Below are 72,089 nucleotides of genomic sequence, written 5' to 3' on the forward strand. Positions count from 1 at the left end.
AACTAGAATTCCATCACCTCCACTAGCTTTGTTCCTAGTGATGCTTTCTAAGGCCCACTTGACTTCACATTCCAAGATGTCTGGCTCTATATTAGTGATCACATCATCATGATTATCTGGGTCGTGAAGATCTTTTTTGTGCAGTTCTTCCATGTATTCTTGCCACCTCTTCTTGATATCTTCTGCTTCTGTTAGGTCCATACTATTTCTGTCCTTTATCGAGCCCATCTTTGCATGAAATATTCCCTTGGTATGTCTAATTTTCTTGAAGAGATCTCTAGTCTTTCCCATTCTGTTGTTTTCCTCTATTTTTTTGCATTGATTGCTGAAGAAGGCTTTCTTATCTCTTCTTGCTATTCTTTGGAACTCTGCATTCAGATGTTTATATCTTTCCTTTTCTCCTTTGCTTTTTGCCACTCTTCTTTCTACAGCTATTTGTAAGGCCTCCCTAGACAGCCATTTTGCTTTTTTGCATTTCTTTTCTATGGGGATTGTCTTGATCCCTGTCTCCTGTAGAATGTCACGAACCTCATTCCATAGTTCATCAGGCACTCTATCTATCAGATCTAGACCCTTAAATCTATTTCTCACTTCCATTGTATAATCAGAAGGGATTTGATTTAGGTCATACCTGAATGGTCTTGCGGTTTTCCCTACTTTCTTCAATTTAAGTCTGAATTTGGCAATAAGGAGTTCATGATCTGAGCCACAGTCAGCTCCCGGTCTTGTTTTTGTTGACTGTATAGAGCTTCTCCATCTTTGGCTGCAAAGAATATAATCAATCTGATTTCGGTGATGACCATCTGGTGATGTCCATGTGTAGAGTCTTGTCTTGTGTTGTTGGAAGAGGGTGTTTGCTATGACCAGTGCATTTTCTTGGCAAAACTCTATTAGTCTTTTCCCTGCTTCGTTCTGCATTCCAAATTTTCCTGTCACTCCAGGTGTTTCTTGACTTCCTACTTTTGCATTCCAGTCCCCTATCATGGAAAGGACATCTTTTTTGGGTGTTAGTTCTAAAAGATCTTGTAGGTCACCAAGTGCAGGAGGCTGCGAGCCGGCTCACTAAGCGCAGGATGCCAAGAGGAGCTACCCTGCGTCAGAGGTTAGGGGTGGCGGCCAGAGGAGCTACCCTGTGTCCAAGGTCAGGGGCAGTGGCCGGGAGGAGACAACCCGTGTCCGAGGTCATAGACGGCGGCCAAGAGGAGCTACCCCATGTCCGAGGTCAGGGGTGGCCAGGAGAAGCCACCTTGAGCCTGAGGCCAGGGGTAGTGACCTTGAGGAGCCACCCATGCCCAAGGCCAGGGCCGGCGGCCGGGAGGAGCAACCCAAGCAATGGTGGCTGCGCACACACAGGAGGGCATAGAGGAGCTATCCCACTTTGAAGGTCAGGAACAGTGGTGGTAAGGAGATACCCCTCATCCAAGGTACGGAGCAGCGGCTGTGCTTTGCTGGAGCAGCCATGAAGAGATACCCCACGCCAAGGTAAGAGAATCCCAAGTAAGATGGTAAGTGTTGCAAGAGGGCATCAGAGGGCAGACACACTGAAACCATACTCACAGAAAGCTAGTCAATCTAATCACACTAGGACCACAGCCTTGTCTAACTCAATACCTTGATTTACAATATCTTTAATTTTGCAACATTTAATATTACCTGTCTTGATTTCACACTGTATTACAAAGTGATGATAAAGCAGTATGTTACTGATGTTAAAATAGACATATAGATCTATGAAACAAAACAGAGTTCAGTAGTAAATCTACAAATTTGTGGTCAACTTCTCTGACAAGCATGCCAAGAAAACACACTGATAGTCTCTTCCAATAAATGGTGTTGGAAAACTGAAAAGCCATGTGCAGAGAATGAAACTAGGCCCTTACATCACTCAGAAATATTAACACAGATTGGATTAAATACTGAAATGTAAGTATTTATGCTTCCTCTCATTAGTCTTCTCTCCTTTCTTTTTCTTTTATTCTTACATATAGAATAATTTGATATTGGACATATTTGGGTAATTATCAGATATTTTTTGTAAGATAATTAGCAGAATATCTCTTACAAGGTGTTTAGTAGGGAATTGATTGTAATATATTAAGATGTTTTTTTGTATTTGTATTCTTAACACCTAAAAATGGGAAACAATACACAGTATAAATATAACTAGGTATCCAATCTTTGTACCTTAAGTATTCTTTATACTGGTAACAATTGCTGTTAATGAATTGTTTCTTTTTAAGCCTGTGTGCAAGGAAATGTAGCTGTTCTCTTGAAACAGGCAAAGCTTGAAACAACGGAGACAATGTAGACTATGATTGGATGAATTGAGTTGATTTCCTATCCACTTTGCTCATCTGAAGCTCTACAGTTAGAGCCTTTCTTTCAATATTCTACATGTCATGCTTTAATTTTTTTAAAAAAAGATTAATCCATAGTTTGTGCTTTGAGGCTACGTTTTCAGAAGTATGTTAAATATATGACTCTTGTATAGTAGGAATAAAGTTAATTGCATTATTGAAATTTCTGATGCATCTATCACAAAATTCAAAAAGTGTTTGCTGTTTGCTTGCTCTTTGTTTCAAGGTAGTATTAAAAAAATTTTAAAAAACTCCTTGCTTCAGATTGAAAAAAAGTATTAGTTTTTCTCTTTTCCTCAAATAATTCTTTGTTATTATCCTGTTTGGCAAAAATAAATGTACAATATTTCATGAAATCAAGTTGGGCCCGATGATTGTGCTAGTGCAGGGTGTCTAGAGGATTTAGCATATGTCACCCCATATGTCCTTTATGTGTTTTTCATTCTAAGCACACTGGGATGAATCATATCCCTTGAAGAGTGTGATATAATTCCTGTTACTCCTGAAGCCTGTGTGGATTTGGCAGTGTGGATTTGGCTGGTGGGGATGGGGGAATTGCTGATTTTTTGTGAGCAAGATCTAAAGGTAACTCAGTTTTCAAATCACGATTGCTTCGTTTTCTTTCCTTTTACTTACTTTCTAGCAAACACATAATATACTTGTTATAATAACACTGTAATATATTTCATTATATATGAAAGTAAATTCATGCATTTAAAAAATGTATTCAAATCATTTTCATTATTTAAAATTAACATTTAATTCCACTCTATTTCTGCTAGAAATAAATGCCTAAAGGCTAACAATTAGACAAGAAAAAATTTGCTGATAATTAGTCATTAAAATTATCTAAGCATTTATATTTTCATGTACATATGAATAGAGTGCAATATTATCTAAATATAAATATTTCTCTAGACAGTGGCTTTTAATCTCTGTGATTATCTATAATGACACATTTTAATATTTTTTGTTCAAAGACCAAAGTTATTTTATAATATGAAAGCAATTAAGCCCAGTTCCCTTCTTCATCTTTAGACAAGCGTTAAATCCTAGAAACAAAGGTTGTCAGGTGAGGTCAGAACCTTCCTTCACATCAGATACTCAGGTGTAAGTGCTGTATGTGGACTACTGATTGTCTTTTTTGCACTGTTTCTGGATGTCATGCCTTGTATACACTGAGTCTTCGACTCACATACAGCTCAAGATTGAAATGAATCTTCTATCTTTACTTCTCCATATTGTGGACACTTCTTGTCTCTGAAAGAATTATTCTAAAAGACTAAACTATTGAAGGGAGAGAGGGGAGAAAGAAAGGAAGGAAGGAAGAAATGAAGGAAGAAAAAGGAAGGAAAATGGAAGGGGAAATAATGTGACAGTGAACAAGTTAATAAATTTAATAGATTCTACTTCAAATTGATACAATAAAACTTAAAATGGAAAAGTGGAAAAAAAGAAAAATATGCTGATCTTAACATTTTAATTAAGCCTTTCTCCTTTCTTTGTCTCTTATTCCAGTCTCCTTCAACTTTTCAATATACAATTTATCAACAGGAAGTACTTTTAAAATATCCTTGTCATCAAGATAGTCTCCCTAGCACCATTTAGATGTAACTTTGCAACGAGAGAGAAAAACACATTAGGTTCATTTTGTTTATACTCTATTAAAAGTCATAATAATGTGAGTTTATTTGTGAATATGACAATTGGTTTATAAATGTGAAGAATGAACAGGCAGTTCTTGTGGTGGGTATTTTTCACTGAATTGTCCTTTCTATTGAAATGGAACATCTGACCTACATAAAAATAAACTGGGTTGTGAGTCATTTAGTCAATCACTAAAGAAACCCTCATTTAGTAATTTTACATAAGATCATGACTAAATACAAATTAAAGCAATCAAAATGTATATTGAGTAGGTGAGCTACATATTTTTTTATTCAATTATTTTTTACCTTTGTAGGCAAAGACTCTTTCCTCTTACAGCCAAAATTCAAAAATAACATGGAGGCAGAAAAGGTAGTAGAGATAGCCATGAGACAATACCAAAAGAAGAGTGAACGTGATGGGTAAAGTGAGATGAAGAGAGGTTAGTTGATGTTAATGTTTGTTCCAGAAAAAAAAGTTATAGAGGAAAGACTTTGGGACATAATCAAAGCAGTCAAGAATATCAGATCTCTCTGCCTTTTTTTTTTTTTTTAATCAGATTGCACTTTTCTCTCTGTCCTGTGCTACACTTGAAACTTCCTTATTTTTGACAATTGACTTTAGTTATCTTTTTAAATCAGATATACAAAAAAGCTTCCCAACACATGATTTGCCATCTCCTTTTACTCCTAACATCCTCCTTAAATGTATACTACCTCACATCAGACCATTCTGTTTTCACACAAGGTGCATTTACTATGCATGTACTTTGTGTCCGTACATCCTTTCCTTAAATTAGTTGCTAATGTGTAAACAGATTAAAATGTAGTACTTCTGTGTTCTAAACAATATGGTATATGAACAAACTAGCAATTCATATACAACTTTAAAGATTAATCCTCATTTAGGTGCATATAATAGTTATGGTTATAACAAATAATTTAAATTAAGGAATTCCTTAAAGTATTCTTTAAACAAGTGAAAATCATAAAAAGAATAAAAATGAAGTTCTTGTGCATATAGAAAGATGAGTCTTATTAAAGAATATGATCAAATTACATGTCATGACAGTGTTTGATTTACATTCTATTGTTGTAAAGATCTCTCTTGATCCTCTGTTGACTTTATTAATTGCTTCTGTGAAATGTAAGTGGGTGTATAATAGGTTATTATATTGCAGGTCTTTTTCAAAGTGGTTTTGTACTTGTTCCTCTCAATTCATCTTGAATTTGTGTTTATTATTTTGGAGTTTAATGTGTATTTCTCTCTGATTAGATTGGAATGTGTTTTGTGTTTAAACTGTTCTAGATGATAATTGGCCTTAGCAAGACAGAATCTAAAAATAAAATCAGAAAATCAAATAAAGCTCTAGCTCCATATTTTAAGGAAAAAAAAAAGCACTTTGTTTTTAAAGGAGAAGTAGTTCAAAATAATGTCATTCTTTGTGTTCTATCCTTTTATGAACTGCAGTTTAAATATTATTTAATAGGATGTATCACTAGAGATATTTATCCACAATACATGGTTTTCCCCTAAATTCTTTTCATTTAGGGACAGTTCCAATGTTTGTGTATTCTGCTTTGTTGGATTTACTATTTTTACCTTTGCTTTCTCATCTGGTAGTCAGTCTAATATTTAAGATTGAATATGTTTTGTACTGCAGGAAATCATAGAACACTGAGTGCTAAAAGATGAGTGAAAATTGTTCATTTTCTTCAAGTTAATGATGGTTCAATGTCAGATATATAGTCAATGATTATAATAATGTCATAAAAATTGTGGCAGAGGCTCATAATAGCCTGCATAATAGAACAGGCTTGTAGCATAAGGCTTATCTGGGGAATTCCTTCAAGTTATAAGTTCCAGCATAACACAGCTACCACACACTCTCTATTAAATGCATGTCATTAGAACCTTAAAATTTTCCTTTGCTTGATCTTTTGTTTTTTCTTAATAGTGCAATACACTTCCATTTATTAATTTAACATTCATGGTCTTAAATATTCGTTATTTGCCCATCACTGAATGAATCGTGATGTCCTTATGCTTTTATGCTTAGACTGTAAGAGAATTTACAGAGGGAAAGGTAAAAAAGAAAAATGGATTGATGGTGGAGGATGTCAGTCCCTAGAGTGACAGGAATGTGCCAGATCCATTCAGAACATAATCACAGAAACAGTAACATGAAATATCAGCTTTCTAAGCTAATTTCTTTGTTGTCTCACTTTGAACTGAATTTTCAAGGATAGGTAAGACCTAGAATATGCTTAAATTTTTTCACTCTTGAGATTTATGATGCATTTCTAATTAATTCCTGTTTTAAAAAACATTTACATCTAATTCTCATAAACTAAGAAGCTGACTTATAATTTTAAATCTGGTATAACACACTTGTAGGAGTGGACAGTAGCCTGCCAAAATGCCAATTAGGCCAAGGTACACCAAGTCTTTGATGCTGGGAAAGATTTAGGGGAGAAGGAGAAGAGGGTGACAGAGATGGTGTGGTTTGATGGCATCATTGACTCAATGGACATGAGTTTCAGCAATTCCAGGAGATGGGGAAGGGCAGGAAAGCCTGATGTGCTGCAGTCTATGGGATCACAAACAGACACCAATGAGCATCTGAACAGCAACAACACCTAGCCTTTACTATACAATGTACAGCTATTAATTTATTTAATAAAATCATATTTACTGTGTTTTTATAAGAGCCAGTTAGTCTACTTTATTACTAAAACAAAAACTAGAGGTAGCTTCTAAACTACGTTTTAGAGGTGAGACCTCTCAACAAAGTATGTAAATGAGGAGCATTTTGAACAGAAATAATAGCATGAAAAATGTTATAAAAGGTAGAAAATTACAAACAAAATTCAGAGAACATCAGTATTTCTGTATATGTAAATCTGAAGAATGAAGTGATATAAAAATTAAACAAAAGGTATAATTAGTTGAGATTTACATTAGTTACTACATTTTAAATACTGTAACATATTTGTCCATTCATCTATCAATATGTACCGAGTATTTATTCCATGCTAAACATGTTTTTAGCATGCTTAAACTCAAAGTAAAAAGTTAAGAGATACCTGGAGTAATGGGCAAATTGGGCCTTGGAATACAAATGAAGCAGGGAAAAGGGTAACAGTTTTACCAAGAGAACGCACTGGTCATAGCAAACACCCTCATCAAACAACAAAATAAACAACTCTACACATGGATATCACCAGATGGTCAATACCAAAATCAGATTGATAGTGTTCTTTGTAGCCAAAGATAGAGAAGCTCTGTACAGTCAGCAAAAACAAGCCCAGGAGATGACTGTACCTCAGATCATGAACTCCTTATTGTGAAATTCAGATTCAAATGGAAGAAAGTAGGGAAAACCACTAGACCATTCAGGTATGACCTAAATTAACTCCCTTACAATTATACAGTGGAAGTGACAAATAGATTCAAGGATTTAAATCTGATAGACAGAGTGCCTCAAGAACAATGGACAGATTCATGACATGGTACAGGTGGCAGTGATCAAGACCATCCCCAAGAAAAAGAAATGCAAAGGGGCAAAATGGTTGGGTGAGCAGGCCTTACAAATAGCTTAGAAAAGAAGAGAAACTAAAGGTAAAGGAGAAAAGGAAAGATATACCCATTTGAGTGCAGAGTTCCAAAGAATAGCAAGGAGAGATAAGAAAGCCTCCCTCAATGATTAGTGCAAAGAAATAGAGGCAAAAAATAGAATGGGAAAGAATAGAGATCTCTGCAAAAAAAAAATTAGAGATACCAAGGAAACATTTCATGCAAAGATGGGCACAGTGAAGGACAGAAATTGTATGGACCTAACAGAAGCAGAAGAAATTAAGAAGAGATGGCAAGAATACAGAGAAGAACTATACAAAAAAGATCTTCATGACCCAGATAACCACAATGGTGTGATCACTCACCTAGAGCCAGACATCTTGTAATGCAAAGTCAAGTGGACCTTAAGAAGCATCACTACGAACAAAGCTAGTAGATGTGATGGAATTCCAGTTGAGCTACCTCAAATCCTAAACGATGATGCTGTTAAAGCACTGCACTCAATATGCCAGCAAATTTGGAAAACTCAGCAGTGGCTGCAGGACTGGAAATGGTCAGTTTCCAATCCTGAAGAAGGGCAATGCCAAAGAAAGTTCAAACTACTAACAGTTGCACTCATATCACATGCTAGCAAGGTAATGCTAAAAATTATCCAAACCAGGTTTCAACAGTATGTGAACTGTGAACTTCCAGATGTTCAAGCTGGATTTACAAAAGGCAGAAGAAGCAGAGATCAAATTGCCAAAGTCTGTTGGATCAATAGAAAAGCAAGAGTATTCCAGTAAAACATCTATTTCTGCTTAACTGACTATGCCAAAGCCTTTGACTTGTGTGGATCACAACGAACTGTGGAACATTCTTAAAGAGATGGGAATACCAGACCACCTGTCCTGCCTCCTGAGAAGTCTATATGCAGGTCAAGAAGCAACGGTTAGAACTGGATATGGAACAGCAGACGGCTGTATATTGTCACCCTGCTTATTTAACTTATATGCAGAGTACATTATGTAAAATGATGGTCTGGATGATGCACAATCTGAAATCAATTGCCGGGAGAAGTATTAATAGCCTCAGATATGCAGATGACACCACCCTTATGGTAGAAAGCAAATAAGAACTAAAGAGCCTCTTGTTGAAAGTGAAAAAGGGGAGTGAAAAAGTTGGTTTAAAACTCAACATTCAGAAAATGAAGATCATGGTATCCCATCACATCACTTCATGGCAAATGGGGAAACAATGGAAAGAGTGAAACTTTATTTTGTGGGGCGCCAAAATTACTACAGATGCTGACGCAGCCATGAAATTAAAGACACTTGCTCCTTGGAAAAAAAGCTATGACCAACCTAGACAGCATAGTAAAAAAGCAGAGACATTACTTTTCTGACTGAGTTACTTCTAGTCACAGGTATGGTTTTTGCAGTAGTCATGTATGGATGTGAGAGTTGGACTATAAAGAAATTTGAGCACTGAAGAATTGATGCTTTTGAACTGTGGTGTTGGAGAAGACTCTTGAGAGTCCCTTGAACTGCAAGGAGATCCAACCAGTCAATCCTAAAAGAAATCAGTACTGAATATTCACTGGAAGGACAGAAGTTGAAGCTGAAGCTCCAATACTTTGGCTGCCTGATGGGAAGAACTGACTCATTGGAAAAGTTGCTGATGCTGGGAAAGATTGAAGGCAGGGGAAGAAGGGTATGACAGAGGATGAGATGGTTGGATGGCATCATCGACTTGATGGACATGAGTGTGAGTAAGCTCTGAGAATTGGTGATGGACAGGGAAGCTTGGTGTGTTGTAGACCATGGGGACACAAAGAGCTGGACACAACTGAGGGACTGAACTGAACTATGTTTTTAGGTAATACAGTAGTGAATAAAGTCAACAGAAAGGGAGTGGATAAAAAAAAAAAAAAGACAATCAACAGGTAAGCTCAGTTCAGTTCAGTTCAGTTCAGTCCCTCAGTTGTGTCCAACTCTTTGCGACCCCATGAATTGTAGCACGCTAGGCCTCCTTGTCTATCACCAACTCCCGGAGGCCACTCAGACTCAAGTCAATTGAGTCACTGATGCCATCCAGCCATCTCATCCTCTGTCGACCCCTTCTCCTCCTGCCCCCAATCCCTCTCAGCATCAGAGTCCCTTCCAATGAGTCAACTCTTCGCATGAGGTGGCCAAAGTACTGGAGTTTCAGCTTTAGCATCATTCCTTCCGAAGAAATCCCAGGGCTCATCTCCTTCATAATGGACTGGTTGGATCTCCTTGTAGTCCAAGGGACTCTCAAGAGTCTTCTCCAACACCACAGTTCAAAAGCATCAATTCTTTGGCGCACAGCCTTCTTCACAGTCCAACTCTCACATCCATACATGACCACAGGAAAAATCATAGCCTTGACTAGATGGACCTTAGTCGGCAAAGTAATGTCTCTGCTTTTGAATATGCTATCTAGATTGGTCATAACTTTTCTTCCAAGGAGTAAGTGTCTTTTAATTTCATGGCTGCAGTCACCATCTGCAGTGGTTTTGGAGCCCCCCAAAATAAAGTCTGACACTGTTTCTACTGTTTCCCCATCCATTTCCCATGAGGTGATGGGACCGGATGCCATGATATTAGTTTTCTGAATGTTGAGCTTTAAGCCAACTTTTCCACTCTCCACTTTCACTTTCATCGAGAGGCTGTTTATCTCCTCTTCACTTTCTGCCATAAGGGTGGTGTCATCTCCATATCTGAGGTTATTGATATTTCTCCCGGCAATCTTGATTCCAGCTTGTGTTTCTTTCAGTCCAGCGTTTCTTATGATGTACTCTGCATAGAAGTTAAATAAGCAGGATGACAATATACAGCCTTGACGTACTCCTTTTCCTATTTGGAACCAGTCTGTTGTTCCATGTCCAGTTCTAACTGTTGCTTCCTGGCCTGCATACAGATTTCTCAAGAGGCAGGTCAGATGGTCTGGTATTCCCATCTCTTTCAGAATTTTCCACAGTTTATTGTGATCCACACAGTCAAAGGCTTTGGCATAGTCAATAAAACAGAAATAGATGTTTTTCTGGAACTCTCTTGCTTTTTCCGTGATCCAGTGGATGTTGGCAATTTGTTCTCTGATTCCTGCTACTAAAAATAAGAAAAGCTGGTGTTTGATCATATTTTTAGAAAATAATAGTCCAAAACACAGTAGCTTAAAAGTTAACTATATTATCATCTCTTATGATTCTGTTCTTTGACTGGGATCAGTTGGGTGGTTCTGATGCATACAGTAGCAGCTGGAATTGCAGTCATGGGAGAATTCAACAGGGTGGGAAGATCCAAAAGAGCTAACTCATAACTTTTTTGCCTTTGTACAGACACCCAAAAGATTGAGATTTTTTGGCCTGCTGAGCCTATTTGGCTTCCTTCCCCTCCATGTAGTCTCAGTGTGTTCTACTAACCTCTGTACATGATGATCTCTCCATAGGCCTCTTCAGCAAGGAAAGCAGATTCCTTACATGGTTGCTCAAAAACAGAAACTGCCTAGTCTTAAGATTTGTTGTTGTTGTTATTCAATTTTGCCTGACTATTTGTGACTCCATAGACTGCAGTACACAAGGCTTCCCTGTCCTTTATTGTCTCCCAGAGTTTGGTCGAACTCATGTCCGTTGTGTCAGTGATGTCATCCAGTCATTTCATCCTCTGCTGCCCTCTTCTCTTTCTGCTTTCAATCTTTCTCAGCATCAGGATCTTTTCCAGTGTTGACTCTTCACATAAGGTGGCCGAATGTTTGGATCTTCTTAAGATATAGCCCCCAAATTGGCACATGTTACCTCTGCCACATTTCACTGGCTAAAGTAAACCCAGGGCCAGGCAAGATTCCATAAGAGGGGGCAACACAAAGGCATAAATATTGGAAAGTGTAGTTCACCCGAGATTATCTTTGGAGAGTAGCCACTGCAGTTGAGGTGAAGATACTTCACAGGGAATGATCAGACACCACTCCTCTACAGAGAGAGCATCTCACCTGAGAGTTGAGTGAGGGAAGGAGTCAGTTATATAGCAGTGTGAAGGAAGAGCACTCCAGCAATGCAGTATGAAAACACAGAGATGAAAACTCTGGAATGTCTGAAGAACAGATGGAAGCTGGAAGATCAGTGTGACTACCGTCAAAGTGCCGGAGGAGACAATGGCATCAGTGGAGTTTGCAGAGGTAGTAAGGACTAAAATCACAAAGGACTTTTCATGCCTTGTTGAAAGTTAGGACAAGTTCTTTAAAAAAATGGAAAGTTAATAAAAGATTTGATCTTGGTTTTATTTCTTAAGTAAAGAGGTGGTATGATTTGAATAATATTTTTTAAAAAGAGCAATCTACTTCTGGTGAAAAATAAGAAGTCTAACAAGAGAAAGAGTGGAAACAGGGAAATAAGTTAGGAAGCTACTGCCACAGTCCAGGCAAATGTATCAGTGATCTTGAAGGGGATTCATAAAGATAAGGAGAACTAGAGACTTCCGAAGAACATATTTGGAAGTAAAGTTAACAGTGCTTGCTGATGGACTGACATTAGAGAAGGGGATGAGTGAAAGATCAGGGCATATAACTGTGTTTTTGGCTGGATGAATGATGTGTGCTACTAAATGATGTGGATAACCCTAGGGAACTGTATTTGATTTTTGGCACCCCAGTGTTTTCACCACTTTCTATGGATGGAGAACATTCTACCTTGAAAGTCTTGTCCTTATTAGAAGCAGGCTATGCCCAGTATTTACATTCCTGATCCTTGTCATAGTACAGGCACATATCCTGGGATGGCTTAAACAATTTACGTATCTCTTTGATTTATAGCTAGTGATTTGAAGAAGTTATGCAGCACCCATCCTAGAGAGTATGTTCAAAGCATCAGTAGTCATATCAAGTTATGGGGATGCAATTACTCTAGCAGAAATACGCAGTGTTTGATACCAGGATAATTGACTTTGTAAGTGATGTAGTCTGTCCCTAGCAGTGATAATGCAGATGTTTTCAACAGACCATTCTGTGGCACGATTCTGGACTTTGTAACTGCTTAAGCTCTGAGACATATGCTTTAGACTTTCCATAAAGGGATGAGAGGCATTATGTTAAAACACACTCATACAAATGGTGGAAAATGAACCCCTTGAACATATTAGGCTCATCAGTAAAGTTTCTGAGAGCTCAGTAATCTTGGTACTTTGTAGTCACTAAGTTGTGTCCAGCTATTTGCAACCCCATGTACTATAGTTGTCCAGGCTCCTCTGTCCATGGAATTTTCCAGTTAAGAACACTGGAGAGAGTTGTCATTTTCTCCTCTAGAGGATCTTACCAGCCCAGAGACTGAACCCATATCTCCTGCTTCTCCTGCATTGGCAGGCAGATTCTTTACCATTGAGCCACCCGGGAAGCCCTCAGTGATCTCGGTACAACATTATAACAAACTAAAAGGACAACTCGCCACATTCTGTTCTATCACTAACAAAGAGACACAGTGCTTCTCTGGTTTTAAAAAGGCTCCTTCTATCATAGAGCATGTTGTTTCAACCTATTTTTCAGTTGAGCAAAAGCCTTTGAATTTTGAGAGGAACAGAGAGTGAAAGGAAGGCTTATATATACTATAGTCCAAGTAGCTTTACCACTTAGCCTTCACAACCCAAACACCAAACTCATCTGCAGCAATTGGAGGCTTGTGGAGACTGTGGCAAGTCCTATTAGCAGTACATGAAAATTCTCTAACATTTTTCTCTTCTTTCAATTCTAACTGGTAGAGTCATGCAGATGATGAAACCTGGCTATCAACAGCATGTACACATATGACATGTGATGTCTTTCCTATACTGAATGCTATCGAGTCCACAAACCATAAAGTTTGAGGCCCTTTACTCACTAAGTGGAAGTTTTTACATGAGGTGATCTCAAGCAGTTATTAAAAGCAGAGCCCAATAGCTGGAGCAGACATCTCATAATCACTGTTGTCTACTTCTCCCATTCACCGACTTTCTTATATCTTATGGATTCACACAGAAGTCCCTGTCACTATATGAGATTAAAAAAAAGTCTTAAGTTGCTATTCTATAAAACTTTTCTACTTGAGGAAAGAACTTTATGTACAATATTATAACCCAAGTAGAAAAAATAAATGCCTTCAGTGTGCAGAACTTCTGGAACTATACCAAGATGTACCCTCTGCTTGGAAAGCTAGATGGCCTGAGGTAGGAAGATACATAGATACTTGAACAATGGCTAACATATGGTGTAAGAGGCAGAGATATGAAAAGAGCAGCTTATGAGAAATTACTAGTAAAGACATTAGGGGGAGAGCTATACAACATAATACTGCATGCTGTGTCCAACTTTTTGCGACTCCATAGACTGTAGTGCTTTAGGCTCTTGTCCAGACAAGAGTTCTAGAGTGTATTGCCATTTCCTACTCCAGGGCTTCTTCCCAACCCAGGGACTGAACTCACATCTCCCATGTCTCCTGCATTGGCAGGAGGATTCTTACCACTGAGCCACCTGGGAAGCCCATACCACTTAAGATTACTCAATCATAAAAGAGAATGAAATTTTGTGACTTCTGACATGGTGGGTGAACCTAGAGGGTATTATTATGCTTAGTGAAATGAGTCACATAGAGAAAGACAAATACTGGATGATTTCACTTATATGTAGAATATAAAATAAAATGAACAAATATAACTAAATAAATAGAATCATAGATACAGAGAACAAACAGGTAGTTGACAAGAGAAGAACGGGGTGGGAGGAAAGAGAAAAATAGGTAACAGAGACTGAGGGGCAAACTTTCCATTACAGAATAAATGAGTCATAGGCATGAAATTTACAATGTGGAGAATATAGTCAATAATTATTTAATATCTTTATATGGTGACAGATGGTAACTAGACTTATACCCTTGAAATATATAGAAATATGGAATCACTATATTGTTTCTGTACCAAGAACTAGCATAGTGTTGTAAGAAAAATATATTTCAAAAACAAACAAACTAACAAACAAATAAACTATTCAAAAAGAGATCAGATTTGTTTTTACCAGAGGTGAGGGTTGTGAGGAGGGTAAACTGGAGGAGGTGGTTAAAAGACATAAGTTTCCAGTTATATATAATTAACACTGCTGAAAGTAACACAGGAAAGTTGTTAAGAGAGTAAGTCCTAAGAGTTCTCACCACAAGGAAAAAATATTTATTTTGTGTTTCTTTAATTTTGTGTCTAAATGAGATGATGGATGTTCACTATATTTATTGTGTTAATCATATCAGGATGTATATAAGCCAGATCATTATGTTTCACAGCTTATACAGTGCTATATGTTAACTATGATCTCAACACAACTGGAAGGAAAAGAAGAAGAAATAATGTTCTTGAGCCAAACAACCTGGGTTCAAATCCCAGTTCTACCTCTTAATTATTTTGTATCTTTGTCAAATTTCATGTGCCTCAATGCTTCTATTTCTAAAATGGGGATAAGAATTATATCAACATAGGAGAGTGAAAAAGCTGGCTTAAAGCTCAACATTCAGAAAACTAAGATCATGACATCTGGTCCCATCACTTCATGGTAAATAGACAGAGAAACAGTAGAAACAGTGTCAGACTTTATTTTTTTGAGCTCCAAAATCACTGCAGATGGTGATTGCAGCCATGAAATTAAAACACCCTTACTCCTTGGAAGGAAAGTTATGACCAACCTAGACAGCGTATTGAAAGGCAGAGACATTACTTTGTCAACAGAGGCCCATCTAGTCAAGGCTATGGCTTTTCCAGGGGTCATGTATAGATGTGAGAGTTGGACTATAAAGAAAGCTGAATGCAGAAGAATTGATGCTTTTGAACTGTGGTGTTGTAGAAGACTCTTCAGAGTCCCTTGGATTGCAAGGAGATCCAACCAGTCTATCATAAAGGAGATCAGTCCTGGGTGTTCATTGAAAGGTCTGATGTTGAAGCTGAAACTCCAATACTTTGGCCACCTGATGCAAAGAGCTGACTAATTTGAAAAGACCCTGATCCTGGGAAAGATTGAGGGCCAGAGGAAAAGGGGACAACAGAGGATGAGATGTCTGGATGGTATCACCAACTCAATGGACATGGGTTTGGGTGGACTCTGGGAGATGAACAGGGAGGCCTGGTGTGCTGTGGTTCATGGGGTCATAAAGAGTCTGACATGACTGAGCGACTGAACTGAACTGAATGGGAGTGTTAATAAGATTAAATATTAAAATACTTGTAACCTTCTCAAGAAATGTCTAGTTTATAATAAGCAATCTTATTCTCTATTTACGGTAATAATGTATTTAAAAATGCATTAACATGTCTCTAAGAAGAAAACAATATAAAATTTTATCTGATGTGCTGAAAAGTCAACTATTCCTGCTAAAACATTTTTACTAGCATAATTTTAATCCCTTAATTTAACTAAGAAAATAAGATAGGCATTGACTCTCACTTCACTATAAGCAGAGCTGTCTCAGCAGTAGCTAGGGTTAACTCTCTTACTCTTTCTACTGCCAATAAAAAAGACAAACAGAAAAATCCCATCTGTCCATGTGACAAGTCCAAAATCAGACACCTGCGTGGCAAATATGCGTAGCAATGAGTATCACAGATGCTCTATATTTAGTGCAAACCATATGCTCAATGATTTACTTAAATTGAATTGGGAGGATGAGCCACTATAGAAAAAGTCCACAGAGCAATTAAGGAACAACATGTTTTGCTGCTCTCATCTCATCTTTCCTCCTTTAGTCCCAGATGTTATGAGCACTACAGAGACATTAGTCAGTTTGTTAATTTATTGTCAGATTGTTAAAGGTTTATGAAGATTTTGACCCATTTTGCTACATTCATTTTGGCAGCAAGATTAATTTAATTATAACTGTCTTGGGGACAAAGGAACACAGTAGGATATCATATGTTATATTTGAATGGTAGTGCTTTCACCAGACACTCGAGCATTTGTGTATTCCCAGTCTTCAAGTGTGTGATTTGTCTAGAGAACAGAAGAAATAAAGGAAGCTGGCAGCTCTCAACATTCTCTAAAGGACATTACCTGGCTTCTCAACCCTTATAGCTCTAAAGGAAAGCCCATAAACTCCCTAGGCTTCCAATAGCTCTAGGATTTTATTCAAAACCTTTTAATATGTATTTTATCCCTGTGTTTTAAAAGTTGTCACAATATTTAGAGAAGTTTAAAATAACTGATAATGTTTTACCCTAGGTCATTACTAGAATTCTTCAAACAAAATGTGATTAACTTTTTCAAACTGATTTAAAGGAAAAGTCATGGTGTTGGTTTTGCCCTAATTTAGTCCAAAGCAAAACAGATGTTAATCCAATGATATTGTTTAGAAATGGACTCCCTGAGTTGAGGTTTCCTCATCTAATAATGGGGTTACTCAACAATGTCCGCACTAGTGGACTGTTACTGTACAGATTAAACAGAATGATATGTATAGAAATGTTTTCAATGTTTATTGTCAATACTATATTGAGATTAGTATTTTTCCTATTTCTTCTTCTCATTTCTCCAGCTAGATCTAATTTCTACAAGGATGGTATTAGTCTATGGATACTAATATGTTATTAATACAGATACTTCTAATACAGAGACCTGCTGCTGCTGTTGTTAAGTTGCCTCAGTCATGTCCAACTCTGTGCGACCCCATAGACGGCAGCCCACCAGGCTCCCCCATCCCTGAATTCTCCAGGCAAGAACACTGGAGTGGGTTGCCATTTCCTTCTCCAATGCATGAAAGTGCAAAGTGAAAGTGAAGTCGCTCAGTCGTGTCCAACTCTTTGCGACCCATGGACTTCAGCCTGCCAGGCTCCTCCATCCATGCGATTTTCCAGTCAAGAGTACTGGAGCCTTCTCCGAATACAGAGACTTAGTAAGCTCTTATTAAATACATCTGGAATTAAAGTGAGTTCTACTTCAGTACACTATGTAAATAAAAACTGCCAGGTACAAAATACAAAACTCAAATAAACCAATGATCAAATAATTCAAATAAAAATAATCAAAGAATTTGGAGGAAAAATATATAAATCTCCTTAAGCCAGTGATTCTCAAAATGTCTTCTCCAGAGCAGCAACAGCAGAGTCACCTGGGAACTTGTTAGAAATCCTGCAAATCCACAACTCCAGCTCTGACCTAGTAACTCAGAAACTCCAGGGGTAGCAGAAAACAATCTGTTTTAATAAGCCCTCCAGTTGATTCTGTTGTTTGCTGAAGTGTGAGATGTACAGTAATGATATGTAGAAAACACTTGTTTCTGTTATTGTATAGAATCTCCTCCAGGAGTTTGGGTGCCACCATCATTCCATAACAACAACTTAATTACTATACTTTAGTGTTCTCTTACCTGGAAAATCCCATGGACAGAGGAGCCTGGTAGGCTGCAGTCTATGGGGTCGCTAAGAGTCGGACACACGGAGTGACCTCACTTTCACTTTCCACTGTCATGCATAGGAGAAGGAAATGGCAGCCCACTCCAGTGTTCTTGCCTGGAGAATCTCAGGGACAGGGGAGCCTGGTAGGCTGCCATCTATGGGGTCTCACAGAGTCGGACATGACTGAGGCAACTTAGCAGTAGCAGCAGTAAAGGAATTACACTAAAATGCATCCGGAAAAAAAAAAATGCCATCAGAGAATCTTAATATGTAGTGTAGGGAGCACTGAAAACTTTCTGCCACAATAGAAATACTCTGTATCTTTGCCATCCAACTGAAATGTACCTAATGTGACTAAGAAACTGAACTTTTTAATGTCATTCCATTTAATAATTTTATTCTAAATATCTGCATATGGCTAGTGGCTACCATATTGACACAAATCTAGGGCATTTTGCTCTAATTGAGGTTGTTAGAAACTATACAAAGATCTTCAAAATTAAAAAAAATGAGGTTTAAAAAATGGCATAAAGTAACAGAGAGGTCAAACTGTAGAGAAATCATCATTTGAGTTGGGCCCTGGAGAATAAGACAGAACTTCAACAGATATAAATATTAGAAATATTAGACAGAGACTATGACATACTAGAGAATGCAGTGGAACACAAGTTCCAGAAGTTGCCCAAACTGATTTGTGTACAAAACATATGTCGTGAAGTTAAGGAAAATAAGGATGGAAAATTTACTGCATCCAGGATATGAAAGGCTAAAAAGTTTGAGTTTTATTTTTTATTCTTTAAAAATTCATAACTATTTCAGGTAAAGTAATGATGGAATTGGAAAGATGGTAAACTGCACAGGAGGCAACAAATAGAGGAACAATAAAAGAAACAAGGCAGGGAAATGTAATTTGAGGATATAAGAGTTCTCATTTAGTCATGTTTCAGTTTAATTTATTATCAGAATACCTATTATAAATCCAGCATTTGCTTACATACTATGGCAGAAAGTGAAGAGGAACTAAAAGCCTCTTGATGAAAGTAAAAGAGGAGAGTGAAAAAGTTGACTTAAAGCTCAACATTCAGAGAACGAAGATCATGACGTCTGGTCCCATCACTTCATGGCAAATATATGGGGAAGTGATGGAAACAGTGACAGACTTTATTTTGGGAAACTTCAAAATCACTGCAGATGGTGACTACAGCCAAATTAAAAGACACTGGCTCCTTGGAAGAAAAGCTATGAGCAACCTAGACAGCATATTAAAAAGTGGAGATGTTACTATGCCAATCAAGGTCGATCTAGTCAAAGCTATGGTTTTTCCAGTAGTCATGTATGGATGTGAGAATTGGACCATCAGGAAAGCTGAGCACGAAAGAATTGATGGTTTTGAACTGTGCTGTTAGAGAAGACTCTTGAGAGTCCCTTGGACAGCAAGGAGATCCAACTGATTTCCATCCTAAAGAAATCAGTCCTGGGCGTTCATTGGAAGGACTGATGTTGAAGCTGAAACTCCAATACTTTGACCACCTTATGTGAAGAGCTGACTCATTTGAAAAGACCCTGATGCTGGGAAAGATTGAAGGCAGGAGGAGAAGAGGACAACAGAGGATGAAATGGTTAGATGGCATCTCAGACTCAGGGACATGAGTTTGAGTAAACTCCTTGAGTTGGTGATGGACAGCCTGGCGTGCTGCTGTTCATGGGGCCGCAGAGAGTTGGACTCGACTGAGCGACTGAACTGAACTGAACTGACTTGGATTGATTTAACTTACACTGATTTTTACTTTCTGTTTCTCTGCCATACCATTTTCATGAGATTAATGAGTTCTAAGAACCAGCTGTGTGAGCTTTTAAACCCATGGGGTCACACAAAGTGACATGTCAGATTAAGTCAACAATCTGCAGTTTAGCCTAACATCAATTTCACGCAAAGTAATCAGATACTTTAGGAAAGGGAATTTCATCTTAAACTGTTTAAATGCTTGTGTCAGTTTAGTACATTACTACTTGGTAAGATATATCCCAAATGTGTCTTTCTAGTAAGTTCACATTCCCCATTTTGCAGCACTAGGAGTTATTGTCCTATACTCCTCTTGTAGTTGGGATCATCCTTCTTATTAGAAGAGGAGACTAGGTGGAATACCTTTCAATACTCTATTCAGTGAGAGAAGAGGCCTAAAACGGCAACATGAAAGCATGTCCAGGCTTTTCTGATTGTATCATTAGTTAAGAATATGTAATAAAAAGAAACATTTCCTTGTGTTCCTTATAGAAAGGTATTTCTTACATAACTCGCACCCTATTAGCTAGTAAAGGATTTCTAACAAAAAGAAATATTTTCTTGTATTTATATCCCTAGCAGCCTATTTAGACTCCAATTATTAGGAGTATGCAGTTCGACTCAGTAAGGAAAAAGGAATGGGGAAAACATTTCCAAATAGATACTAATGGAGAAAAGGTCCATTGTCCTATAGGCCTTTATTTTGACTGCAGTTATAGACCGGATGCCAAAATCACAATGCTGTTGTACTAAGCCTGGAGTGGCAGTGACTCCAATGGTATGTTAGTGACAGCAGTAATCAAAATGAAAGGAGTCACTTCTTGCTTCTCAGCCACACTGCAATGACTTGGGCTGTTCACAGTCTTTATTGAGAAGGTAAGTGATTCAATTGTGAAGCATGGATATTTTCCCGACTTCATTTTAGCAGTGATGAATTCTATTTACTGCATGCTAAAGGAACTTCTGCTCATATACTGCTTTTGATACAGGAAATGAGAGTAATAGACATACTTTACAAAAACAAATATACATTCCCACTTGGTTTACAAAATACTGCTTCTCCTACCTACTGCAATTGATTAAGAGTAAAATATCAGCCTTCACTGGGAACCTCTAAGCACTGTAAATTTTTCTGGTCCCATGGTGTGTTAAAGATATTTCTCCCTATAATTTAATTTTATTCACTAACTGTTTGCATATTGCTTATACATCATAAAGGCTGAAAAATTGGGAATCAGCAGCCAGAAAATAATATAACAAACATTTACATTCCTTCTGTTAAATATTTATAAAACTTTAAAAACTGCTAGGAGCTTCTTCCATTTTTAATTACAATCATGAAAATGAAAACTGTTCAGTTTTTCTCTGAAGAGCTACTTTATTATATACTGAGACAGTTTATTTTTTTAATAATGCTGGTCAATTGTTATCATTTCTTAATACAACTCTTACAGTTACTCTGCAATTTTTTAGCTCAACTATAATGTTCAGTGCAAAGTAATTCACATTATAATAACAATGGAATTTTGCAAAAAGGTTCATATAAACCTAGTAAATAGTAAAACAGCAAGTTGACTATGTTCAAATGGACTTTTAAATGTGAATTAACAGTGTTCTTTTCTAAGGGTTTTTTTTTCCCTTTAAGGTTGAAATTCCTTAACCCCATGAAATAGTAAAATGCTCTCCCTCCTCCCTCTTTCCACTGCACTATGCTTTACATACAGTCATTTTACAATAGCGATGTTTGCGCATTCAGCCACCTTCCCAGTCACTCACTTCTTAAAAGTTGGGGCAAACTTTATGACTTAAAATAGAGCTGATGTTGCATAGTAACAGTGACCTGTTCATTTTAAGCTGTATGCTCATGACTGTTTCATAAAAACAATAGGATAAATTCAGTTTTGACTGTAAATAAACTATAATAAGTAAATCAAACATATGAAATGAGTCATGTACATCTAATCTTGTACAGCAATCAGGCATACCTCATTAAAAATATTTTTTAATTATCATAACTGAAACTGCATTTACAAATAAAGTTATATATATATATGCATATATACATAGTTTCCTACAATACATGATTAGCAATGAACTATGCAAAATTAAATTTAGAAACCACAGAATCTTGGGTCAATTTAGCATGGGTAGCTGTTTTCTAGGTCTCTTCTTTCGAGAGCCCCAACACTCCTTTTCCCAAAATCATTGATCCAGTGTGTTTTCTGTCTTCATGTAACTCACTTCTAAGTTCCTAAAATCTGGTGTATGTGAGTTTTGGTGGGCTAAATCCAATAAGAATTCTGTAACTCAAGCCTGTCCAGTACTGATGAGGCAATCTTGAGAGTGCAGCAATAAGGTATGGTACATCTGGTCAATCTTAGGTAAGAATTCAAGGAAGACTAGCTACCAGGCCATTTTGTATCAGCAAGGGATGATAATGTTGGAGCTCAGGCCTTATACTTTATTAAGCAAGGCAGGAAAATGAGCTGTGGTTTCTGGAAAGATTAAAAAAATCAGACAAGTCTCATAAAATAACAGAAGGACAGGAGTATAGTTTAAAGGCTGATATATGAAAAAGCAGAAAATGTAGCGAGCACTCAGAGGAGAAAATTTTGTTTTGAAGTTCTCAGGGAAAAGTGATAAAACGGGATTGAGGCAAACATGGAATTTAAATACACTGGAGGAATTGTAGTCTCTTCCTGGACATATCTCTATGCTAGATACTTTATAAAAGTTTACTAATGCCTCCAGCTTTTATGTGCCAATGGTTAATCACTATACATATTTATAAAATATCTAGGAGTAACCATGTAATGAACAGTATTATTAGTAGTTAGAATTGTAAAGCTAACACTTTTGATCCCTTAAGAAAACTGAAATTATTTTTTAAAGAAATATATATGAATTAAAAGAGCCAATTATCCATTAAAGATACATTTCTTCTCAGGAATCACTATGTTACTTAGTGAAACAAACGGGGACTTGAGAGCATAGAAATGCTACACATGTGCTTTAGAAATTTAGATTCTTATCCAGCACCAATTTGTTTCTCTAGGAAAAAAGTTACATGAAATAACCAATCATAATTATCTGGTGTTGCTCTGTTGCCACTTTCATCTGAATATAGTTCAGATATAACTTCTTAAACACACACACACACACAGAAATAGAATATGTCCTTTCTTTTTCAATATATATATGGATCCTCCACTTGAGTATTGAAACTGCATTTTCATATCTGGTTTGGAACTCAGTTCTTGAAAGCTAAACATAATCATCCTTAATCCTTCTGGATGCTTACTTATTACTTAGAAGAGAGGGGAGAAAGGTGCCTATTGAGTTTGCTCTCCAATCTCTGCTTCTTTAAAGAGTGCAGGTGAATAATCTATATTTCAAAGAAAGATGACCTTTACTTGATTTAATGGAATCTCTCTTTCAATATCTGAAATGAGAAAGTGATTAAAGCTTTGGTTGATAGGCAGGATGTATTTTAGGAATAGATAAGCATAAAGGTCAGACAGTGTCAGAAAGGATTTTGACTTCCTTTAATATTTAAGTACTTCATATGAATCACGGTTTATACATTAATAGTATATTTTTAAGTTTGATTAAAACTGCTGCATTTTTATATAATTCAAAGCTGGTTTCTGACATAAAGATATTGGGTATGGCAGGTATATTTTTGTTGAGATTTTCATGGATACTGGATCTGTACTCATAAGACCATATGAGAAGTTAATAGTCATATAACACTGGTTTGGAGATTTTTAAATTGTTTGACATATTCCTAAATTATAATTAATTTGAATTTCAACAGCTATGTTTTGACTGTTACCTGTTTTTAAGGAATATTTCTCAACAAATTAATAGGGAAAGAAATATCACATTTATGGAGGTATTACAAGGTATTGAATGTCCCTAGGTGCTTTACAGGTATCAGTTAGCTTAAATTCTTAACCATGATGTCCTGCCATGTGTTCTTAGTGTTAATAATAGCATACAATTCATATTTGTTTAGCATCTTATGTTGCACAAAACACATTAGCTCAGCTTTCCTTTATTTCCTAATAACGCTGTAGTATATGTATATTTCCTTCCTTTAAAGATATCCAACCACACTAGTTATCACTATCTATAGCTTATAGGTAAGTTCTTGGGTGATTATCCAAATCAAACAGAATAAATGCATAAAGACAACTACTAGGAGATTTAAAGAATGGTTAGAGTCTGTTTCTGGATCAAGAAACATTTTATTGAGGGGGAGGAATTGTGATGATCATTCAAGCATGATTTTGACTGCTAAAATATCTCAGGCAGAAAGTATGCCAACAGTAGGACAATAAGTCAGGTATTTACAGTAAAACTGTAAACACTGCCTGGAAGTCAACTTGCACTTACATTCAAAATGCTGCTTAGGTTTCCCCTACATAATAAACTTTGTTAACTGCCCTGACATATTCCAGGTTGTTGATGGTGCCCCAAATCTGTGATACCACTAGCTTCCTTCAGTAAGCCTTTATTCTGCCCTTTGTAAATCTAGAATATTATAATTAACCAGAAAAAGATACCTAGGTGAAATCCTTGGTCTAATGTGTTTTAGCAGTACAATGTTAGGCAAATTAATTAGTTCTCTTTAATATATCCTCTTGTTTTAGAAAATGGTGATAAATATTAATATTACTAATATTACTTAATTCTTTAGAAAGTTTTCTGAGAATCTTATAAATTACAATGGATATGTACTATAAATCTCAAAAATTTGATATATCTATTTCATGCAGAATATCACCACAATACAAAACATTTCTTCTATTTGACTTTGTTCCTACTCTTTTAAGTATTCTTTTCTTGTTGCTGCCAAAAATAACATAAGAGCTTATTTCTACGATATACTTTTGGTAATACATAATATATGAAGATGATATATGCTTCTAATTAAGAATAAGACTCAGAAATATGAAAGTAAAAAAGTCAACAAACATTTTAGATATTTACATTCAAAATCATAGTAAGGTAAGGTTAGAAAATAGAAAACAAAACAAAAACAAGCAGAATCCCTCCCGTCCAAAATAAAAATTAAAAAAAACAAGCCTGACAGTACCTGCTGGAAAGTGGACTCAAATTCGGATCAAACTCTCTCACAGGGAGCAGTTCAGAAGAATGTTGTGTGCTCCAGCTCAAATCCCACCATCCCCATCACTGGAAGGGATTCCAGCTTTACCTCCTCAATCCCCATAGTGCTCCAAGTTTTCCCATCACTCAATATCTGGGCACCCTCACGACTAATTCAGTGATCTCCTCAGTAACCACTAGAAGCTGTGGATTGCTAGTTTATTCCTCAGTGCCTAAGATTTTTAATCCTCTAGACAGTAATGTACAAACTATCCCCCTCAGTAACTCCTGAGGCTTTTCCACTGTGTCATCTGCAACACAGAATCATCAGTCAATTTTCCTGATACTCAACTATTGCCAAAAATAGTTATCATTTTCCTTTGCCTTGTTGCTTTAATTTGGCTATCCCTTCAGGACTTAGCCCTCTATGAAGTCCCCAAACTCTTCATGAGCTCTTTCTCTTTCCCATGATTCTCTTAAAAGTAAGCTTGATGGTAAGGCAGGTGTTCTTACACCTCATTCCCAGTTTCACACCATTCTGTCCTTTATTTTGCTAAAAATAGCCAATATTGAATAACAACATCATGAATATATCTATTTCAAGGTGCCTTGCTTCAATCATTCACCAACCTCAAGGTCACTCCCAATCATGCCTCAGAGAATTTAGCTAGTTGGTCATCACCCTCTCTCATTTAATCTTGCCATATTCTTGGCAATGCCAGTGTCCTCATAGATCATTCTTCCAGCAGCCCCGCTTCTCAGTTCCTTCACTTCATCTCTTCCACTTGTCTCACCCCATATCCTGCCTTTCACTTCCTGAGTCAAGCTCTAGAACATCTATCATTACCAGTAACTGAAGTCCCTCTACAATCTCAGATTCAAGCACCCAGTTTTGACTCCACTTCATCCAGATAACTCCAGCTAGCACTGGGACGCCAATAATTTTTGATTCCTTCTGAGAACTATATTTTAACAATTATTATTCCTCTTCATGAACTCTCACTCACTTTATGGCCACACATCACTCTTTATCCAAATCAAATTCCTTGCTCCTCTAGCATCATAGATAGCCAATATCATCAGCTCCTTATTTTATTTCTTAAAAACCTATAAACAGGTCTTCCCTGGTGGCTCAGTGGTAAAGAGTCTGCCTGCCAATGTAGGAACATGGGTTCGATCCCTGGTCCAGGAAGATCCCACTTGCTGCAGGGCAACTAAGCCTGTGCACAGCTATTGAACCTGTGCTCTAGAGCCCAGGAGCCAGGACTACCTGTTCTGTGCAACAAGAGAAGCCACTGCAATGAGAAGCCTGCGCATCACAGCTAGAGAGTAGACCCTGCGCTCCACAACTGGAGAAATGCCCTCGTGCAGCAGTTAAGACTCAGCACAGTCATAAAAAGAAAAATAAATAAAAAAATAAATAAAATCATACAAATACAAACAACTTATGATTTGTAAAATATATTCTTTTTTTAGAGTTTTTTAAAATTGGAGTATAATTGTTTTACACTGGTCTTCATTTCTGTTGCTAGTTTTTAGTTGGTTAGTTTCTGCTGTACAACTAATTGTAAACAATTTCTGCTTTACAATGTTGTTACTGTTGTTAGTTGTTAGTTTCTTCTGTACAACTAAGTGAATCAGTATATGTATACATATCTCCCCTCTCTCTTAGACGTCCCTCCCAAAACCCCCATCCATCCATCTAGGTCATCACAGAGCACCTTATTTTATAACCTCAATAATTTTACCCCTTTCTCAATCTTCAGATACTTCTGTAAAACAATACTCAACAATGCTAAATATCTGCTGGTTTGGCATCTATACATGTAAGCGTGCTAACTAGTTTCACAGTTACTACCACTCCTTTCATTGAGCCCTTAATGTTGCCCAATACCCACACTACATTACTACATTTCCTTATCCATTTATTTACCCATGGTCCTAGATAATTATTAAACCTCTTATTTTCCCTGCTGAAGCCCTCAACATTCTTTCCTTTGTTCTCACACACAGACTATGAGTTTGTTTCTTACTTTACCAAGAAAATAAAAGCAATCATAAAAAAAGTAAAATCCATAACCGAGATACCGTCATCCTTTCTATTTGTTCCCATGCTTCGTTTTCTTAATATGGATTCACTTTTTGCTTTTATCTAAGAGTAACCCATTAACTTATGCTTTACATTTAATATTCTCTCATTTGAACCCAAGCCATTGTTCCAGCAATATCTGCTCTCCTCTTATTGAATCTTTTCTATCTGTATATAGTCATCGTAATACTTTAAAAGTTTAATACACAAATCTCTCTCGTGAATTCATATCTTCTCCTAGTTACCACTCAAACACTGATGTTTTCATTTACAGCAGTAATCCTCTAAGAAATGTGTACCCTTGAGGTTTTCACTTTCACTGTTGCTTGAAATTCATTCCAGTCAGTTTTGTCTCTAGCATTTCACATTGCTCTTGTCATGATCAACAACAGCCACGACCTTGATAAATTATATTGTCAGTCTCAGCTCTCATCTCACTTGACATAGCAATACAATTAACACAGGTGATCTCGACTCGCCTTTGTCATACTATGTCATTTAGCTTCTAGAAAAGAAATATTCCCTCTTTTTATTCCCACATCTTGACTGCTTCTAATTCTTCTCAATCTCTTCACAGATTTTGAATAATCTCTCTAACTTTTTTTTTCTGAATAATCTCTCTAGACTTCTTTTGAGATGGGTAACTTCTTGCCTGGGGGAACTGTGAAACATTGTCATATGAGCAAAAATGTCAATGTAACCTCATCTTTTTTGTCACATGCAATTATTTTTTTATATAAAGCTGATAAAGTGTTATATATTTTTGTGTTACTGGAAGTGGTGGAGAATGGTTGAAAAAATGTACTGCTGCTGTTACAATAGTTCAACATAAATCTTGGAAAGGAAAAAGCTAAAATTTTTCCAAGGTCAAGAGTTCTCGGTAACCAGCATGTAGTAAAAAGAGCGTGGGGGAGATTTTGGCATATCAAGATTTGATTCCTGTGTTTGCCAATGATTAGTATGACTTTCTGATTTTATTTGGAGATTTCTTATCAATAAAACATGGCTAGAAAATGATACTAAATTTTCACAAGTGATAAACCAGAATTTGGCTTCACTTTCTGGTTCCAAGGATGATTTTTTTTTTTCTTCTGATATTCAAAGATAGTCATTCTCCTTGGACTCCTGAACCCATCTTTCTTTGTCATCTTTAGACCTTATATCAACCCTCAGTTACTCTCTCTTCTCTCTCTTTGACTTCCTAAATGCTTCATTTGATTACTTGACAGGTTTGCTCATCTCTAGAATCCGAAAAGAAATTCATAGTGATCATTCTAGAAGACTATACATACCAGTGTCTTAACTTTAATAAGATCTAAAATAATTTATACATTTTCCATTAAATATTCCATCTTCATTAATTTCCATGCCTATGCTCAGTATTGTTATTCAGCTAGTTACCCACTGGGCAGGAATTTGGAATTGCCTCCTTGACTTAACATCTTCCACATCCACCAGTTCTAATTAACAAGTCTTATTTATTGTATCTCCTAAATTATTCTTAAATCTATAACCCTTCTTTTCTTCTCTTCATAATGCAAAACTTTATCATCCATTACTTAGATTATGGTAAATTTCCTTCTAATGTGATTGGAATTATATTTATTATAATTTATTATACTCCTTCAAGTTTATATATTTCAAGCTGAAAACCTCAGCTCTCTGATAAAAGCCAGTCATTCCTCATTTTTCAGCACTTTAATTTTTCAACATACTCCTAATGGCAAAGAGTGGCTTGCCATGTACTTTAAAATTTTGGGGCTCTATTTCATGATATGTTTGTTATAATATAAAAATATTTTTAAACATTTTATAATGTGTTTAAGGAAATCTTTCTTTCTGTAATCTATTCTACTTTTCTGCTTGTGTGTTTGGATCCTCCATTAGATTAAGAGTTACTTGGTGGAAGGAAAATTTTCTGATTCTCTGTTTCAAAAGTATAGTCAATACTGTCCAATTCATAGAGAGAATTTGATACTAATAGTCAAATGAATGAGAAAAAGGAAAAAGAATAATGTTAGCCATTATGTCGTTAGAAGTCACATATTCAAATACTCAGATTGAATCCATATTTATTTCTTCTTTTGTCAGTTACTAATAGGAGGATGGCAACTGTGAAATGAATCTCTTTCATTCTACTCATTTATTATCTATACTCTTTTTTATAATTTATTTATTTATTGACATGTGTGATCCTCCTGGACCAAGCACTGAACCTATGTCTCCTGCACTGGCAAGCAGATTTTTTTTTTATTGTTGAGCCACTAGGAAAGCTCTATTATCTATATTCTTGATCTCCTTGTTTGTAGTCTACACTATTGTTCCTTCCTTTTCAGGTTTTCTCTTTCATCATAACATATATGCTCTCTTTCTATGCCTCTTTTAGAAATGGCAATTAAAATAATTTGCTGGGGCAAGCATATCTAGCAGTCCCCAATAGATGCTCAGTCACTTCTTTAATAATAGAATTCCTAGCTTTTGACTGGGCATATAGCCACTGGGTATTCAGATGCAGGCCTCTGCTTCCATTAAAAGCTGGTTGTGGTAAAATAACTAACTTTTTGGCAGAAATGCTTTGTGGGAATTCCAGGAAGTGGCCCTAAATAGACTACCCATTCCTTTTTCTCTCATTCTTGTTCCTGCTGACTAGAAGGTGGGCATGGATGACTGAACCTGTAGGATCCATGGTGGGCCATAAGGAAGCATTAATCTGTGATGATGGTTGAATGGTCATGCAGCCATGGGCTATCTTCAGATTCCACTTACATAAGAAGACAGTTAAGTTATATCTTGTATTAGTGAACTGTTCTGCAGTTTCAATTTTACCTGAACACAGAGCTAACTTTACTTCTAACCAAGGACATTTCTCAAATTAACATGCCACCAGAATTCCTCTCAGAACTGTGGGACTGTGGTGCTTGGATATTGAAAGTAAGTGTCCCTAAAGTATTGGATTGGTAGGCAAGATCAAACTGCCAAAATGTGTTGGATCAAAGAAAAAGCATAAGAATTCCAGGAAAATATCTACTTCAACTTCATTGACTAAGCTAAAGCCTTTGTCTGTGTGGATCACAACAAACTGAGGAAAATTCTTAAAGAAATGCGAATACCAGACCATGTTAATTGCCTCCTGAGAAACCTGTATGCAGGTCAAAATGCAGCAATTAGACCTGGACATGGAACGATGGGCTGGTTCAAAATTGGGAAAGGGTTATGTCAAGGCCGTATATTGTCACCCTGATTATATAAGTTATATGCAGAGTACACCATGCAAAATGCTGGACTGGCTGAAGCCCTTGCTGGAATCAAGATTTCTGGGAGAGATATCAATAACCTCATTTATGACAGAAAGAGAAGAGGTACTAAAAAGTCTCTTGATGAAAGTGAAAGAGGAGCATGAAAGAACCATCTTAAAACTCACCAAAACAGTATTGTAAAGTAAAAAACAAAAAAATTATAAAAAAAACCCTCAATATTCAAAAAAATGAAGATCATGGCATGTGGTCCCATCACTTCATGGCAAATAGATGGGGAAACAATGGAAACAATGACAGACTTTCTTTTCTTGGGCTCCAAAATCACTGCAGATGATAAATGCAGCCATGAAATTTAAAGTCACTTGCTCCTTGGAAGAAATGCTATGACCAACCTAGATAGCATATTAAAAAGCAGAGACATTACTTTGCCAACAAAGGTCCATATAATCAAAGCTATGGTTTTTCCAATAGTCGTTTATGGATGTTTGAGCTGGACCATGAGGAAAGCTGAGTTGAAGAACTGATGCTTCTGATCTGTGGTGCTGGAGAAGACTTTTGAGAGTCCCTTGGACTTACTGTGAGGAAATCAAACCAGTCAATCCTAAAGGAAATCAATCCTGAATATTCATTGGAAGGACTGACGCTGAAGCTGAAGCTCCAATACTTCGGCTAACTGATGCAAAGAACTGACTCATTGGAAAAAACCCTGATGCTGGGAAAGATTGAAGATAGGAGGAGAAGGGGATGACAGAGGATGAAATGGTTGGATAGCCTCACCAACTTGATGAATATGAGTTTGAGCAAGCTACAGGAGTTGGTAATGGACAGGGAAGCCTGGCATGCTTCAGTCCATGGGATCACAAAGTGTTGGACACGACTGAGTAACTGAACTGGACTGAACTGAATCATTATAAGGAAGCAAAGGATAAAGGAGAGAAAAGAATAAAGAATATGAAAGAGAAGAAGTGTTGTGGAAACATAATGGGATAACAGTGTGGTCTATTACTGTCTATCCTAATATCACAAAATTCTTTCTGTAATAAGAATAGAAAGATTTTTGCTTTGGGCAGAGCTGAGGTAGTTCGGTCAAGGCTATGGTTTTTCCAGTAGTCATGTGTGGATGTGAGATTTGGACTGTGAAGAAGGCGGAGCGCTGAAGAATTGATGCTTTTGAAGTGTGGTATTGGAGAAGACTCTTGAGAGTTCCTTGGACTGCAAGAAGATCCAACCGGTCCATTCTGAAGGAGATCAGCCCTGGAATTTCTTTGGAAGGAATGAGGCTAAAGCTGAAACTCCAGTACTTTGGCCACCATATGTGAAGAGTTGACTCATTGGAAAATACTTTGATGTTGGGAGGGATTGGGGGCAGGAGGAGAAGGGGATGACAGAGGATCAGATGGCTGAATGGCATCACTGACTTGATGGATGCAAGTCTGAGTGAACTCTGGGAGTTGGTGATGGACAGGGAGGCGTGGCATGCTGAGATTCATGGGGTCACAAAGAGTCAGACACGACTGAGCGACTGAACTGAACTGAACTGAACTGAGGTAGTTTGCCTGTAAGCAGTGCAAGGAAATTTAGAGGAAAACAGAAATATTGGGAACTTTATGAAATTAAGGTGACATTTCTGGAACTGAGGTTCAGTCAGATATGGCTATATCTATATGGGATAGTAGTTATTTGGAACTTTTAATCAGTAGTGACCACCATATTTAATTTTCATGATAGAAAAGTACAGAGGCATTTAGTCTCAAAATAAAACAAAAACAATTTCAAAATTATTAGTTGGGAAATTCTAAACAGACCTTAGGACCACCTGAAAGTATCACAGCTTTGAAAAGTCCTTTCAAATAAGAAAGGAGCATCACATAGCTATACAAAAAGAAAGATCTCCATTCACTGGTGTAGCACTAATTCCAGGGCATATTAGTAAACTATATAAAAAGCAAGGTACAAAAGATTATATGCCTACATACATGTGCATGTATATTTCTACTCTTTTCGGTAACAAAGAAGGGGAAATAAGAAAATATACACATATCTACTTCTTTTGGCAAAGGAAATGCAGGTTATGCATTTTTAACTGGCATACCTCTTAAGTGATGCTATATCACTTAAAGTGGATGCCTGGGCATCAAAATGGATACCTATGAGATTCTTCTGCAAATTATTACTGATGTTAATTGTGTTCTTTATCAAATGACCCCTCCTGTTGATTAAGCCATCATTGATAATTCTTGCCTGAATAAAATTTTTTATGGTTACTATAAAAGCTTATTATAGAAATTTATTATTTCTTCTCTACTAATTGATATTCAATTAAAAGAATATTTTCCTTATTCATTCATTTTGCAAATATGTATGCTCATATGCACATATTTCTTTTCAATGTGAACTTATAGATTCTTACTTTATTTATAGAGATAAAATCCATAAATATCTTTCTATATTTTGATGTTCAAATTGTGCCTATTTAGCTCTCTGGAACTCATTTCAGCTTTTTGCTCTATCCTTCTGACATACCTTCACCATTATTTTTAATCACTTTCTTATTACCTGGCACAGTGCGTTATTTCTGGGTCATTTGGTAGCTTTTCCATCCCAGACCTGGAATCAGTCTTTTCTCTCAGTTTCTGATAAATTGTTCATTAACAAGTGACTCCAAAACTAAGTGGCCTAAATTCTAAGTGCGTATTTTTCTCACAGCTTCTGTGGGTCAGAAATTCAGGTGTGCTTGGCTGTGCATTTCTGGCTTGGGTTTCTTGTGAGGTTTCTTAGGTGTCCACTGGGCCTGTGGCAACTTGATAGGTAAAGAGTGACACTCCTCTGAGTATAACATTTTGTATAATTTTGGCTCTCTGAATCAACCTGTAATATTCTACATAGTCTTAACTTTTAAATTAAATGGACAAGATGGGAAAAAATAACAAATGCAAAAAAAGAAATGAACAAATGAACTCAACTTGATTTTAAGTAAATAAAATAACCACATTTAAGGTGAATATTTTTAAAAGAAAAGAACAGGTTCTATCAACTCTTAAATAAAGTAATATTCTTAGTCTAAAGAATATTTCAGCAACTAACAGTTTTTGAATCTTTCTCAGTAGGACTTATTAAGTAAGTAGATTTGAATGGAAATTTATTATTTCATAATTTCAAGTATTTGTACGTATGTACATATGTACACAATGCTATATATGCACACATAACTCACTACATATTTTGGCTCTATTCACTGAAAACCCTAGAAGCAATGATGTTATAAGCAAAAATGAACACATCAAGGTCACTGATACTTGATTCCTAGTGTAATCATCTTCTAAGATTTAACCCAGTGATATTTGCCTCCTCCTCTCAAAATCACTGCAGACAGTGACTGCAGCCATGAAATTAAAAGACGCTTACTCCTTGGAAGAAAAGTTATGACCAACCTAGACAGCATATTCAAAAGCAGAGACATTACTTTGCCAGCTAAGGTCTGTCTAGTCAAGGCTACTGTTTTTCCAGTAGTCATATATGGATGTGAGAGTTGGACTGTGAAGAAGGCTGAGTGCCGAAGAATTTATGCTTTTGAACCATGGTGTTGAAGACTCTTGAGAGTCCCTTGGAATGCAAGGAGATCCAACCAGTCCATTCTAGGGGAGATCAGCCCTGGGTGTTCTTTGGAAGGAATGATGCTGAAGCTGAAACTCCAGTACTTTGGCCACCTCATGCGAAGAGTTGACTCATTGGAAAATACCCTGATGCTTGGAGGGATTGGGAGCAGGAGGAGAAGGAGACGACAGAGGATGAGATGGCTGGATGGCATTACCGACTTGATGGACATGAGTCTGAGTTAACTCCAGGAGTTGGTGACGGACAGGGAGGCCTGGCGTGCTGCGATTCATGGGGTCACAAAGTCGGATACGACTGAGCGACTGAACTGAAATGAACTGTACCCTAGATAGTCACTCTCACACTGAATCAAGGCTTGTTTGACCAAAAGATACCAGAAGTGAGAGTGTGTGATTTCCAAGTCTAGGTCATAAAAGATATTAACAGTTTTATCTTGTTTTCTTGTATCTATCATTCAAGGGGAAGTCAGCTACATTATTATGAGAACACTCAAGCAAGCCATCTTAGGGAGATACCCACACTGGGGAGGACGTTAAGGTCTCCATCAAAAAAACTAACACAAACAGGGCAACCATATGAGTGGTCCATGTGGCTCCTTCAACTCCAGTCAAACCTTTGGATCACTGCAGGCTCAATGGACAAGCTAACTGGGAAAACTCCTGAAAGGCCCTATGCAGAAACATCCATCATGAATCCCTGACCAACAGCAACCCAGGGATAATAAATATTTGATGTTGTTTTGAGTCATTGAATGTTTAGACTAGCTGGGTAACAACTGAACACTAATAATGGTTTCTAAATATCATTAATCACAAAAAGGGGCTTCTCTAGTAGCTCAGATGGTAAAGAATCTACCTGCAATGCAGGGGACCCAGGTTTGATCCATGGGTCAGGAAGATCTCCTGGAGAAGAGAGTGGCAACCAACTCCAATATTCTTGCCTGGAGAATTCCATGGACAGAGGAGCCTGACAAGCTACACTCACAAAAAGAAATGGCAAACCTTGGGAAACTGACTGATTCAGGTCTGAGACAGGGAAGTTAGATGACAAGATTGAAATGTTTTGCTTTGCCAGAAAATAAGAAAGTGCTTAAAGACAATGATGAGGGTTGTGGCAAAAGATTAAAGGAGCCAGCTTGGCAGTGTTCTGACTAGCCAAACTGGTGCAATTTACCATCAAAACATATAAATATATTAATGATCTTGTTGATTAAAGTAAAGATATGTGAGCCTATATTGAAAATAATAATAATGCATTTATAAATGTATAACTAAATTAAAGAATAAATAGCTAGTGGAGAAGGAAAATTATTTCAGTATAGTTCAAATAATAGAGAAAAAATTGTATAACTAAATAATTATCTCTATAGCCAACATAGTATCAGTTGATTCTGGCAAGAATCAGTAATACATGCTTAATCAGTAGGAGGATGGCATTTGATGAGGAATAAGATATTTACATATTTTTATAGGATCTTTTCTCAAATTAGTTACTAATTACCAAAGGAAAAGTACTACTTATGAAGTGGATAAAAGGACGTTATTTTAACCAAGTGATCAAAATTAACATCACCAATAAACTGCAAAGGGATATCCCAGGCCTCCATTGTGATGTCCTGAGAAGGACACAGAATCATGCTGAGAACTGTGCCAGCCAAAAATGCATAACCTGAATCTAATCATGAGGAAACATCAGACAAATCCAAACTGAGAGGTAGTCTATAAAATAATCGGCTTGCATTCTTCAAGGAACCTCAATGTCAAGAAAGTCAAAGAAAGGCTAAGGAACTGCCCAAGATGAAAGAAAGCTAAAGAGACAAGCAAACTTCATTCATTATATGACCTGGATGAGATCCTGCACTGAAAACAGTGCTATACAGGACATCATTGGCACAACTGAATACACTGGAGTGGGGATTGTGGGTTAGAATAAAGTACTGTATTACTGTTAAATTTTACAAATTTATTAATTTTACTGAGGTTATTTAAGAAAATATCCATATTCTTAGTAAATACACATTGAAATGTTAAAGAATAAAAGGTAATGTTGACTAAAAAAAGATGTACAACTTGAGAGTTGTGAGTTAAGTTTTATTTGGGGCAAAATGAGGACTGCAGCCTGGGAGGCAGCATCTCAGATAGCTCTGAAAGACTGCTCCAAAGCAGCAGTGGGGGAAAGTCAGTATATAAGTTTTGGTGAAGGGGGAGTTCAATACCATGAAGCACTTCATTTACAAAAGGTTTTTTGTTGGTTGTGAGGGTCTGATGTCACCCTGAAGGGATTTAGTGCTTCTCTAGATATGAGGAGATACAAGGATTGAGATCATAAAATCTGTTCCTAAAAACAACCAACTACCTAAAGACCAATACTTTGAAATTCCAATACTTTGGCCACCTGATGTGAAGAGCTGACTCCCTGGAAAAGGCCCTGATGCTGGGAAAGACTGAAGGCAGGAGGAGAAGGGGACTACAGAGGAGAGATGGTTGGCTGGCATCACCAACTCAATGGACATGAGTTTGAGTAACTCCAGGAGTTGGTGATGGATAGGGAGGCCTGGTGTGCTGCTGTCCATAAGGTCACAAAGAGTTGGAGAGGACTGAGAGACTACACTGAACTGAACAGATCTAAAGACCTGTCCCACCAGATTCCCTGGAGCACAGTGTGCCTCGCTCCACCCTGACTCCCTCAGAGATTGTTGAAGGTCAACAGCCATAGCAGCATGGGGTTCAATCACTGTAGAGGCAGATGGCAAATGCCTTTATTGTTTGGTCATTGCCAATCCTCTTGGTAAGTGCCAATTTGTAGTTGACAGTAATGATATTTGAAATCTACTCTTACATGTTAAAAAATGCATATACATACAAACATAGACACAGACACACTCACACCCACACGTAGGATATAGTGAGAGAGACAGAGACAGAAACAGACAAGCATAGATAGAGAGATCTCAGAGGAAATGAGCTCATAATTGGTAAAACTGCACAAGGGAGATATTATTCTTGTAACCTATCAAAAGCTTGAAGCTACAATTCTTAGGGAAATTTTCATTCCTTTAACATTTTATTTCAAATTAGTGCTGTTTTTTTGAGAGCAGAGAAAATGGTAGACATTTAAGTGGAACAGCAATTCAATTTTTGGTGGTGAGAAGAAAGAAAGAGAAGTAAACTTCTATATAAGGACAACAAGTGACAATTCCTATTAAGGAAAGATGAAATCACAAGCATGGCAGGAAGGAGAGGGCAGACTATAAAAAAAAGAAATTCATCCTGGAGTACAAAGGATTAGAGAAGGGACTCAGTATTTATCTAGGCAATGATAAGCAAGTGATAACTCTGTCCTTGTTTGTGTCAATTTTGATTCTTTGCTATACTTGGAAATTTTTGCAGTGCTATGAATTTTTTCTAACCATGTATGGAAAACTAAAATTGTGTTTTTCTAACTGGATCTAATTATATAACTTTCAATCTTCAATTTCAATTTTTCAATACAATTCAGAATGTCTCAGTAAATTAAAGTTTCTCCCTTTTTACCTTTTTTTTTTTTTCTTCCAGGTGTGATCTAAATAGATGGGAGTAATGTATGGGGTGATCTAAATAAGGATGAAGGAATGTCTATGAAAGGAAACACATAGGCAAAATTAAGAAGGTGATTCAGGTTTTCTTTCTTTATCCATCTTTGATTCAGAGGAGCATGTATTTTTAACTTTTCAGGCTTTATTCCCACATCACCCACTGCTGAGCTGTCACAGTCTCCCTCACTCCCCCAAACATTCCTGACATTGACATTGCTTTATGAACACAAGCCAGTTATTTTATAGACTAGTAGGTCACTGAAGGGACTCTTTCTCTTCATCAGATATAAGGCCTTTCCAGTTCCACTGGCCCACTCTTAGCGTTCTTTGATTTTTTTTTAAAGATGTGGGACATTTTTTAATAATCTACTGTACCCCACAGAGTCATTGGAGGCAGGGGAAATGGGTATCTGTGACACTTTCTGAACAAACACATTTTTCCTCTATTGTAACTCTTTGTTGAATGCCCTAGGGGAAAGCAGAAAGCTTTATCTATGACACCATTGTCCACTTTATTTCCTCTTCTATGTGATTTTTGTAGGGATCTGCCTAGTTTATTTCTTTTCACTGGAAAGTTGGCTCTTTTATAATCAACACATACCTCTCATATTTCCAGCACCAATACACACATACATACAGACGTTTACATGTGCAAATTTGGTTTTTATTCTTAAGCATAAATTATGTTTGGAATTCACCAAACTCTTAAACTTTGGATTAAGCAAACAAATCAATTTCATTATAAAAATCTTACCTCTTGAAAATCTCAAATCACCTGCCTTATTAGACATCTGTCCCTGCGTTTTGAACTTTATAAACTCTGAGATACTCAGTGACTTCTTTTACCCTCTGGTTATTTTGTGTGCTTTCTTTCCTAGAGAAAATGAAATATTTTAGGCACAGCAAGCATTGATCCAGTGAAGACTAGGAAAGGAAGTATTAGAAATAACAACAGCAGAATGACTTTAATGTTGCCAGAGTTTCATCCCATTTTTCAATTTATAATGTAGTCAACACTTAATCCATCAATGTATTTATATACTCCTATTTGTGCCAGGAAATATATAAAACACATTTAGATGGCTAAACCAAAGTTTCTGTCTTATTGATATTCATGGTAAATACAGAGCAAAAGTATGTTCACAGTAGCTCAAAGGATGGTTCTTAAACTCTTCATAGCTGAGGGGGCGCTCAGGAGGGATTTCCAGAGGAATTCTGACACTTGGCTTCAGAAAAGACTGTGCTGGAGCAGCTGCTGCTGCTCAGGACTAGCGAATTCTGGAAGCTTCTTATATCTGTAAGATATATGGCTTCAGAGTTTGCTTCATCAGCTTGCCTCTGAGCATTACTGAACAGCAGAGATAGAAACACAGGCCCTAGACATACAGTCCTTTAATATAACTGGTCTGGCAACATTGAAACAATATTCATCATGGCACAGCTCTACTAAGCTGCCCATGTACAGAAAATACAAGACAGCAGGACACCCAACTGTTGCTGTAAAGTGAGCTGAAATGGGGGTAATCACAAGCAGAGAGGGCAGCAGAAATATGTTAAGGATTCACAGAAGCACAGCCTCAAGCAATGTAGCATAACTGAGTATATGAGAAGGGGCATGCTGCTGAAGGAATGAAAGAAGAAACTTGCTCTTAAAAATCTATTTCTGATAAAACAAGACTGTGTCATACACCTATATGCAGCTCTGTTCATTTCTGTTATTAAATGACAAAGATTAATATGCAGGCCAAACACTGTTAGAAGGTGTGCATTGATCTATTGTATTTGAGTTGTATTAAAGTCATTTTTTACTGATCATTGTCCTAATTAAATGAACAGTTTTTTGCCTGATAGATCAAGAACAATTCTATTAATATTTTCAAAGATAGTCACAGTTAATTTGGAGCACAGATGGCATATTTTTCCTGTCTCTTGACCTTGAAATATTATATAATCATATAGCAAAAAATCAGGAAAATTTTCCAAAAGGAAAGAATACAGATGAGACTGTTTTTGCTTGTATGTTGTCTCAGCATAACACAAATAAATAAACATTTCTGAAGGTAATTTATGGAAATTATTCCCATTATTTCAGGCACATACACTTATTCATTCAGTGCATTCAACAAGTATTTATTCAATATTGTATGCATACATCATGCTACTCACACCTGAAGGCAAGAGATGCAGACAGAAACTATTGGCATGCATAGCAGGAGCTTTTATTTTTCCTTCTAGATTTTAGTTCTAGGTAGGTAAAGAGAGTAAACTTATTTCCATGCAGGGAGTGTCGCTCACTCCATATAACAAGAAGTACTTAGCTCTCACAGACTAAAATTCTGGCAAACATCCATTGAACCTTAGAGCAACTTCCAGAATTACAATGACTTTAGATACAGAATCAACAGTACATCATTATGATGAAGGTATCCTTTTTTTCCCTCCTGTCTGAAGAAAATTTTGTGGCAAAGGTGAGCTAAAAGGCTGGAAATTAAATAAAATGTAAGGGAATTAAGCATCTAGTAAATAATTAGAAGGGATAATTTAATTTTAAAGGATTATGAAAGCACACCGAGGCTTTTCAAGGTCAATTTTTTAGATAGTTCACTTTCAAAGTATTTTTTTAGCTGATTCAATTGAGGTCATTTAAAATTTTGCAAGATGGCTTTCTTTCTTCTCAAAAGCATTAATGAGGTACAGTTTAATTGAACTACCTGGAAAGTGAGTGAGTTTGATTATAAATGTACATAGACAGTTACTCAGTTTATGCTAGTTAAATGCCATTCACTTCAGTGATGATTTTATACACATCTCAGGTTCCTTATTAGCTGTGCAGTTCCTGCCTCAGTGGAAACATTTACCAATATCTATTGAAGGGTAGAATAGATACTACTTTTCCTCAAGAGTAAGAGGAAGGCAAGAAGTGAAGGGGTGGTTTCCTCCTATCTGACTGTAATCCTAGGGGTTTATTTACAACAGCTTTGAATTAGGTGCAAAGCATAACACTTCTACATTCTTTTTAATGAAAGGGATTATTTTTCATTTCCTAATAAAAGTTCCTTTCATCTCAGTACAGGGCAAACTTCTCAGATTCTGCAAAGATAAAAAGGTCGAGACTATAAATCCTTCTTTTGTTCAAAGGCAGTTTCCATAGCCTGTGAGTTTTATTATTTAGCCAATGGTGGACAGGTTTCTGTGTTTAATGGAACCAAAAGGAATAGAATTTCTAAAACCTTATATTGCTAATGGGGGAAAAATCACTATTTAGACTGTATTGAGTTGTTATTTCTTTGCATGCCTTTCTCATTAATTACTTTTTTATTTATGCATGAAAAAAAGTGTTGCTTCTGATTCATTCCACAAATTCATACCAAAAACTCTGTTTTGAAATGTAGTATTTAGAATAACAAACATCATTCAGCTAAGCACTTATTCTTGGGCTTCATGTTTATGTCACTGAAAGAGATTGCCATCCCTGAGTGGAGCAGATAATAAGTCAAAACCTGTCAGCCTTATTAAATTTGGCTAGTCTTTGCCCCATTGCTGAATGCTTCCTGGTTGAAATCAACCCCATGAGAAAAAGGATTATTCTTAACGTGATTGAAGTAATACTCTTTTGTGCTTGCGAATTGCTATCGTATGATGATTTATTCCTTTAGTAAAAACCAAATTCAAAATTACAATTTTGTAGAAACCATAAGAGTATAAGAAGATTATATTCATAGTTTTAATTGCTATGTCTCTATCAGTAAGCAAGGAATAAATCTTTTAACACTTTGAAAGTGCACAAAATTCCTTTGCTCTGTGAAAATTCCATTTAATTATCCTTCTCAGAGTAGCAGGTATAGTATCAAGTGGGTGAACTATTATCATTTTTTTTTTTCTCATGAGCACATCTTGCATGTATATAGGTTTGTCCTCCGAATTAAAAAAAAAAAAAAAAGCCATAATTGAGATGTTCAATTTTATCAGTAAAGTCATGGTGAATGTTGGATCCCATCAGATCCCTCATTGGTTTTGATAGTCACATGAACTATTAATATTTATTATATATTCAAGTGAAATCATCTTATTTTCAAAAATATGTGGCAAATACATTTTCACTTCTATAAGATCTTAATAAAGAATGTCATTTCCTTTATCTTTCAACCATATAATCATTTATTTTGAGTCCTTCATAATGTTTTCCACACTCTAATTCAGTCATCGTATATGTAACTGATAAAGGAACACTATTCTCATAATTCTAAATAAAATAAGAGGCTTTCTCAGAAAACTCACCCCATCTCCTTTTCCGTATACACTCCTAGCAAAACGCTCATCCTCAATTTAAATGTATTCAAGCTACACTTTCTCTCATTACCCTAGGCCAGATCTTTATTATCCATCACTTCAGACTATGGAAATAATTCCTGAAGTGCCACCTGTCCCTCATTCACACCACTTACAACCGTGCCTTCTTATACACTGCTACTGCTAATGCACAATTTTCTCCATGATTACCTTTCAAAATCAGAGTAGGATTTTAGCCAAGCACTCAGGGTTGACCTCACCTTATGCCAAATCTCCTTTTTTGATTTTACCAATCTATTCTCTTCTGTACAGCCTAATGCTAAAGAACAAATTATACACACACACTTTTCAAGACTCTTAAGTCTTCTCTAAAGGTATTTTTCTCTGTCTGGAAATTGCTATAATTCATTTCAAACTATAAGAATTACTATGATTCCACAAAGCCTTGTTCAAAAGTGACCCGTATATTAATATTTTCCACAAGCAGAAGTTCTCTCTCACTTTTGAACTGCAGTATTTTGCTTGCAAGTGATATATGAAACTTAGTACACCATATTTTCATATTTTAAACTATGTTATAGTTCTTTCACAATCAAAAAATTTCCAAAGCTAAAGATAATATTTATTTTAGTAGTTTTCAATTTATACTTTGTGAGTAGTTTTGAAATAATTATTAGCCTTCATTAATTTATTAAGCCATTCAAGTATTAGTAAAATACATATTAGTGTAAAATAATTATAAAAGTAAATACAATAATGTAAAGTTTACTCATAGGTAATACTTTTTGAACACCAACTCTGTCAGGAAATACTTTTAGTGTTTTATGTTTATCAGCTTACGCTTATTCTTGAAAAAACAAATTGAGATGGTTATAACTACCCTTATTTTACAAATCATGATGCTGAGTGTTAAAATGACTTTTTAAAGGGCATAGACATAATGATTAGGAAAATGCATGCTTGATCTCTAACCTGTTTGAAGCCATGGGCAGTACTACTAAGTATTATCCAGGAGATAATTTAACATTAACACATTTTTTAAAAGTATTTAATTAGAAGAATATACCAAATAGTTGAAATGTTGGTAAAGAGTTGCTCAATGAAATAAATCCTCAGAAGTCCAGAGGGTGAAAAATCGATGTACATTGATATAATACAAAGATTTCTGGGAACATGTTTGGGATAGATTTGGGAAAAAAAAAAAAAAAACAGGACTGAAAGATGGATGAGAACATGATATGCAGAAATGATAATAAGGATACTTCTAGGTTCAACCGTTGAATACATAGAGGCACAGATTACCAAAGATTAGGTGTGTTCATCAATAATGACATATTTCATTGGAGATGATTGTTGGATAGTAGAATATGAATATGGAAAAGTTACTTAATACAATGTAATAAATGTATTTTACCTGTGTGCTAAGTTGTCCCCTTCTCCTTTTGCCTTCAAATCTTCCCAGCATCAGGGTCAATTCCAGTGAGTCAGTTCTTTGCGTCAGGTTGCCAAAATATTGGAACTTCAACTTCAGCATCAGGCCTTCCGATGAACACTGAGGGTTGATTTCCCTTAGGATTGACTGGTTTGTTCTCCTTACAGTCCAACAGACTCTCAAGAGCTTTTCCAACACCACAAAGACTATGGAAATAGTTCAAAAGCATCAATTCTTCAGCACTCAGCTTTCTTTATGGCACAACTCTCACATCCATACATGACATCTGGAAAAACCATAGTTTTGACTGGATGGACCTTTGTCAGCAAAGTATTTTTATGCTTCAAATCTTACAGTTTATGCTTCATATCTCACATCTGTGTACAACTACTGGAAAAAACCATAGCTTTGACTAGACGGACCTTTTTTAGCAAAGTGATGTCTCTGCTTTTGGTACGCTGTCTAGGTTTCTAATAGCTTTTCTTCAAGGAGAACGCATCTTTTAATTTCATGGCTGCAGTCACCATCCACAATGATTTTGTAGCCAAAGAAAATAAAATCTGTCAGTGTCACTTTTTCCCCTTCTATTTGCCATGAAGTGATCAGGTCAGATGCCATGATCTTAGTTTTTTGAATGTTGAGATTTAGCCAGTTTTTTTTACCCTCCTCTTTCACCCTCAAGGGTTTCTTTAGTTCCTCTTTACTTCCTGCCATTAGTGGTATGCACTGCATATCTGAGATTGTTGGCATTTCTCAGAACAATCTTAATTTCAGCTTGTCATTCATCCAGCCTGGCATTTCAAATGATATACTCTGCATATAAGTTAAATAAGCAGGGTTACAATATATATCCTTGCCATAATTCTTTCCCAATTTTGAACCAGTTAGTTGTTCCATGTCGGGTTCTAACTGCTGCTTCCTGCCCTACATACATATTTCTCAGGAGGTAGGTAAGGTGGCCTGGTATTCCCAACACTTGAAGAATTTTTCACAGTTTGTTGTGATCCACACACTCAAAAGCTTTAGCATAGTCAACGAGGCAGATGTTTCTCTGGAATTCCCTTGCCTTTTCTGTGATCCAAAGGATGTTGGCAATTAGATCTCTGGTTCCTCTACCTTTTCTAAATCCAGCCTGTACATCCGCAAGTTCTCAGTTCATGTATTACTGAAGCCTAGCTAGGAAGATTTTGAACATTACCTTGCTACCATGTGGAATAAGCACATAAGTGTATGGTAGTTTGACCATTCTTTGGCATTGCCTTTCTTTAGGATTCAACGAAAACTGATCTTTTCCAGTTCTGTGGCCACAGCTGAATTTTTCAAGTTTTCTGACATATTGAGTGCAGCAGTTTAAGAGCCTCATCTTTAAGGATTTTAAATATCTCAGATGGAATGCCATCACCTCCACTAGCTTTGTTTGTAGTGATGCTTCCTAAGGCTCCCTTGACTTCACACTCCAGGATGTCTGACTCCAGGTGAGTGACCATACCACTGTAGTTATCTAGGTCATTAAGACCCTTTTTTTTTTTTTTTTGGTATATTTCTTCTGTGTATTTTATTCAGAAATAAGATTTAAACCCTAGCATATGTAAATAAATGTGAACAATTAATATGTATTTTTGAAATCTATATTTTTAATTTTTCATTTTTACTGTTGTAAATTTCTGAATTATACTACAGATTGTGATTACTCTTAATACTTGTATAATTAAGACTCACAGATCCCCTAAATTTTTAATAATCTCTTGACAATATGAAAACATTTGTCACTCTGTAATCTGGGGCACAATACTGCCAATTTATTTTTTCTTTTCCTCTCCACACAATGTCAGTTATTACTAAAATTTAGAATAAAATTCAGATAAAAATAATATCTTCTCCTAATTTATCCTTTAACCATTAAAAATTAACTGTATTTAACCCCAAATAAAATTTATTTTGCTTATCCAGGTATGAAGTGAAGTGAAGACGCTCAGTTGTGTCCGACTCTTTGTGACCCCATGGACTGTAGCCCACCAGGCTCCTCAGTCCACAGGATTTTCCAGGCAAGAGTACTGGAGTGGGTTGCCATTGCAACATTAATGTATAGTAACTCAAATATTTGTTACTTTCTTTTTCAAGAAACATAGCTTAATGATATCTCCAATGTGAATGGAATTACGAAATCAAGTGTTCAAATTAAGCTGCTTAGTTTTCTCGCTGAGTCCAGTGTCGATTTAATCTTATTTCACTCTATTGAAACAAAAGATAAAAAGAGTGTAACACTGTGAAGTCCTTAATTTGATGCTGATTTGTAGTGACATTTTATCGATACATTTTTCTTTCTCTCTTTCTTTCCTATTAAGCCATTATTTCTAGTTGTGTTGTTTCACATTTAATTATAATCATCATTTTTAGGGATGTTTCTACACAAACAAATGATAAAGTAAAAGTAAAATTCCAATTGCAATCTTACCAACTTTGCATTTGACATAACTTAGACTGACTTTAAAGGATATTTCACCTTAGTATACAAACAATAAAAAAACTTTTAGCTTCGCAATGGAACAAATTACTTTTAAGCATATTCAGACTCTAACTTGCTCTTTATCCCCTTCCCATACAATTTATACAATATGTAGAAAGTGTTTCATCATTTTGTATGTGTATTATTTACATATATACATTCTTATGCATATTATATATCTTATGTATGCATTATATATAATCTTGTATATATTTTATATGTATACATTTTATGAGATTATTATAACAATAAAATATAATTCATATATATGACTTGATAAGTAGAAATTATTTGATTTGTTCATTAGCTTTAAAAGACTAAGTTCCAAAAAAAGTATTAATCATATAAGAAGAAATAGATCCATCAGGCTTTACTTAATTAATGACTTTAGTCCATCAAAAAATTACATTAAGAAAGTGAATATGAAATATGTGAATGAAGTTTGTCACAGATAAGGCCTCCAAAGTATATGAATCTAAACTACAAAAATAATCTTCAAAACAATAAAAAGGTTGATGATAAAATTTTAGTACAACTATGTTTTGAAAAGGCACTGCTCTTATGAAGTAGGCATGTTTTAAAATACATAAAGAATGCTCAGCATCATTCATCACCAAAACATGTAAGTATAAGCCTTAACTAGGTAGTACTAAACACTCAGCAGAATAGCTAAAATTAAAGGACTGATATTATCAAATGTTAGCAAAGATATTGAGCAACTACAACTTTATGTTACTTGTGTCAGTGCAAATTAATACAATTATTTTGGGAATTATTAAATAAAATTAATCACACATGTATGATAAAATCCAGCAATGTCACTCCTGATATATACCCAGATATGCCAAAAACTTGGATTAAACTACTCATAATTGCCTCAAATTAGGAACAATTTAAATGACATCAAGTGGATAAAAATGAAATAATAATAGTTTGTTCATATAATGAGTAGAGCAATAAAAATTAAGAACATGCAACAAAATGGATGGATCACAGAGAATATGGAAATATTCTATAAATTGATCTTGGCAGAGTTTTCATGCTTGTCTTACACTGAGTTGGACACTTAAGATTTCTGTGTGTTCTTCATAAAAGCTATGCCTTAATAGCCTTCCTGGGTTTGATCCCTGGGTCAGGAGCATCCCCTGGAGAAGGGAATGACTACCCCATCTAGTATTTTTGCCTGGAGAATTCCATGGACAGAGGAGCCTGGCATGCTACAGTGCATGGGGTCACAAAAAGTCAGACATGACTGAACGATAAACACTAACGTTATTTGACCACTAACAAGCATTTCAACCCAAGCTTATATATCTCTATATACCATTTTCATTCAGTACATAATGGCTTTCATTTAGATGATTTCATAAACTTCAAAATGTATATGATACTCTTTTCCTCAAGGAAATAAATGAATAAAATCAAACAGGATTTTTTTAAACAAATTATCAATAAAATTGTTTAAAGTTGTACTTTATGATACTTTAACATTTAAATTACTAGAGGTGATGCTCCTATTGGAAGCTGTGATCCTTATAATAAACTATACAATGTTTTTATTAGGAGTAGTTTTATCTGTGAGTGAAAGAAAATCCAAAATGAAAGAAGCTAAAGAAGATAAAATGATATGGCAATAAGCTATCATCTTGATAATGTTGTGAAACAAACTATCCAGAAACTTGGTGGTTTGAATTAGGTCCAACAATATCACATTGGTCAGAACACAGTCACATGTTCACTCTTAGAATGAAGGCTGAACAATGTGGTCTGGGTATAGTACGCTGGCTGGTCAAGTACTTGGCTAAATACTGTTGGTCCTTTTGGTGAGGAAGAATAGGACAAGAGGATATTTGGGAGAGTCAGCAGATCGTTATCCAGTGACTATCACAGAATCTCCAACACATACACAAACCAAAAACTGTAAATGATGGTAAAATCATGTCATGTCAGAAAACAACAACAACAACAACAACAAAAATAATTTGCTGATGATGAGATACAAATTACATATTTGTTTATATTTCTTCCTTAAGGGATGAAGGCTATTTTGCTATTTGGAAGGAAGACTCAAGAAATGCAAATCCTTGCTGTTTGTGGATGTCACAAGAAAACTCATAGGAGGATTATGTCAAAAAACTTAGTGGGGGTATTGATTTACCCTTCTAGAAAATGTGTGTATGTTTGAGCACGTGTGTGTTAGTTTATCCAGGCTATAATATTTTCCTATCTGCTCTGTACACCTTATATATCTGTTTATCTAACTTTAAAAATATGTGAATCTGAGCTTCAATATACAGGCAGCTCAAAATTATCCCAAAACCTTTGACATCTCATAACCCATTATTGGTCACTCCATTACACTCCAGAGAGAAGAAACCCAGCTCCACCCACCAGAACTCCAACACAAGCCCCCCTAACCAGGAAACCTTGACAAGCCACTGATAGAACCCCACCCACAGTGAGGAAGCTCCATAATAAAGAGAACCCCACAAATTACCGGAGTATAAAAAGGCCACCCCAAACGCAGCAATATAACCAAGATGAAGAGACAGAGGAATACTCAGCAGGTAAAGGAACAGGAGAGTTGCCCACCAAACCAAACAAAAGAGGAAGAAGTAGGGAATCTACCTGAGAAGGAATTCCGAATATTGATAGTGAAAATGATCCAAAATCTTGAAAAATATGTGAATCTGATCTCAGGCTTCCCAGGCGGCACTGTGGTAAAGAATCTACCTGCCAATTCAGGAGATGGAGGAGACACGTGGGTTTAATCCCTGGGTCAGGAAGATCCCCTGGAGGAGGAAATGGCAACCCACTTGTGTCCTTGCCTAGAGAATTCAGTGGACAGAGGAGCCTGATGGGCTACAGACCATAGGTTATCTGATAGTCAGACATGACTGAAGTGACTTAGCATACACGTATGCACACAATCTAGTGAGGAATATTTTATATTTTTCCACACTGTCAATGAAGAAGTGTAACTTTGAGATGTTATTAATAAATAACCTTTGGAAGTTTGAGTTTGCGTAAGTTGGAGCTGATTCTGCTCCCCTAGACCACACCACGTGCTTATAAGTTCAAGTTTTAACCATTAACTTTCCTGTCAGCACTTTGATTAGCTAAGCTTATGTATTTAAAAAGGAACTCCAAGTTATTTTTATATTATTTTTCAATGTAAAAGGATGAAAAAATACTACAATAGGAGTGTTGGCAGCAAACATAATCCCTTTTACCCTTGTATGGTGGGGGGAGATATCTCTTTCTTTTACCACGTATGTTCTACACTGCTGAATCAATACATGTGGTGATGCCTTGAATCCATGTATTACATAAAATTCATGACATATATAAAACATTTTATCTTGGAATTGGGCTTTTCATTACCAAGAATAGGACACAGTTATCATGGAAGGCTTACAAAAGTCTTTTGTTAATAACCTTTAGGTATATTCTAGAACTTACTTCAGAAGAAAGGTAAGTTGTACCTGAAGGGGACTATCATGCCTTTCAGGAGAACATGTCAATCAAAATGCAAACTCAAAATTTGTAGATTATCTTCCAAACAATCAAACAAACAAATAGTGATAACCACAGTCATGTGACTCCTACACATTTTCAGAAAGCACTGTACCAGTGCTAAATATTATATTGAACAGACAAGGATAGCAGAGAGAAAAGAGCAGAATGTTCATGGTTAGAAGATAGGAACTTCTAGACTGCTTCCCAAAGACATATTCAAGTACCAGAACTATTTGAGGATGAAGCTCACACTAGTATGAAGTGACAGGAGAATAATAAAGATGTCATCTTGGGTTCTTATGGAAGCCGTTTCTAATTATGTACCGAATGCCCATATCCCAAGGCTTCCCTGATAGCTCAGTTGGTAAAAAATCCACCTGCAATGCAGGTGACCCTGGTTTGATTCCTGGGTCAGGAAGATCCCCTGGAGAAAGGAAAGGCTACCCACTCTGGTATTCTGGCCTGGAGAATTCCATGGATTGTATAGTCCATGGGGTTGAAAGAGTCGGACATGACTGAGAGACTTTCACTTTCACTTTGCCCATTTCACTTTCATCCTTGCTAAAGAAAAAAAAATCATTTTATTTTAGTCAGAAATGTGCCTGATTTTTATATATCCAGAATCATTTGTGAATACACTGATGGTGTGACCTAGTTCCATATATAAGACATTAGCAAAAGTGGATAGAGTGGAAGTGGGGCTTATGAGAAACATAAACAGAATATATCCTACACCTTTCTATTTTATTGATATTTAGAATGTGCAGGGCAATGCTAGGTGGTGGACCAAGCTGTACGTAATGAAAACTAAATTAGAGTAGACAAGAAAGCCAAAAGGAACTTGGTTTCTTAAACAATTCTTTCATCAACTGAATCTTATCTCAACTAGATCCACTAGATTTCATGTTTATGAGTAAAATAAATTTCTTATTAACATCCACATTAGATTTACTTTCTTCCAAAAGCACTCCTGTCTAATACAGTTCTTCACTAAGTCAAGTGTAGTCCATGTGAAGTGCTGCTTTCATTCTGAGAGAAAGTCCAGTTTCTTTTGGTTGATATTTAAGAATATTTAAGAATAGATGATAGTTTTTGATTATCTATCTGTCCTTGACACCTCTAAAATAGAAACTGTTACATTGAAAAGACAATTATTCTGAAACTTTGAGTATATTTCATTAAAATAGATAATTCTGGAATTAGGAGGCTTTGTTTCCAGGTTTTCCATTTCTCACCTCAGTCATCTCTGGCAATTCAATTGACTCCAATTCTCAAGAGTAAAAGGCATATAATGTTTGCTCAGCTCACAAAATTACTTGAGGATCAAGCGGAGTAAAGCATTTTATAATTCATAAAGCACTATGGAATTTTCATGGTTATTACTAGTAAAATATATGTCATGGCAATCACATTTCATTCTAAATCTGTGCCTGAATGAAATAAATGCCAGCAAAATGAAATTTCAGTCTATCTTATAACTACATTCTAATTATATTTCCTAATTTATGATTCTGTAGCAGAAATGGTCAGCATGAATGTTAGTAGCTCAATATTTTCCTTTGCTTTGTCAGAACAGTCATCACTGTGATGAAGGAAAAAGGACATCTGTGCAGATAAATTCCATAATGTACAGGAAAGTGGCTTTAAGCCAAAATATATTAGAAACAATGCAGTGTCTCCTTGTAATAACACTCCTAGTTACAAACTCTGCAGGTGGTAATCTTGTGTGTTTGCATATCTCAGAAGACAGCTCTGGCCACCTGATTTGCAAATTCTCAAGTGAAAAATGCTCTTTATTGGAAACTTTTTCATGACTGTCTAATATGAAGAAATCACAAATCATTAAAGATTTGAGAAAATAATAGTACCTACTTTCTAGGGGAGTGGTCCTTAAATTTTAATATAGCAAAAAGCCTTGCCTGAGAATCTCCTTAAACTTTGCCAAACTCTACCTGTGGACAGGTAATTACCACAGGCTATTCACAGGTGATTCAAATAAAGGGGCTCAGACATGACACTTTATAAAAATATAATCCAGTTACATTCACAAGTTACAGATTATAAATAAAAATATAGAAAAAATATAGCAATGATTAACATTTACACATTTACTACCCTTCACATTAGTCACCTTAGCAATCTCTATACTTAAGTAAAATGTAGCCATCATTATACATGTCAAAGAATTTCTTCTTAAGACCTAAATCCCATCAAATTTGGTAAAACCATAATCCTTTTGCATACATTTTGTTTTTTCCAGTTGTATAAATTATTTAGTGAATATATGTTTAATTATTTGAGAGATGCTAAGTAAAACTTTTTACAGGAGCAGAGGAGCATTTGTATGAAACAAGAGAAAAAACTAAGTATCCAAATAAATAGATTTTATATAATTTCTTACAAATTCTAGCTATTGATTCACATATTTTGTTCCTTTCTTTTCTTTTCTTTTCTTTTTTACATTGCAGAACTGAATTTACAGTCACATGCACACAGTAAAATATTCAACACAAAGTAGATGTGTTTTTGTTTGGTAGATGCCAACCAAACAAAAAGTTAAATATTAAGCAATCACTATACCTTTTAAATCAGTGGGTCTTCCTGGATTCTTTTGGTGGCTAAGTTTAGGCTCTGTAGGTTGACTTACTAGTTCAGATCTCTTGTTCTGCCACTTACTAGCCTTGTGACCTTGGGCACAAGGTCACTCTTTTGTCTCATTTTTCTTAGAGGATTAATGTGCATATTAAATGAGTTAATTAAAGTTTGAACTTACTGAGTTACCTGTCATTTCTACCTTTAGTCATTTTTTTTTAACTGGTCTGAGTTTTTTCAAAAAACTTTAAGACTTCATTGACTGCCTACTTAATTGTCTGTTTGCAGCCACTGAAAGGATCAATAGGAAAAGGTTCCAGAAGTTAAACATTACTATATTCTAAACACTCACTTTATATGATCCCATAATTGAGGCACCTTGGAAAATGACAGTGGGTTGCTGTTGCTTTTCTACCCAGTTTCACTAGAAAGAAAGAAAGAAAGAAAGAAAGAAAGAAAAATTGAAATGCAAGTGACCCATTTGTTAGTATTTACTTAATCAGTTTTTGGTGATGGTGAGGTATATAACCTGAGCAGATATAACCTGAGCAGCTAAAATCACATCAGAGTCACATTTGATGCAGCTGTGAAATAGAATATGCTCAAGGCCCCAGGTTCATGTGTTCATGAAAGGGCTTTTGGACATGTTGTCTTACCTCCTAAAGTAATTATCTGCCAAGATATGTAATATTCTGTAAGTATTCCCTTTTTTGAAAAAAGATGAACCTGGTGGCTCAGATGGTAAAGCATCTGTCTACAATGCAGGAGACCTGGGTTCGAGCCCTGGGTTGGGAAGATCCCCTGGAGAAGGAAACGGCAATTCACTCCAGTACTATGGCCTGGAAAATCCCATGGACAGAGGAGCCTGGTAGGCCCCAGTCTATGGGGTTGCAAAGAGTCAGACACGACTGAGCAACTTCACTTCACTTCACTTCATAATTTCATGAACTTGAAGACTGATATGTGCTCCTCCTCTCTTTGGAAAAAAAAAAAAAACAAACAAACAACATAATACTGTGTGTTAAGGGATATAAAAGTAAATCAGAAAAACTAAAAAAATAAATTTGGATTGATTATATCAAGACACCATGATAAAAAATGAGTTAGTCTTAATTCAAAGAGTGTCTTTATTTAACTCATTTGTTTGAAAATATATTCTAAATTCACCCTTTTTCTAGTCCCATGCTGTGTAGTTCATAGTTTTATTAAATGCATATTCAAATCATCATTAATTCTCAAGTCTCCTGTGCTTCTAAGATACATAGTTTGTGTCGCAGAAGGTTTATTATTGAATTCTCATTTATATTAAAAACAGATTCAAACTTTAATGTTTTAATTATAGTTCAATATCAGACAAAAATCTCTCTTTCCCATTATCCTTTTTATTAGCATAATAAATTGTTCTGATGGTGCTAAACAATCAGCAAAATAAAAAAGGCAATGTATTTTCAATAGCATGAACTATGATATATTTCTTCTGTGAAATATATAGTCCGAATTATTATGTGTGAAAATATTATCATACTTCATGTTTGTTATCAGACTGCCTCTATCATAACACTGCGCAAATGTGGATATCTACAAGATTTAGAATACTGGATCTAATATTTACTGATAACAAAATAGCTATTAGAAATTAGTTTTAGAACTATTACCTGAAAAAATAAACTTAAAAAAAAAAACTGATCTCTTTATTAAAATACAAGTATTGTAGATGGGGCAGTGTCTGGAATTTAGGGCCAGTGACTGCAGCCATGAAATTAAAAGACGCTTACTCCTTGGAGGAAAAGTTATGACCAACCAAGATAGCATATTCAAAAGCAGAGATATTACTTTGCTGACTAAGGTTCATATAGTCAAGGCTATGGTTGTCATGTATGGATGTGAGAGTTGGACTGTGAAGAAGGGGGAGCGCTGAAGAATTGATGCTTTTGAACTGTGGTATTGGAGAAGACTCTTGAGAGTCCCTTGGACTGCAAGGAGATCCAAACAGTCCATTCTGAAGGAGATCAGCCCTGGGATTTCTTTGGAAGGAATGATGCTAAAGCTGAAACTCCAGTACTTTGGCCACCTCATGAGAAGAGTTGACTCATTGGAAAAGACTCTGATGCTGGGAGGGATTGGGGGCAGGAGGAGAAGGGGACAACAGAGGATGAGATGGCTGGATGGCATCACTGACACGATGGACGTGAGTCTGAGTGAACTCCGGGAGTTGGTGATGGACAGGGAGGCCTGGCGTGCTGCGATTCATGGGGTCACAAGGAGTCAGACACGACTGAGTGACTGATCTGAACTGAATTCAAAATACATATGCAAATCATTTATTAATAACCACAATTAAAAATCTTTTGTGTTTTACTAGTCAAGAGATTAATAATGTTTCTATGAGCTTTATGCAATACACTAAGTCATAGTGCAAGATGAAATGGTAGTGACAGCCTATTTTGGTTAATACCTTTCTTTAGTTCAACATCAACATAGTAAATACATTTAAATGTAAAATAATACATCCTGGCTTTGAATATGTGGCAGATCTACCATATGTTCTTCCTACATAATGTGATTGACACTCCTCCTGCACTTGAATCTTGGTGGAGCTATGAATACTGTGGATAGAACACTCTGTGACTTTGAGATTAAGTAATGAAAGTGGACAACATTTCTGCTTGGTCATCTTGAGATGCTCCCTCAAGGAACGCAGCAGTGCTGTGAGGAAGATCTTAGTTTTTTGAATGCTGAGTTTTAAGCCAACTTTCTCACTCACTCTTACACTTTCATGAAGAGACTTTGTAGTTCCTTTTCACTTTCTGCCATTAGAGTGGCATTATACACATATGTGAGGCTGTTGATATTTCTCCTAGCAATCTTGATTCCAGCTTGTGACTCATGCAGCCTGGCATTTCACATGTGTACTCTCCATATAAGTTAATAAACAGGGTGACAATATACAACTTTGTCATATTCCTTTCCCAATTTTGATTCACTCTGTTGCCCTATGTCTGATTCTAACTGTTGCCTCTTGACCTGCATACAGATTCTCAGAAGACAGGCAAGGTGGTCTGGTATTCCCTTCTCTTTAAGAATTTTCCAGTTTGTTGTGATCCACACAAAGGCATTAGCATAGTAATGCCTTTGTAGATGTAGAAGTAGAAGCAGAAGCAGAAGTAGATGTTTTCCTGGAATTCCCGTGCTTTTTCTATGATCCAACAGAGGTTGGCAATTTGATCTCTGGTTCCTCTGCTTTTTCTAAATTCAGTTTGTACATCTGGAAGTTCTTAATTCACATACTTCTTCTGAAGCCTATCTTGAAGGATTTTGAGCATGACCTTACTAGCACGTTGAATGAGTGCAATTTTAAGGTAGTTTGAACATTCTTTGGCTGTTATGCCCAGAGTCCGAGTCCCCAAAACTGAGAGAATAATACGTCCACAGCAATGCAAAAGCATAAAGGGGTTTATTGCTAGCTCGAGTTAGGACCCAGGTCTCATCCAGCACAGTGGAATCTGACAAGAGCCCCGAGCTCAGAATCACATCTACTTTTCTACAGACGCTTCTTTGTTTTTGTAACAGCATAGCTGATTGGTTAAACCGTACGCACGCACGGGACTTTTAAACCTCACATACCTATCTGGATTGGCTCGGGTCTGGGCGGGCGGGGGGCTACGGGGATTTTTCTGATTGGTCGAGCTACACTGCCTGTGGGAGTTTCCAGTGCCTCAACCTTCCTAGAGACTAAACCTCAGGCCAGGCCTGCCCCTTAGAGCCTGTCCTGGCCCCAGTTTGGTCCTAACATTTCCCCCTGTCTTCAGCTACATAGAGGAATCTTCCTCTTTATTTTGGGGCAGGACCTGATACTGTTGCCTCAGTACTAGTACCTGGACTGTGTTGATGCGCTCTTTAACAAATGTGATAAGTCTATTTAGGATACAGGGCCCAAGAGTGAGAATCAGTAGTAGCACTATGAGAGGGCCCATCAGGGTGGAAATCAGCGTTGTTAACCATGGGGACTGTTGGAAACAGGACTCAAACCATCGCTGTTGGGCCTCTCACTCTCTTTTCCGTTGGGCTAGCCTTTTCTTTACTTTGGCCATAGATTTTTTACTACCCCTGAGTGATTTACATAAAAACAACGTTTTCCCCCTAACGCAGTACATAAGCCCCCTGAGAGACTTCATACTCAAGATACTTTTTGGGAATTGGGGCGGAGGTCTCTTTCTTCTGTAACTTTTTCCTGCTGTGCCTGGGTGTAGGCCTGCCTAATAGAGTAGAAGTCTCTCTCTACCTGATCTAAATTGGGGTTTTCCACATCTGAAACCAGCTTCTACCTTTGTAGTAACAGCAATTTAGTTGGCCCCTCTCAGAGATGAAATACACAAGGGCCAAACAGGAGACCTAACAGGATGGTCATCTCTGGTCCCCGGAAACAGAAGGCAACATTTGGGGTGAGGCTTGCAGGCTTTGTGACCCCTTCTGATGGGTTGGTGGTGAGGCAACAGAGCCGTGCTCCAGGAATCTTGTGTTCAGTCTGAAGTTACCATCTTCCACCTGGGTGGGGGCTCAAAGACATTGTTATCCATATTTCTTTGAGTAGGAACCAAGACTTAGTCTGGAGGCTGTACCAACATTTGATTGTTTTTGTTTTTGTATCCCCTCCCTTCCCTGATTAGCAATTGTTTGAATCCATGCTTTGGAATTCAGGGAAGGCCAAGGAGGCTGAACAAAGTCTATATCTTATAGATAAGAAAAGGAGAACACAGAACAGATCTGTACTCCATAGCCCCACAGAGTCCAACTCAGTTTTAATTTTAGGGAACTAGGCAACTATGACTGTGATAACTTCCTGTCAAAATGGGGCATAGGACTGCCCCAGCTTGGAGTATAGACACTGAATCAGAATTATTTCTGAGTTCCAAGTTCTAGATCTGAGTCTTGTATGATTAAAATCCTAATTCGTTGGTTTGCCATTTTGGTGTAACAGACCCAATTAGAAGTAGTTGGAGGAGTGATAACTGGAATTTAGTAGACAAAATAAATCTCTCTTTTTTTTTTTAGAAGAATAGACCTGAAACCCAGTCTGGATCTGGCACTTCAGGGAGACTTGTAGCCATGTAGCCAGTTGCCTAGTTTTATAAAAAGTAAGGTTAGTAGCTTCCAGCAGACATTGTTTTGAAAATGGTGGCATCCAAGCCTGACACGACTCAGAAAACTCAAGTGTTTAGCAATACAAGGTCTAATCTGAAAGTACACCCATAGCATCACTTAGTTATTTTCCAGGATATCTGAACCATAGCTACTCTATTTTGACTTTTAATTGTAAACTTTTCCTTAATAGCCAAAGCAGATTTTACCGTTAATGACGTCAGTGTTCTTCTAGGTATGAGAAGATGCAAGACTTGGGACTCATAAAATCTTTTCCTGAAAAGATCTAACTATCTGAAGGCCTGTTTTGCCAGTTTTTCTCAGAGCGCTGAGTAAAAAAAATCATTCCTGATTTTTACCCTGAACTCCTTTCAGGGTGTTCGAAGTCAGCAGTTGCAGCGGCCATGATTTAATCTTCGTAGATGCAGATGGTGAGTGTCAGTCTTCAGTTGGCAGAGCCCCATTTTGCTCATTAACTTGACCATGATTATGAGGGGGGCATTTTATGACTATTTTATCCCATGGTGCTGAGAGTGTCCATTTTCAGGTAAACAGGCCACTCAATGTGCTGTTACTGGACTAGGCCATAAAACAGTATTTAAAATTCTCTGGACCACCTGTCTTACTAGCTTTTTGGTCCAGGAACATATTTCCTCTTGTTGCTTTTTGCCATATCTAGAGTTACACTGTTACCATCATCAATCTCATATGGGACTATATATTGTTTTATTAGAGGCCTCACACACATATTGGACAGTGTAAGAAACAGCAATTTTGTAAAACAGGTGAAATACAAATAACATAGCCAGCAGTATTAGTAAAGCCACAAGACTTATGTTAAGAACTTCCATTAGATGTAGCCCAGTATATCTTCAGGTCATCTGACTTAGTCTGCTCTGCAGAATCTTTATCTTTCAGAGAAATTACATGTTGGCACCATTTATAAGGCACATAGCCCAGTTTTTTAGTGTTACTAAACTGATTATCTTTAGTATGATTTAATTTTTTTTTTTCTTCAACATAGAGGAGACTTTAAACCTAAATTACTGTAGCCTGGTATTATCTATATAAATCCATCCCATAATTGTGGGAGATTTTCTCCTCCTTTGCAGAAACTTTTTTTTTGTTTTGATTGAGCTTGGGTAATAGGAAAAAAGCTCAAATTTATAGCCAGAGTCAGAGCAGGCATTATTAACTGGCCCGGTGAGGGGATCCTATCTATAATATCACAGTGACCTGAATATGACTAATTTTTTTTTTAAGTAAATTTTCTCAGGGCCAACCAGTTAGAGTCTGGTAGTAGAGAAATTTACCAAGGTAACCCAGAACTAGACACAGGTAATTGGCCACAAACCCAACAATTGGATTGATTTTTAAAACTAGCATAGGATCAGGCCTATGATAGAAAAACATTTGACTTATATGCAAAGGTCTAAGAAGTCAAGAAAACATAAATCATCATACGAATCAGGTCCAGCATCTTGGGGAAGCTGTCTACCTCTGATGTCATCGTCTTCTCATCCTGGTGTAGTGTAGTTTCTCCTGATAAAAAATGTCCTTCCATCCATGTTGGAGACAGTCCCTTAAATTATGTCTTTTTCCAGTCCTGGTTGCAGATCATGAGGCATCTGATCTTCATCCAAAGACAGATTACTGAGAGATAAGCTTCAGAAACAAACTTAGAGTGTTTTTTTAAGAATTCAATTAAATTTTACATTAACATCACATAACAGCAAAGAACTGTCTAAGAGATGAGTCTTACTAGATGCAGACCTCCATTAACAAACTGGTATTTAACATTTTGAAATATCTTTTTTTCCTTAAAGTTACCCTTATTTTTATTAAATACAACCAAATTAAGGCTAGTTTGTTTGCAAAAATAGGTCTGTTCTCACTGATTTTGGTCTGATGATTTTTATAACCATAATTGATCATAGGCTTTTTATTTTGCTGAAACATTTATAGAGTCTCAGACTGAACTTTTAAAATAAAACAGGGCTGGGAATCTCACACCAAAGTCTTATCACAGATTTTTGCCTAACAAATCTAGGTGAATTTTTTTTTTTTTAAGGTCTCAAAAACTTCTTGAGATTTTTGTATCCATGAGATAACCTTTCTAACTCATTTGATAACCTTACTGGAAACCTAAGAACTTTCAATTTTAGAGGAGTCAGAAAATATAATTGTTTTGTTTATAACGTTTAATTTTACCAAAGTATTGTCATAATTAGTTTGAGAGGAAGATTTTTCTTACTGCCTGAAAACATAAGATTTAAACCCATAATTTTTCAGATAGAAACCATAAAAGTTATAAGCATATTCGCTGGTTCATTCAGTCCTTTTGTTAATTTCTGTGAAGTCATCAGGTTTTCCATTAAAATACCAGGACATATCAGAATGTTAAAAACTCCATACAATTTTTAGGATATCTGTATTAGTAATTTTACCATACATTATAACATGAGCAGATTTATTACTCATCTGATAATCTTTTCTATGTAGTTTAACCAACCAAATAAACACAGTTTAATATCTCTCTTTGGGATGCTTCTGGGGCCCTCTGAAGCACCCCAAAGTTAGCTAGAGATATAAAAGCTCATATCTCATTTACAGTTTTTAGAAGTTTTTTCACTTGAGGTAATTTCCTTGTTGACAAACTTGTAACAGATATAATATTTAACTTATATTAAACCTAGGTACAATGAAAATATTTTACTTAATGTTAATTACTCTAAGACATGTTTATATTAGATAGGTCAACAAACAAACATTAATATCAGGTATTTAACATTGAATATTTCCCAGTTTGCATGAACGTGGAATTTATTGTTTGATTTAGAATTACTTGATTTGTAAGCACTTACCTTTTTTAAGCCAAATAAATAGATCTCATATACAAATTAACCTCAAAAATATTACCCAGAGACAGAAACATACCAAGACATATTTAGACAGACACAGTGCAAGATCTAGCTTCAAGTCTTTTTTTTTCTCCTCAGTGTCAGGAGTTAGAGATGGTCTAGATAAGTGTTTCTGAGAGCCCTGGTCTCAAGGCACAGGGAAAGAAAATAGAGTTCTAACAAATGGCAGCAGGTCTAAACCACATGGTGGCCAGACAAAGCAAAATGGCCATCAAAAATCACAACACAGATCACAGAGTTAAAACACACACATATAAACCCAGGAGTCCTCATCAAAGTGAAAGTGAAGTCGCTCAGTCGTATCAGACTGTTTGCGACCTGTGGACTGTAGCCCACCAAGCCTTTCCATAACATCAAAGATTTTAAGGGAGGAAAGGAAGCCAGGTTGAAAGAAGAAGGGGGAGGAGGCAGGAGAGGGGGCAAAAGGGGTGGCCTTACAGACGTCTCCTGCCACCTACAGATACCCAGGCATTACGAGACTTTTCCCTGGGCTTCCAGAGAAGGGAGGACTGAACTCGGCCCTACCAGAAATCAGAACCAGAATTTGAGTTCTCTGCCAAGAGGAGGTGATCAGTCTCCAATCCTCAGCTCAGGCTGAGGGCCCTTCGACCAGATTTTTGCATCCAGGACCAGGGGACTAGAAAAACAGGGAAGGATAGGAAGAGTTAAGGAGAGGAGACAGAGAAGGAAGGAGAGAGAGATCAATAAAGTCTTGTTTCTTACCAGTCGGGGCACTCTGGCCAGTTGTCCATGTCAGGAGGAGACCAGGGACAAAAGGGTCCCAGTTGTGGCCGCTGGGTCTGGTCCATTGGCAGGCAAGCTGGCCCCTGAGTACCCTGAGTGGTTAGGATGTCAGTCTCAGTGAAGAAGAGTCCCTGCCAGAGTCGCCATTTGTTGCAGGAAGAGGGACCCCTTCCAGGGCCCGAAACTGGGCTCTTGCCCAACACTTGGAAATGAATTGTCCGAGGAGACATATGTGCTGACAAAGCAAGAGATTTTATTGGGAAAGGGCACCTGGGTGGAGAGCAGCAGGGTAAGGAAACCCAGGAGAACTGTTCTGCCGCGTGGCTCACAATGTACAGGCGGTGTCTCCTTTAAACCTTTCCCAAACTCTTCCGGTTGGTGGAGGCTTATTAGTTCCGTATTCTTTATTAGGATCTCCTGTCATAAAACAACTCATGCAAATGGTTACTATGGTGCCTGGCCAGGGTGGGGCGGTTTTAATCAGTGTGCTTCCCCTAACAATTCCGCCTGCAAGATGGGGTATATAGCGGCGCCGTTGGTTCAGGCTACTTGAGATTCTTTGGGTTTTTTCTTACATGTGTCACCAACACCTGAGGGGTAGAAAATCCCTGTTGAGGCAAAAAAAAGGTTTTACCCAAGGAAGAGGGGGCTTGGTCAGGGTGTCCGATCTGCAGTCGGAAGATGATATCTCAGACTTGGTGTACAGTTCCCAAGTCAAAGGTGTCTTCTGAGGGCCAGCCTACATGGAAGGTCGGCCATTCTGCACTGCAAAAAGTTATTAATCTGTTCTTTTTCACCAGCACCGATAGATTCTGAGCTCTAGACTTAAAATCAGAGAAGTGGTCAGTCATAAGAGACAAAGGAGTAGAAGTTGTTTGTCCCATGATTACAGAGAAAAACACAGGAGACCAAATGAGCACACAAAGAGCAGAGACAGTGCTGGCACTCACACAGACGCAACAAACAGACAGCAAATGTACATCAGCCAAAAACACAGTACTAGGTCTTCCCATGCCCCCTTTTTTTAACCTTTTTCTCCCCTTGAGAGTATCTTACCGGCAGGACGCCCACAGAGCCAGCTGCCTCCCCAGCATGATGCTGGGCCTTGGCCTTACACTGGATTTAATCAGAATTAACACCGGTGTTCACAGATCTCTCCTCCTAGTGAGGAAACCCCTTCTGCTGGGAGAGTGTTATTCTTCCCAGTTAAAGGGATCCCGGACGAGCCCCCAGATGTTATGCCCAGAGTCCGAGTTCCCATAACTGAGAGAATAAGACGTCCACAGCAATGCAAAAGCATAAAGGGGTTTATTGCTAGCTCGAGTTAGGGTCCAGGTCTCATCCAGCACAGTGGAATCCGACAAGAGCCCCGAGCTCTGTTTGTAACAGTATAGCTGATTGGTTAAACCATACACACGCATTGGACTTTTAAACCTCACGTCCCTATCTGGATTGGCTCGGATCTGGCGCGCGGGAGGAGGGCTACAGGGATTTTTCTGATTGGTCGAGCTACACTGCCTGTAGGAGTTTCCAGTGCCTCAGCCTTCCTAGAGACTAAACCTCAGGCCTAGCCTGCCCCTTAGAGCCTGTCCTGGCTCAAGGTTGGTCCTAACATTGGCATTGCCCTTCTTTGTGATTGAAATGAAAACTGATCTTTTCCAGTCCTATTGCCACTATTGAGTTTTCCAAATTTGCTGACATATTGAGTGCAGCACTTTACGAGCATTGTCTTTTAGGATTTTAAATAGCTTAGCTGGATTCCGTAAACTCCACTAGCTTTGTCTGTAGTAATGCTTTCTAAGGCCCACTTGACTTCACATTCTGCTGCTGCTGCTAAGTCACTTCAGTCGTGTCCGACTCTGTGCAACCCCATAGACAGCAGCCCACCAGGCTCCCCTGTCCGTGGGATTCTCCAGGCAAGAACACTGAAGTGGGTTGCCATTTCCTTTTCCAATGCATGAAAGTGAAAAGTGAAGGTGAAGTCGCTCAGTCATGTCTGACCCTCAGCGACCCATGGACTGCAGCCTTCCAGTCTCCTCTGTCCATGGGATTTTCCAGGCAAGAGTACTGGAGTGGGTTGCCATTGCCTTCTCTGAACTTCACACTCTAGGGCCAGATTATTATGGTTATCCAGATCTTTAAGACTTTTTGGTATAGTTCTCTGTATTCTTGCCACTTCTTAATCTCTTCTGCTTCTGTTATGTCCTTACCTTTTTGTCCTTTATCATGCCAATCCTTGCATGAAATGTTCCCACAATATCTTCAATTTTCTTAAAGAGATCTCTAGGCTCTCCCATTCTATTTTTTTCTTCTATCTGTTTGCATTGTTCATTTAAGAAGATCTTATCTCTTCTTGCTATTCTCCGGAACTCTTCATTCAGTTGTATATATGTTTTCCTTTCCCCCTTGCCTTTCACCTCTCTTCTCAGCTATCTGAAATGCCTCCTCAGAAAATAACTTTGCCTTCTTGCATTTATTTTTCTTGGGGATGGTTCTAGTCACTGCCCCCTGTTCAATGTAATGAACCTCTATCCATAGTTCTTCTGGTACTCTGTCTGCTAGATATAATCCCTTAAATCTATTTGTTGCCTCCACTGTATAATCATAAAGGATTTTATTTAAGTCATACATGAATGGCTGAGTGGTTTTCCCTACTTTGTTCAATTTAAGCATGAATTTTGTAATAAAGAGCTCATGATCTGAGCCACAGTCAGCTCCAGGTCTTATTTTTGCTAACTATATAAAGCTTCTCCATCTTTGGCTACAAAAAATATAATCAATCTGATTTCTGCTCATCTGACATCTGGTGGTGTCCATGTGTAGAGTCATCTCTTGCATTGTTGGGAAAGGGTGTTATGACAAGTGTGTTCTCTTGACAAAACTCATGTTATCCTCTGCCCTGCTTCATTTTGTATTCCAAGGCAACCTTGCCTGTTACTCCAGGTATCTATTTACTTTCTATTTTGTATTTGAATTCCCTATAATGAAAATGGCGGTTTGTTTTGGTCGTAGGTCTAGGAGATCTTGTAGGTTTTCATAGAACCTTTCAGCTTCTTTGGCCTTAGTGGTTGAGGCACAAACTTGGATTAGTATTATGTTGGATTGTTTGCCTTGGAAATGAACTGATATCATCCTGTTGTTTTTGAGACTGCACCCAAGTACTGCATTTCAGATTCTTCTGTTGACTCTGAGGGTTACTCCATTTCTTCTAAGGGATTTTTGCCCACAGAAGTAGATATGTGTGTGTTAGTCACTCAGTCATGTCCAATTCTTTGCAACTCTATGGACTCTAGCCTGCTAGGCTTCTTGATCCATGGGATTCTCCAGGCAAGAAAACTGGAGTGGGTTGCCATTTCCTTCTCCAGGCAATCTTCCCAACCCAGGGATCTAACCTGGGTCTCCAATATTGCAGACAGATTCTTCACACTCTGAGCCAGAGCAAATATAATGGTCCTATAAATTAAATGCACTCGTTCCTGTCCATTTCAGTTCATTGATTCCTAAGATATCAATGTTCACTCTTTCTATCTCCTGCTTGATCATGTCCAATTCACCTGGATTCATGGACCTAAGATTCCAGGTTCTTATGCAATATTGTTCTTAAGAGAATTGGGCTTTAGTTTCACCACCAGACACATCCACAGTTGAGCATCATTTCTGCTTTGGCCCAGCCGCTTCATTCTTTCTAGAGCTATTTCTCCTCTCCATCCCAGTAGCATATTGGACACTTGATATGGGGGGTTCACTTTATGGTATTATTTCCTTTTGCCTTTAACAGTGTTCAAGGGGTTCTCATGGCAAGAATACTAGAGTGGTTTGGCATTCCTTCCTCCAGTGGACCATGTTTGTCAGAACTCTTCACTATGACCCATCCATCTTGTGGCCCAGCATGGCATAGCTCATAGTTTTTTTGAGTTACACAAGATCCTCTGTCATGTCAGGGCTGTGATCCATGAAGCTGAAGAAGTAGAGAAAAAAGTATTTCAAAAAAGCAAATGGCTGGCATATAGAATGACCTTAAAAGACAGCTAAAGAAGAGAAGAAGGAAACAATTGTTGAGTTGGTAAGAAGAAGGTGACAACAGAACCTCAGAAAAGAAGTTTTAGTTGATTGGTGGGAATAGAAATCAGATTAGAGAAAGTAAAGTTTGGACAGGACTCAAGAATAATTAAAACAATTTATAGATTTTTCTTTCCTCAGTTTTTTTTGAGATGTAGTTTAGAATAATGAATACTATCTAAAAGTAATGTAGTTTAAAACCTGTTTTATTAATGAAGGCAAAAATGGTCATCTGTACATATATAGACACATAGGTAAGGACAGCCTGAGGCAGTAAGAATTATCAAGTTGAGAGGAAGCGATTAATGATGGTGAATAAAGCAGAGCTGATGCAGAGTCCTTGAGGAAAAAAAAGGCCTGGCGCACAAACCACAAAATAAAGTATCGGCCTTTGAGAAGAGAGACTCTTCTTTCATTGTAACAGGAAGGACAATGAAAGGAAGGACAATTTAATTACTGATTCAATTTTCTGTGCCGATCCCTGGACAAGAAGATGAGGTATTTCCTATCGACTATTTTTCTTCCCCTCAGTGGAGACTAACATAATGTCATTGCCTAAGAGTTAGAGAATAAAGAGCTAGAATTTAAGGAAGAGAAAAGACAGTCATCACCTTGAAATCTGAAAAATGATTTTACTGGGCAAAACAGGAATTTAAGTATGTTGAAAGATTAGTTGATCTCTATGTTTTAAAGCAAATTTAAATATAAAATGAACTAATTAGTCCAGTTTTATGATGTTTGCTATCATGTCCAGTTGCTTGGGTTGATGCACCGAGAATGTAAGTAGATAAAATGGTTAGTTCTATACGTTTTCAGATTTGCCAGGTCAAAATAGTACAATAAGTGACTTGAGAGGAATGAGTGAGGAATGAGAGCAGCTTGCAAGAGACTGTTTGTCATAATGAGTTTGGAAAATAAAATTACGGTATCAGTTACTTAAAAAAAGAGACATTAAGTGTTCTAATTAAAGAGTAAATCAATGGCTAATAAAACAAATTTAAGTTAGTCATATATTTTATTTTACAAAACAATATTGAATGAATACCTGGTTACTTTTAATGTAGCAGTAAAGTTTTTACTTAAACTCAACCTTAGTAACAGTTAACAAAAAAATTATTAGTATTTTTCCTATCCTGGAATGCTTACTCATCTTTTTTTCTCCAAAATTATCATAGTTGTTGATTAATATTGAATTTCCATTGCTGATGCTGTTTGTCTCAACTAGCAACTGAGTCGCAGCAGTAAAGAAGCTGAGAGGTATATAAAGCATGGCTTCATTTAAACCAACTGAACTGAGTTTATACATCTATGAATACAAAGTAGATGAGAAATAAATATTTTTAATGAGTTAACTAATAGTTTTTTTGTTTGTTTGTTTGTTTGTTTGTTTGTTTGCATCCCTGTCTCCTGTACAATGTCGAGAACCTCAATCCATAGTTCATCAGGCATTCTATCTATCAGATCTAGTCCCTTAAATCTATTTTTCACTTTCACTGTATAATCTTACACTGTATAAACTTCAGTATTCTTGCCTTGAGAATCTCACAAACAGTATGAAAATGAAAAATGATAGGATACTGAAAGAGGAACTCCCCAGGTCATTAGGTGCCCAATATGCTACTGGAAATCAGTGGAGAAATAACTCCAGAAAGAATGAAGGGATGGAGCCAAAGCAAAAACAATACCAGTTGTAGATGTGACTGGTGACAGAAGCAAAGTCTGATGCTGTAAAGAGCAATATTGCATAGGAACCTGGAATGTCAAGTCCATAAATCAAGGAAAATTGGAAGTGGTCAAGCAAGAGATGGCAAGAGTCAACATCGACATTCTAGGAATCAGCAAACTAAAATGGACTGGAATGGGTGAATTTAACTCAGATGACCATTATATCTACTACTATGGGCATGAAACCCTTAGAAGAAATGGAGTAGCCATCATGGTCAACAAAAGAGTCTAAAATGCAGTACTTGGATGCAATCTCAAAAACGACAGAATGATCTCTGTTCGTTTCTAAGGCAAACCACTCAATATCACAGTAATACAAGTCTATGCCCCAACCAGTAACAAACAAGCTACAGTTGAACAGTTCTATGAAGACTTACAAGACCTTTTAGAAATAACACCCAGAAAAAGATGTCCTTTTCATTATAGGGGACTGGAAAGCAAAAGTAGGAAGTCAAGAAACACCTGGAGTGACAGGCAAATTTGGCCTTAGAGTACAGAATGAATCAGGGCAAAGACTAATAGAGTTTTGCCAAGAAAATGCACTGGTCATAGCAAACACCCTCTTCCAACAATATAAGAGAAGACTCTACATATGGACATCACCAGATGGTCAACACTGAAATCAGACTGATTATATTCTTTGCAGTCAAAGATGGAGACGCACTATACAGTCAGCAAAAACAAAACCAGGAGCTGACTGTGGCTAAGATCATGAACTCCTTATTGCCAATTTCAGACTTAAATTGAAGAAAGTAGGGAAAACCACTAGACCATTCAGATATGACCTAAATCAAATCCCTTATGATTATACAGTGGAAGTGAGAAATAGATTTAAGGGACTAGATCTGATAGAGTGCCTAATGAACTATATACTGAGGTTCATGACATTGTACAGGAGACAGGAATAAAGACCATCCCCATGGGAAAGAAATGCAAAAGAGCAAAATGGTTGTCTGGGGAGTCCTTACAAATAGCTGTGAAAAGAAGAGAAGTGAAAAGCAAGGGAGAAAAGGAAAGATATAAGCATCTGAATGAAGAGTCCCAAAGAATAGCAAGAAGACATAAGAAAGTCTTCCTCAGCGATCAACGCAAAGAAACGAGGAAAAGAACAGAATGGGAAAGACTAGAGATCTCTTCAAGAAAATTAGAGATACCAAGGGAACATTTCCTGCAAAGATGGGCTTGATAAAGGACAGAAATGGTACGGACCTAACAGAAGCAGAAGATATTAAGAAGAGGTGGCAAGAATACATGGAAGAACAGGACAAAAAAAGATCTTCATGACCCAGATAATCATGAGGGTGTGATCACTCACCTAGAGCCAGACATCCTGGAATGTGAAGTCAAGTGGGCCTTAGAAAGCATCACTATGAACAAAGCTAGTGGAGGTGATGGAATTCCAGTGGAACTATTTCAAATCCTGAAAGATGATGCTGTGAAATTGCTGTACTCAATATGCCAGCAAATTTGGAAAACTCAGCAGTGGCCACAGGACTGGAAAAGGTCAGTTTTCATTCCAATCCCAAAGAAAGGCAATGCCAAAGAATGCTCAAACTACTGCACAATTGCACTCATCTCACACGCTAGTAAAGTAATGCTCAAAATTCTCCAAGCCAGGCTTCAGCAATACATGAACAGTGACTTTCCAGATATTCAAGCTAGTTTTAGAAAAGGCAGAGGCACCAGAGATCAAATTGCCAACATCCGCTGGATCATGGAAAAAGCAAGAGAGTTCCAGGAAAATATCTATTTCTGCTTTATTGACTATGCCGAAGCTGTTGACTGTGTGGATCACAATAAACTGTGGAAAATTCTGAAAGAGATGGGAATCCCAGACCACCTGATCTGCCTCTTGAGAAACCTATATACAGGTCAGGAAGCAACAGTTAGAACTGGACATGGAAAAACAGACTGGTTCCAAATAGGAAAAGGGGTGCTTCAAGGCTGTATATTGTCACCCTGTTTATTTAACTTATATGCAGAGTACATCATGAGAAACGCTGGGCTGGAAGAAGCACAAGCTGGGATCAAGATTGCCGGGAGACATATCAATAACCTCAGATATGCAGATGATACCACCCCTATGGCAGAAAGTGAAGAGGAACTAAAAAGCCTCTTGATGAAAGTGAAAGAGGAGAGGGAAAAAGTTGGCTTAAAGCTCAAGATTCAGAAAACGAAGACCATGGCATTTGGTCTCATCACTTCATGGGAAATAGATGGGGAAACAGTGGAAACGGTGTCAGACTTTATTTTGGGGGGCTCCAAAATCACTGCAGATGGTGACTGCAGCCATGAAATTACAAGACACTCCTTGGAAGAAAAGTTATGACCAACCTAGATAGCATATTGAAAAACAGAGACATTACTTTACCAACAAAGGTCCATCTAGTCAAGGCTATGGTTTTTCCAGTGGTCATGTATGGATGTGAGAGTTGGACTGTGAAGAAAGCTGGACGCTGGAGAATTGATGCTTTTGAACTGTAGTGTTGGAGAAGACTCTTGAGAGTCTCTTGGACTGCAAGGAGATCCAACCAGTGCATTCTAAAGGAGATCAGTCCTGGGTGTTCTTTGGAAGAAATGATGCTAAAGCTGAAACTCCAGTGCTTTGGTCACCTCGTGCAAATAGTTGACTCATTGGAAAAGACTCTGATGCTGGGAGGAATTGGGTGCAGGAGGAGAAGGGGACGACAGAGGATGAGATGGCTGAATGGCATCACTGACTCGATGGACATGAGTTTGGGTGAACTCCAGGAGTTGGTGATGGACAGGGAGGCCTGGCGTGCTGCAGTTCATGGGGTTGCAAAAAGTTGGACACGACTGAGCGACTGAACTGAACTGAATAGTAGTTTAGTCTTCAGGAAAGCTGCTTCAATGTACACATGGTAAAATGTGTCTTTGTGATGGGAAATAGCCATTCCTTAGCTTCTGCACTGACTGAAACAACATCAGGGCATCCTGGGAACTGGGAGCTTTGCATATATCTGTAGTCACCACTCTTCACATGGCCAATCCTGTGCCAATGGCAGGTAAAGAAAGTAAAGAGGTTTTATCAAATGACTTCCAGGAGACTTTTCTATGACAAGTGAGTAACGGAGCAAAGGAAGGGGAAATCTTCCACAAGAACACTGTAAATAAGAGTAAGTATAAAACACTACTATGGTGACTCGTAGATAAAACTGATAGATATTTTGAAGGGAATTAATTTCTAGATATAAAATAGGTGGGAGGTTTTACCATATTGTCTCAATTTTTAAAAAGTGGAATGTTCTAATTTAAAATTATCTCCTGATGAAGATATAAACATATGAGTCATATAAAAAGTGAAATGTATTTTTAAGGGCAATCTTCATTAACTTTTAGTTTATTACATTAAAATCAAGAAGTAGTGGAATACTGTCTTCACAAAGAATAAATCAAACCCAAACCAAAACAAGAATATTATTTGGCCACGAGATAGGCTTTTAACCATCCACCTCATTATTTCCTCAATCTCCGTGTTTTTGTGAGTCTGTGGGTACAATTCCTTCTGTGGAGTCTAGAACCTATTCACAGGCGACTTCTAAAATAAATATTTTTTATCTTGACAGGATACTGCATACTGCCTTGACTTTGAAAACTTAATAGTAAATTTATAACCCAGGTAAGAAAATAGAATACATCAACTTAATGTTTCCACTCCAGTTTACCACTTTACAACTCAAATATTTCTTAACATTTTTGCAGTTGTGCAGTTTCAAAACCTGTGGTAGAAATAAAGATAGGTTTTATTTAAATTTAATTTTTTAATCATCAATCCTCTTCCAACATTTTAAAATGTCCTACACTTATGTCTCTTTAGGAAAAAATGATTATTTCTAATCATAGCATTACACACGTGGGAACAGATATAAAGAGATAAGAATTTCTCAAGCTCATTGGCAGATGTATGATTAAGTAACAGCAAGCAACCACTGAATACAGAACATTAGACAGATGTGCAAACTGTAAAGAATATGAACATTTACAAATTTAAACAAAAAGTGACTTTAAAAATCATTGTTTGCTAGTGAGAAAATAAAAGAAGCACATTATACATAAACTTAACATAAATATAAATATAATATTTAATATAAACAAAAGTATATTATAAATATATTTACTTAATTAACAATATAATATTTACTATAAATAAATATAAATGTGTATCATCTGATTTTTATTACAATACTTTTTTTAAAACTGAGTTAGTTATAGAATGGCATGGTCTAAAGCTGGCTGACTCTTCTCAGATGGTGTGAGAATCTTAGGCTGTATTCCGACAGATTTGGAATCGAGTAAATATGACAAAAGAGAAAAGCACAAGAACCTACATATACAAATGGCAAATTTCTATCATCAAGTAAATTATGGTCTTGGTAATATGAAGAAATGTAAGTAGATGTCTGTTACTGATACACTGTGCATACACAAACACCGTTGTAAGTGCACATAGCAAACCTTTACAGTGTGAGGCCAGTTAATGTTTCCATGGCTCTTTTCTATATCAAGAGGAAAAAAGTGAGTTTATTCTTTACCAAACCTGTGCTGAACAAGTCATGTAGGTTTTTTCAGTTAGGTCTAAGGAAAGTCCTAGACAATAATTCTTATTCTCCACTAAAAGCGAAGGAAACAATCAAAAGTACTGTATACTGAAAGGACAGAATTGGCAGGAGGTGTATTTAAAACTGGTCTATATTTGTCATACTATTTCTACCTACTCATCCCTACCAAGAGACCTGTGAAATTTAACTGTTAACTATGAATGGAGAGTGTGGTTTGGGGATGAATTGGAGAGAGAGAGAAAAGAGATGAGAAGGGAGACAGAATTTGTAATCTTCATGGAATAAAGTGAAAAGTCTAATAATAATGTTCCCTACACATATATTCTCCAGTAGCCAGAAAGAGTTAGCATCCTTCCTCTCTAGTTTGAATCACCCTCTAGTCTGAATCACCACCAGGAAAATAATTTGGCACTGGGGCAATCATTTTAGAAAACTCATACCCTCGATGCAACTGTTAATAGTACAATGGTAGGGCAAGGAAGAAAAGGTTCAAAATGAGGACTGTTTTCAGCATACGCCAAATTCTAACTGATAATCCACTTGAAATAGAGTCATGTTATTTCTTCTTCATTTCCCCTCCAATACTGCTTTGAATGTCGAATTTTCTTGTGATAAGGCTTCCAAGTTAATGATCAAAGTGCACTTCATGAACCAAAATGACTTTAACTCAGCTTTTCAGTTAGTCTTCCTAAAATGTTCCCTGGGGAGTCAAATTTTCCTGACTCAAGATATTTCTATTCAAGGTCTAAAATTGCTTTTGAGGGTAATAGCTAAGTAAACACTGTTATATTTTGGTTGATTGAATCTGCATGAATTATTTTTCATTAAATGCAAAATCTAATTCCAAGGGGAAGAAAATCTTGTTAATTGTTTTCATAAAGATGTGCCCCAGGGCAGCATTTAGTTTTTCACTGACCATGGGTTTCCTAAAGCTTTTCAATTCTGTCAAACATTGCTTGTTTATATTACTCATTGAAAATGAAAAAATAAAATAAAATAAAAATGACCTTTTATGAGGAGCATTTGTTAAATATATTTTTCCTTCTAGCTAAAAACTTCTCAGTATGAATATTTACTCTAAATGAAAAAGACACAAAAAGAAAGTAGACTTACCCTAATTGAACATTTACCAATTACCAATTTCAAATCATCTCTCTCTATAAAAAGTTACTAGAACTCCCTGT

This window comes from Ovis aries, chromosome 6, assembly GCF_016772045.2.
Source record: "Ovis aries strain OAR_USU_Benz2616 breed Rambouillet chromosome 6, ARS-UI_Ramb_v3.0, whole genome shotgun sequence".
Taxonomy (NCBI): Eukaryota; Metazoa; Chordata; class Mammalia; order Artiodactyla; family Bovidae; genus Ovis; species Ovis aries.